The sequence below is a fragment of the Pipistrellus kuhlii genome, unplaced genomic scaffold (assembly GCF_014108245.1).
Source record: "Pipistrellus kuhlii isolate mPipKuh1 unplaced genomic scaffold, mPipKuh1.p scaffold_m20_p_1, whole genome shotgun sequence".
Taxonomy (NCBI): Eukaryota; Metazoa; Chordata; class Mammalia; order Chiroptera; family Vespertilionidae; genus Pipistrellus; species Pipistrellus kuhlii.
The window spans coordinates 155768229-155840317 of NW_023425404.1; the positions used below are offsets into that span (position 1 = coordinate 155768229).

A 72089-nucleotide genomic window follows, 5' to 3' on the forward strand; every position below is an offset into this window, starting at 1 on the left:
TATATTTATTGATTTCAGAGAGGAAGGGAGAGGGAGAGAAAGAGAGAAACATCAATGATGAGAGAGAATCATTGACTGGCTGCCTCCTGCATGCCCCCCTACATGGGATTGAGCCCACCACCCAGGCATATGCCTTTGACTGGAATCAAACTCAGAACCTTTCAGTCTGCAGACCAATGCTCTATCCACTGAGACAAACCAACTAGGGCCAGAAATGATTTTTTTAGTGACCACCTCGTCATTTTAAAACTGATGAAGGAAGAAATTTTGACATTGTTATATGCACATTTTATGGTTGGGAGAGGTGTTATAAAGTTACCTAGTCTTGTAATCTCAGAATATCCAGATTACAAATAAGATGAAATAACTTGAATTTCCCTTACAATACAGAGAACATGCATTTCCAGTTCCAGGAACTCATTAATTGAATATTAGACAGATCTTTTGCATATTGAATCCACATTTTTCTGCTTCTACCCCTGAGGTTCTTGTTGCAACCACTGGGTTGAGCAGTATGAATATAATTTATTTTCCATCTGACAACTCTTCAAATATTTGAAGGAATCTATCATGCAAGCCACATTCCCAACCTCCCTCTGTCCTCTCTGCTTAAGGCAAAAACAACCCAGAAAGAATTATTATTTATGAAACAGTAGCAAGAATTCTCACCAACCTTGTTAAATTTAGCAACTTATCATTTATATGATACATTCTCTTCCCTTTGGAGATCACTATAAATATATTTCTTTACCTTCAGTCTTTTGGAACAGATTTCAAGTAGATTACTAATACCTCCTCCTCCCCCAGCTCAGTATCTTGAAATATAATTCATATGAATCAAAATACTATGAATTTATTTAAGGGTTTGACAACTTAAAATCTCTAAACTCATTTTGGGTTATTTATTTTATTGTTTTATTTTATTGTGGTAAAAACACAATATGAGATCTATCCTCAATAAAATTTCAAGTTTACAATATAGCATTGTTGACTGTAGGTACATTGTTGTACAGTAAGTCTATAGATTTGATTCATCTTGCTTCATTGAAACTTTATGTCTGTTGAATAAATAACTGCTCATTTCTCCCTCTACCCTGCCTCTGGCAATCAGCATTCCACTCTGATTCTATGTATTTGACTACTTTAGGTACCTTATATAAATGGAATCATATAGTATTTGTCTTTCTCTACTGGCTTATTTACTTAACAGAATATCCTCAAGATTCAACAATGTTGTTTCACATTGCAAAAACCTACAGCTGTCAGAATAGCTGTTATCAAACAAACAAAAAATAATTATTAACAAGAATGCAGAGAAATTGGAACCCTTGCACACTGTTGGTGGGAATATAAAATGACGCAGCTACTATGGAAAACAGCATGGAGCTTCCTCAAACAAATTAAAAATAGAACTACCATAAATCCATCAATCTCACTTCTTAGTATTTATCCCCCAAAATGAATCATCATTTTAAGGAGACATTAGCACTCTTTTTTATGTTCATTGCATCACTATTCACAATAGCCAAGATGTGGAAACCACCTAACTGTCCATTGGCAAATGAATGGATAAGGAAATGTGGTATGTACATATAAGGGATACTATTCTGCCTTTAAAAGGAAGGAAATAGTGCACTCATCTTGAATTTTATACATCATCAGGTGCCTAGTCTGATGAAGTATTAAATTCAAGCCATTTTGTTCTCCTTGGCAGAAAAAAATAAATTACATTAAAAGTAAAAAAAAAAAAATTAAATGTTTATATGTGTGAGTGTGTATGATACGTGTATGTTGCATCATAGATACAAATCAATTGGTCATGACTCTCTGATATTTTCATTATGAACATGATGCTTCTTCAGATGGTGTTTTGACAGATATGTGACACTTAGTCATATCTGCCCTTGACTTTGTGACTTTCCTCCAGCTTATATATAATTCTTAACTGAAATTGTAAATAATTATACGACTGAAATTATGTTTTCTAAGTGCTTTTAACTCTCTTGAAAATTTTACTCTTTTTTAGCTTCTTAGGCCTTAATAACATGCCTCTTTTTCTCTGATATGCCTTTGAAAGCCTGTCTCTTTTCAATTGACTAGTCTTCTCCTATGTGGCCACAACTGATTCTAGGGTTGCAAAGTCATTTTTCTCCTATGGTTTATTTTGCTTTTAAACTTACAGCCAATTTCACCTTGTAAATTTAAATTACATCCTTCTCTTCATTCATATTTTGAAGAGATACAATTTTTCAAGAAGTCAAGTGAAGGATCTATTAGATATACTGTTGTTTCCAAATGAGACTGCTTGCAGGTGGATAAAGACTGCCTACCACTACTATTAGAAGTGCTTAAAAATCCATGGTTTACTACTAGGCCATTGGATTTGAAGAGTGTATTTAGGACTTGGGATTCAGAACTTGAGTATATAATAGCACAGTTCTGCCCCCTATAAGCTACATGACTTGGGACAATTTATTTGACTTTTGTGTTTAAATTTCCAAATACAGATAATAATCCTATATAATAAAGATGTAATATGCAAATGATCATTATGCCATGAAGTGTAATGACCGACTGTGTAACGAAAGGATCAAGGATCAGCAGTAGGGCAGCAAGCAACAAGCAGGCAGTGGAAAGCTACAGGAGGGGGCAGGGCAGCAAGCTGTGAAGGGGATGGCTGGAGGGGTGGACGGAGCTACAGAAGGGCGGGGCAGTGGGCAGAGAACTACTGGTGAGCTCCTGCTGCACGGATTTGTGTGCAGGGCTACTAGTAATATATAATCCACAATATATTTTGTGAGCATTAAAAAAGTTATTATAGTTAAAATACCTAGAATGATGCCTGGTTCACAATAGGCATCAATAAGTGTTCATTGCTATTATTATTCTAGCACAGGAAGGAGGCACTCATGTACCCTTAAATAAATAAATAAAAAAGTCCCTCCCTTACCTCTAAAGCAGACCTATGGAACAGCTGGGGTGCATAGGACCATTCACCTTGTTCAGAATAAATATATCCACAGAGGATGAAAGATGCTACAAGCCAAACACCCCCATATCTAATGTGTTCATTTGGGTAATTCCAGAACTTCCTAATATAATGTCTGGAACAATATAAGCGTTCAATATCTATTTGATGAATGGGAATATAGAGACAAGAGCATTATTATCATAGTTAATATTGAGTACTTATTATGTATTAACCACCATGCTTCATGCCTTATATGAAATCTTCCACTTAAACATCATAAGGACCCTAAGAATAAATTCTGCTATATAAATTTAAATTTAGAGAAACAAAAATTTGGGTTTGGAAAAGTCAGGTTACTAGCCCACAGTCATAGAGCTAATAAGGGATGGTACTAGGATTTGAACTCAGGTTGTAACCTTTCTTAAGATTCAAATTTTAAAACTGCAGTATAATGTCCTCCTTAGTTTAACTTTCTAATTTTTTTTCTTAAAATATTAGCACATCTAAGACAGTTGTCTGAAAACTCTTCCAAATTGGTTTTCCTTATGGAGTTTATTTTAATTCCCATGGACCAAGTGTTCTCATTGCTCTCTAAGGGCTGCTCTCTATATCCCTTCGTACTTCATCCCAAAGGAGGAATGCCAACATTAGTCAAGGACAATGGATTCCTCAAAATTTTGCAATTTGGGTCACTGTGCTAAGAGGGGAAGTATTTAGGTGGAAGAGCAAGGTGTGGATGGTTCTGTTTTCTTCTTGGTTCTGCATATTCATTTGGTTCAAGGCTTTGCAGCAAGACCAGAATATGGTACAAGGTAAAGGAGGCAAACCTGCTGTCAATTCTGTCCTATATAAAATAAAATAAAAATTTTATTTTACCTCCACAGCAGCCAAAATGGCTGTCTTGTTCCTGGGCTTGGTCTTACCTCCTCTTGAAATCTGTTTGATGAAATTCAAAGGATGGGATCAGGATGTGATCTAGAGGAAAGGCACCAAGGAGGTTGTTATATTATCTTTTAGTGTCACTAAGCCTGGCTCATTATAAGTTCTCCAGGGAAAACTACTATAGCGTAATCAAATGATGAGCTAATTACTGTGGTGATTCAGTTGACCAGGAGTTTGTTGATACTTAATATTCTTTCTTTTGTTTCTACATTTGACATTTTAAAGCACTTTTTTTTAGAACAAATTAAAAATAGGAAGGCATAATAAACTCTGTATATTTTTTCATACAGTTTTTCCCTCCTAGAAATTTTACTTCTTAATGGAGAAAGACTTAGTTATTGTATTTAGTCCTGAAAGATCATCTGGATTTTAGTGACCTAGATTTAAAACATCTTTAAACCCAGACTTATCCAGCCATACCATAGAGCATTACCTTTTTTGGTACAGTTCATAAAGTTAGTCTAAGATTTCTAAGGAGGTTAAATACTTTTCTATTGTGGTTGCAATGGTTGGATGTCATATAATCATGTAGACCTCTCACATTCAGGCTCACAGGAAGAATGAAAGTATACCAAGGGATTAGAGGATTCCATTGCCAGAATATATGGTACCACTCCCAGAGTGCATGCATGTAATCACCTGTATTATGTCTCCTACAATTTTATTTTACCTCCACACCAGCCAACCCCTAAAAAGAAACTTGATCTTTTTATATAAAAGTCTAAAGTTCTAAAACATAGGCTTTGAGAGAGAGACCTACTTATACTAATAGTTACACCCACACTATCATATTTATATATCCTTAAGCAAATTATTTAACTTACTTTAGCCTTGGTTTTTTTTTCTTCATATTTAAGACCAGGGGAGGATAAACTTCATAGGCTTATGGTGAAAATTAAATAAGAAAATGTAGAAATAAATTCTTTGTATATTATTTTCATACAAGAAACTTCATAAAATTAGAAGCAGATATCAACACCATTGTAGTGCTCATTTCAGTTAGATGTAGCTGTACAGTGAGAGGAGAAAGGTCTGCTCCCCCCAGGTTTAGCTCTATGCCAGGTCCTCAGTCCAGTATTGAGTCACCTAGGTTTGCATTTCCAATGAAATTCTACAAATCTTTATACTACCATGCAGGAATGAAGGAACATTTATCTTGCAACCCCAAGTGGGCCATAAACAAAACAGAGGGTAAGCAAAGATTGGTTCATCTCTCTTGCTCTTATTTTTCACCTGGGCTCCTTCTCCCTTCTCCTAGTCCTTTGCCATGGCAATCTGACCTACCGTTAAGCCCGACATCTTACCCAGAATGCTTTAAAAAGCAATCAGAAATTACTTCTCACATCTCACCAAGTGACTGCCTAGCTTGTATACTAAAATTAGTTCATCTATAGTAGGTAGGTAAAGGGTATTAATATCTCAATACATTAGCTCTCTCAGATAACAATTTTGAGTTTTATGTAAGTGTCTCTAGAAACTTTACTCAAGAAGAAAAAATAATTTAGTGAATGAGAATTTCAGCAAATGATAGAAAGGCATTTGAGTGTTTATATTGGGAGCCCTAAAGTAACATAGCTGAGGTACCAGCTGATCTGCTGAAACACTGCTGGCCCCAGACTAGAGGTGTATATAGTTTTGAGTTCAAAATGCCATGTTTTATCTAACATGCCATGCCATTGATAAGATGCACCGTTATTTTATGACAATTAAGAAATATTATTTTTAATTAAAGAAAGAAACTATGACCACTGTTTACTCATTACTTACAATTTTAATCTTAGTCTAGCTGAAAGAAATAGTTTAGATTATTTAGACATAGGTTCTTATCATACATACATATCTATTAAACAAAAACCTTCCAGATCAAAAATTGTCCTAAGAAAGGATTCCTTGAGTCACATGTTAGCCAGAAAAAAGACCAGGTCCTGGGCCATGCAGCCTAAACTACCAGCAGCAGCAGGGCTGGAGGGAGAAGACAAGTATATTTGCTATCCTAGAGTTGGGATGGGGACTTTTTCATAAGATAAGTTTAGGGAAGAAATATGTAATTCATAAGTTTAGGGAAGAAAGATGTAATTCGTTGTGAAAGAATTTATATTGGTGATAGATAAGGAGGGTGGAAGATGAGTTCTGGGGTAGGTAAAGCACCCACAAGGAAGAAGTACTTTTGCTGCTGGATTAGGTGTGGGCAACAGGTTAGCAAACTCATGCATAAGCAGGATGCAATGGCATCTGGTAGTCAGCTATTCTTCCTAGACAATGACCGAAAGAGCTGCCTGAGAAGTTGATTCAATTTCAGTATGTGTTTGGGAATGTGAGCAGTCTCTTGTGTTGTCTCTTTCTCCTTCTCTCTGCCTGCCATAATTTAATCTAGGACATCTCGGAATTTTTATCTTAGCATTTGCCCCTTTTCATCAAGATCTTTTGCAGAAAGCATCATTGATGAACATCTACATGATTTTTTTAAATTATGCTTAAATGGCTGTTTTATGTTCCAGGAATTGCCCCACATTACTAGGATGCCTAATCCTAGAAGGTCGTGTCCCCCAGAGGAGGGTTACAACAGGTAATGAGATAGTTTAGGTGAGTTATGAATAACAAGAGGGTAAGAAAGATAAAGAGGATGTCTTCAGTCAACCACCAAGGAAGATCTTTCATTTGTTTTGAAGAATAGCCCCTTCTGGAAAGGAGCAGTTAGCTAGTTCAATCTGTTGAACAAGCATAATGTTAGCTAGAGTCTGGTCCACAGATTCACATAACTGGGAGAAACACAGGTATAACACTTAAAGAGTATAACAATAAAAAAAGTAAAGTAGAATTATTAAAGCAACGTATAATATTTTATTTTATTTATTTATTTTTAAAATATATTTTATTGATTTTACACAGAGAGGAATTAAGAGAGATAGAGAGTTAGAAACATCGATGAGAGAGAGTCATCGACCAGCTGCCTCTTGCACACAGCCCCACTAGGGATGTGCCTGCAACCAAGGTACGTGCCCTTGACTGGGATCAAACCCTGGACCCTTCAGTCTGCAGGCTGACGCTCTATCCACTGAGCCAAACCGGTTTCGGCAACAACGTATAATATTTAAGAAAATAATGAACTCATCCCTGCTGGCAATCAACTAAAAAGGTTACTATATACACTAAATCCTGTTCCTTGGGTAGCGACGTAGCACCAAGGCAAGTAGCTTCTTTTCTGAGGCTGTATAATAGGTTTATACTTCATGAGGGGTGTTTATGTATTCACGGCAAGATGTAGCAATCCTCATGCACATGCCTCATTGTTCTGTTGATATATATTCTAGAGAAATTTCATTGTCTAATACAATTTACATAATGAATCTGAAGGTTTTTTTCCTGGTTGGCTATTTCTTGGCGGTAATTTCAGCAATACTTTAAGATTTTTTTTATAAGTTTATAAATATGTATTCATTTATTGCAATGCCTACCTTTTCTGGGGCTGATGTCAAGCATTGAATACTCTTAACTCTGTGTACTACCAATTACACATTTTGACATTTGAAGTGGGATTAAGGATGACATCCAGTACTGAGTTATCTTTCCAGGCAGAAATTAAGTAGAAAAAAGAAAACAATAAATATGGTGAGTACTTAGTCTCTCATGTTATTTGTGAGATGGGAAAGTACTAAAATAAGTTAAAAAGGAAAAATGAAGGTGTAGATTACACGTACCTGGTCTGGAATCTTGGGCTAGCTGTCTATTACAAATGTCATCTGTCCACTTCCTAATAATTCTTTTTTTATTTCAAGTTCTCTGTTGCTGCACATTGAATGGTTATAGTACTTGCTATGGACTTCATCATAAAGATTTTTCATAAAATGTGTTTCCAGTTTACATAATCTCCTAGTTAGAAATTATGATGTTTTAAATCATTTGTCTCTTTTAATTAATTGATTGAGTATGAGAAGCAGAGTAAAATAAGTGCAAAGTTTAGGTAAGGCTGCTGAAAACCCTTCAAGCAAGGTATCATACTGTTATCCCATGAAGGCTTTTGCCAGTCAATCTTTGTTTCTTGAAGCTGCCTATCTAAGACTATGCATGTCTTTCTCAAACATTCCAGTCAAAGCCTTGATGACATAAACAGTTTCCAATTTTCTGTTACATGGAGAACAGATTCTTATTGAACTTATGTTAATTATTATAGGAGAGTTTTTGTATTCTTATATAGGTAAGCTCATATTCAAGGGGCGTAGAAACAGATTCTACCTCTTCATGAGAAGAACTGCTAAATATTCTGACTAATTTTTTTTAAGTCTACCACAGTAGACTTAATGATTTTTTGCACATAATATGTGCTACATGAATGTTAGCTTGTATTAAAAGTAAGAAACCCTAACCCAGCTAGTGTGGTTCAGTGGTTGAGCATTGACCCTATGAACGAGGAGGGCAGAGTTCAATTCCTGCACAGGGCACATGCCTGCGTTGCTGACTCTATCCTCATTAGGAGGCATGCAGGATTCTCTCTCACCATTGATGTATCCATCTCTCTTCTCCCTTCCTCTCTGAAATCAATTAGAATATATTTTTTAAAAGGACAAGAAAATCTCACAACAGTTCAATTAGGCATTTGTAAATTATTCTCTGGCTTTTAAGTAAATTGAGATCCAAAAAGTATGAGTAGCTGTTCAACTTCACTTAACTAACAAATTCCATAATCTAAAACTCAAATACAGAATTTCTGACTCTGACCTCACTGCATGAGGCCTCCCTACACTCCAGTAAAAATTGCTTTCTTGAAAACTCAAGGTATGGTTTTTGGCTAATTGACATGATGATGCTACCATTGCTAATAATGTCCCTTGGTCCTTTCCAAATCAGTGAAGAGTTTCCTGAGAAGTTTCTGAGCAATGGGAAATAGATGAGCATTCTTGTCACTCTGAATTACTTGTGTCAGAATATTTTAACTATAGCACCAAGTAAATTACGTTTTTTAACAGGAAATAAGTCTCAGATTTGAACAAGAGCTATGAGTAGTGCAGAAAAAATTCACCCACCCTCGAAACACTCTTTATCTTTTAAGAACAAAATGAGACCTTTTGAACATACAGAATAATTTATGATACCCTTAGGTAATAAGAGTCTCCCATATCAAAATGCTAATGGAAAATTACCACCTAGAGCTGAGCTGCACGCCCAGTTCCGTCTGACTCCAAATATTTTGTCCTGTCCACCAATGCATGCCGCCACTAGAGGTCATTTACAAATATTCTTTTATAAGCTTCAGGAAGAGGGAAAAAGAGTTAGAGGAGGGGCTGGTAAAAAAAGCACTAAAGTGCACAGAAACACAGGGTGAGGCATGGCTTTAGGACTCACCTGGTGCATCTCTGAAAGGGAGCTGTGGTTCACATTGTCAGAGACCAAAAAATTTCAGATCTGAAAAAGCAGTCACTAAGGCCAAACAAATCCTTAATATTTAGCATTGTCTTTCTATTCTCTTTTCCTTTAGTTTCCATGGAAACCTACTGGGTAATTTTGTGTGTATTTGCTGAAGACAGGTGGTTGGTTTTGCTTGGCCTAAGAGGGAGAAAGCAGTCTGAGAGAGGTCATTTAGAGGAAGAAATCTCATTTTATTTTGTGGGAACTCATAAGCTAAGGTCTTTAAAAATAACTGACTTAATTTCTCAGACTTTGTCATAAGCATTCACTGAAATATAAGAAGAGGAAGAGGAGGAGGGGGAGAGTGAGAGAAAGGGGGGGGAGGGAGAGAGAGAGAGAGAGAGAGAGAGAGAGAGAGAGAGAGAGAGAGAGAGAGAGAGAGAGAGAGAGAGAGAGAGAAGGGAGAGAAGATAAGAGAGACGGTGTTGGGGAAAGGAAGACAGGAATAAACACATCTGTACTGTGTGGATATTCTCAGAGGACTAGCTAAATTTTAGCCATTTTCCCTGTTTGCCTTCATACTCCCAGGGCATTCATCTACTTTCTCTCCTCTCTCCTCCTTTCATCCTTCTGTTCCCTGACTTCTGCTCTGTCAGTGCAGCGAAGCAGAAGAGACAGGCTGGTGGCCCTGCAAGGAAGCCAGGTCTCTATGCCCTCCCTAACCCCACTCCTAACAGAGGTCAGCCCCACAGATCTAGAAAGTCTACCTTTCTATCTTCATTTCTGTGGAGGTTTTCAACACTTGAGGGAGTAACAAATCACCTTGAGAGTCTGCTAAGCCTAAAGATCCTCAACTCAGCAACATGAACATGATATGTATGGCGGGAGTGGGAGTGTGTGTGAGTGTTGGTTTCAAATTTAATTTTCTCTTTTGGTTTCATTGAGTATACAATCCTGCCATAGTCTTCCCTGGCCCCGACAATCAGCTACTTTCAATCAGGAAGCTAGATTTATTGTCTTCATCTGATTCTTTGTGGTGGAACCGAGTTGAGAACTATACACCCTGCCAGTGGCCTGACACCCTGGTCAGAGGCCAGTTAGAGGCTGAGAGGATAGAAGCCAATGAGGTATCAGAAGTCAAGTCGGAAGGACAGGATGGTCACTGCTCCCTGGGATCATGACTGGGCCAGAAAGGTGGGACCATAAAGTCACCTGCTTCAGAACTCAGCATCGAAGGCCAGCAGAAAACAGCAGTCTGGCCAGGAGGCATGCTTGTTGATATCAGAGGATGCCTGCCAGAACAATCCAAGGGCCCATATGAGGCCTAAGCCCCTTTCCTCATCCCTGCACAGCTCCTTAGTGAGAGAAACAGGAGAATATGGAGACTCTCAAAGAGCCTAAGCTTTGTGTTCCAAGGGAGCCAGGAAATTTTTGGAAGGGACTCTTAACATTAGTTTAAACCAAATTGGACATTTAATTAGTTTGTTTTCACACTCCCTAGCATATAAATATTCAGGAGAGAATAACTAATTAGTAGTGGACCATATTAATTTATTAAATTTTTCCCCCCTGCACAAGTAATTTGTAGTGAGTGGCTTTTTTTTTTTTTAAACTAAAACATGCACAGATTTGCAGTCCTTTTCAAAGTCTTCAGAGCATCTCTGAGGGTGAAGATTTCTGCTCTATATTCATGCATTTGGAAATAAAATACACTTGTGTTCCACTTCTTTGCAAAATCTGTATTTTCATCCTGTGTGTATAATATATCTATTGCAGCCACTAGCAAGGCATCTTAACTTAGATGTTCTATGAGTAGCCTGCAACTCAGGGAATATACAGTGGAACCTACCCTGTCTCCTAACGTCAGCTCTCATCTCACCTTGCTCTTGCTGTCACAACCACAGCATTTCTGTGTCCCAGTTTTTATTGCTCACAAATCAAAGGTACTTTTGTTTCCTCCCTTCTCATTTGTTCACAATAGTACTGGCTCTTTGCTCTTTGAAGTGGATCTAGGTTTTACTCCTTACCTCTCCATTCCTCTTTTTCATTATTATTAGAATAGTATCACTAATCAGGATACAAGCTTCTCCTCATGACCTCAGCTGTGGCCCTTTAGTCCATTGCCAGTACTCTTTTTAAAAACTGTATTTTATTTTTTTAAAAATCTTTATTGCTGGATCATTGCTTGTTTTCTTGATGATTCTTTTTTTAAAATATATATTTTATTGATTTTTTACAGAGAGGAAGAGAGAGGGATAGAGAATTAGGTTCAATTCCTGGTTAGGGCATATACCCATATTGTAGGTTTATCTCTCACATTGATGTTTTTCTTTCCCTCTCCTTTAATTTTTCTCTAAAAATAAGTAAAAACATATTTAGAAAATAAATAAAAATAATCAAACAAAAATCCCCACCACTAATTAGGTGGTTGCTATAGAATTTTCTTATTTTATTCCTTTTCAGGGTTTTACTTTTTTAAATGTTTTAAAGCTTTGTCAACTGCCCAGCTTTAGTAAACATTTATTTAGCCAATTAGTTGAGTCTAAAATAGCGCATGTCTGTTTATTTCCATTTGGAAAATGTATAATTTTAGTGCACTTCTATTTCAAAGTCTGAGATACCAAAGTTAAGAAGCAGATGACAATGATTTTCAAGTAATTTGATGTGTCAGGGTACTTGAGCTTCCTGAGCCTTAGGTTTAACAATCAGTAAATCGATAAAATAATTCTTACTGTGCAAGCTCACCATCAATGACAAGTAGGAGAGGTAATTCCTAGCTTCTGGCCTGAGCTACTCTTAATACAACAAGTAATTTTTAGTCTACAAGTAGTAAAGTCCAACTCTACCTCCAAATATAGCTAACTTATCTCAGCATAATTTAAAAATGACTAAGCTTTTATTTATTTTCAATAGCAACATAATAATTCTTCCTTAATTTTCTCATTAGGTACTTTCAAGGGGAGAGTTGGAAAGGGAGCCAGAGAGCATATATAGAGAGAAATGAGCCAATTTTATAGGCTCATAATTCCTGAGTTGGAATTCTTCACCTCACCATAGCTTGTTCAGACAGGAGTAGGAAGACATTCTTTCCACAGGGGTCATCAATCCCTAAAAATACACAGAACTTTCACTGTGTCAGTGCAGTGACTTCACATAAAATTGAATTCCTTGTTTTTAATAAGACTTATTAAAGAATATCACTAGTATCGTCACCATCTTCTTCATCACTCTTATTATTGATCTTGCTAATAGTAGCTAACATTAATTGAAATCTTATCTTGAGAGTGCTTGCTTCAAATATTCCAGGTGCTGGCTAAGTATTTCTCTTTTGGCATTATCTCATCTAATCCACTTAGCCTACACTATTATTTATTTCCACCCCATGGATGAGGACAGCAAAGGGGTTAAGTGATTTGCCCAGGACCTCACAGTAAGTGATAGACCTGGGATTGAATCCCAGATCTGTTTGAATAAAGGTCCTGTGCTCATATGCCTTTGTATTATAATAGTTCAGCAGCCAGTTTCCCCATCTCTATGCCATGCATAGAATAATCAGAAACACTGGTTTGGTCAGGAGTTCAGATACTTTGACAAGTAGTTGAAGTTAGGAGGCAGAGGGGTGGTGGTACAGCCCAAGATTAACATTACGAATAAAACCAATCAACAAACAAAACATACTGGGTAAGTGACTTTTTTAGAATTGTTAGTTCCAGTTCATGGAGTAAACAATATTCTTAGGTTGTAAAAAAAAGAACATTCTAAAAATAGGTTTATTAAAGTTAGTTGATACTTTGCAATATTTCAAAATGGTTTTGCAGAGCAAGTCGGATAATGGTTCTCTCTCACTTCTTACTAAAAATGAGCATATGAAAAATTGTCTAGTTTGGATAATAGAAATATTTTATATTCTGCATACATCTATAAGAATAATTGTATATGTCACAAAAAGAAATTTAAGAAGTTTTGTGTTGAAGAATTTTGTTTGACTTCTTTTAAATAAACTGAAGAAGAATGAAAAAAACACCTCTTAAAGTACTTCTGTCACACCTTTATTTCTTTGTAACTTAAACTTCTGTAAGAATAATAATACATGAAAGAAAAAGTCTTTAAAAACACATTTGATTAACATTTCTTTTATAATACAAGTACATACTATAATGATAAATTACACATATCTATATATCCACATTTGATTTTTTCAATAGCAGAAACATTTCTAACAATTTATTATCTCTTGAGTGTAATTACTGAAGTCGTTTTGGAATCAGATAGTTTATTAAATTTCTGAACATGGAATTTCAGACTGCTTCAAACATCAATGGCTGACAGGTCCTCGGGAAGAATGAGTTTTCAGAGGTGCCAACTAGATATTATTATAAGATACACATTCTCAGCAACAGCAGCATTAGCAAACAGGCAGGAACAGTCTATTGCACGTTATGTTCCAGCATCATCGCTCAGCTGCCAATGCTGATCACATAGAACAGGTTCCTTTGCAGAAAAAATGCTTTGAAGCATGAAGGATTCTTTGAAGAAGAACAGATGCCCAAAGGCAGTACTCATACCCATCAACCACAGTTCAAAAACAAAAACAAAAAACACCCCAAAGTATAAACCAAGATTTTTACACTGAAGAAATATAGTTATAACTTCTGCTCTTGAGAGCCATTATTAAAATATGTACGTTATTTTGGGCCAAGGAAAATCTGCTGATCCCTCCATATACTGACTGCTGTGAGTGCCCATCTTGAATTCTATTCTCCAAGACAGTGGGACAGATTTAAAAGTCTGATGACAAAGTCCACTGGCTAACATACCTTCTTGGATAAGCCTTGTTTAAATTCTATTCTATGAAATATTGTATCCACTAGGTTATGAGCTCTATGAGGTGACAGATTTTTTAAAGCATTTTGTTCATTGATATAGCCCCAGCACCTAAGGTACTTGGCACTTAGTAGGTACAAAATAAATATTTTTAAATAAATTCATAACAAAATGATTTTTTTATTCATAACAAAGTGCAAGCAAGACTATATTAAAATAGAGATTGTGTTAAGGCAATAGTTTGGTCTCAAAGCCATGGGCACTGAAATATGTCCTGAACCTCCTTTGCAGAATTTTGCACAAACTAGGGCCTTAGCCAAGCAGCAAATTATCTGACCCAGAACATTTTGCTCCACACTCTATGTCACTTGCTTATTTCATGAGCAATGATATGAAGTGGAAAATGTGAAAGGCCCAAATGATTTACTTCTAGAAAGAAATATAAAGCTCTCTCCCATCACAGCTCATCACTTAATAATGTAACGTCACGGGAACAGGTGACATCTTGACTCACAGCTCACATGCCTGTATCCTTTACTCCATCTGCCCAGGATATTCTGGAACAAGGTACAAACCTTGATTCCTTCCATTTTTTTTATCTCCTTGCAACAACATCTGTTGGTCCTTCCACTGATAGAACTTGAGACATTCTGAGGAATTTGACAAGGATCCAAGAAATATCTGCCCCTACCCAGGAGACAGTCCAGTACAGATATAATCGCCTTCAGGAGTCTTCACTGACTCCTTCCAAGCTGCCTTAATCATTCTCTTCTCTGATCCCATAATACTGTCTGCCTCTTTTTTCCCTATGCTTTTAAGTTTATCTTTATTGCTGAAAGTATTATAGAGGTTCCTCCTTTCCCCCCTCCCTGACCCCCTTCACCCTGCTCCTGCCCCCTCTCCAGGGCTTCAGCCCATTTTAGAGAACCAAAGTGAATGGAGATGATCAGTGAGTAGCTGTTCCTCCCACTAAACTGTAAGATTCATCAGGGGTCTTATTTCTCCTTAGTTTTTGTCATTGTAGGGATCACAGTGCATAGGATATAGTAGGTGCCTAGTCAACGCTCGCTGAGTTCCCTGCTCCCTCTCTATGCTCTGCAATTGGCATCTTAAATGCTTATGTGAAAGTAGAATATTGTTGCTAGAAATGTTCCTCTAATACAATTGATAGCACTATGTGAAAACCATAATTTGATATTCTGTTTGATAGAGGGTGTTATTTCTGCTTTAAGAAACTATTGTACACAACTCCATGATGCACTAAAATTAGGATCTCTGTTTCAGGTTACAGAAACCCAAATAGCATATCAAGTGAGGAATTTATTATAAAGATAATATGTCTCATAGAGGCAACAGATAAGAACAGATGAGGCTAAACTTTGAGAATACATGTACTAGGGACTCAGACTCTCAGGAAAGTTGAATCTTATATCTCTGTTCTTTCTAATCAGCTTCCTTTGCTTTTTTGATACACATGAGAAAAAACATGACTTCCTATAGCTTTGAAATGACTCCAATAGGCCCAACTTTATTAAGTATTCCTCTTCGACCAGCAAAATGCTGGAAATGGGGTCAAAAATAGGGGCAGACAATCCCATATGCATATCCACCACACTTCCAAGTTCTTAGTTTCTAAGGAAAACATCTGGTCAGAATGGACTATTTCAAATTTAATAATCGTAGTCCCTATAAAATATAAAAGTTTTCCAAAGCACTAATATTCGAATGTAATTCTCTTAATAATATATGGTACCAATAGAAAATTCCTGAGTATACAGTACATGTGTTTTCTTTGTTTTAAAAATAAAAGTCACTTTATTTTTTGATAGTAATGACAATTTATATCCAAGTTCATTTAATATATGCAAAACAATTATAAATACATTTTGAAAAAGATATGAAAATCCTCAGTTCTTTCTTGACATCAACCCTATCAATTTTTAAAAGACACCATTAACATCTTAGGATCAAAACAAAATTCCACATCGGAATTGTTTTTGGTCAACGAACATCAGTTTAGGAAAGAAGAAACATTTATGCCTTCTTTTTTGTTTTAAATGCTCAAACGAGCATTTGTTTCTAGTGTTCTTAGTATCAAAGAAGACTGAGAAAGAGAAAGGGCATGGAATGAGTCCAGAAGACTTGTAAAGAAAACATATACAACATAAATCAGCTGTATATAATCCTGTTGTAAGAATGTCTAAGTCAGGAGAATAAAATAGAATTAGAAAATTATCAGCTGTTGATATTTGAGCTAAATCTGTATTACATAGAAGCACAGCCTTAGTGTCACTCCAAACATGAAGTGTAATAGGAAGTGATGTACAGCTTCACCTTTTCTCTCAATTCTCCACTTCACTCTAGGTATGGCATCTACACCATAAATATAATTTACAAAGATTCTGGAAAAGGAGCTGCTGGGCTGATAGGTGCAACAGCCAAAGAGCAGCAGTTTGGGGACATCCTCCATCTGTTTTTGTAAAAGACCTAGCCTATAAGTGTTGAAAGTTCCATATTCTATTGGATGTTGGTTAAATGTAGATTTTGCTTCTTCAGTTGTAAACAGTCCTTATTAAGTATACTAGGGAGTTAAAGGAGCATATGGGAGATGGTCTCAAGTAATAGTTGTATACACGGGATTTCATTATAACAATATTCCATGGAGTGCAGTCTCAGTTACTGCTTATTAGAAGGACAAAAATGAGGATAGGATCACAACCAGCTTTTGCCTGAGCTTTGCTATGCTGTCACTGACCATTATCCTGGGGATAACTAGATCTTCCAGTGCTACTGTTGATACTCAGTGAACAGACACACTCACCTGGGTCTTAATGACTGCCAGGCACTTCCTTTCCGAAGCTCTATGCATTCTACTAGGGGGCAAATCTGTTTGCTTTACTAACCTAGAGTTTATGCATGTCTCTAAGCATTATATGAAGGAGCAAAGGAACATAATAAAAGTCAATGCTGCAGAAAATATGGTAGTAACAGTAACATATATTCGGGACCCTGCATTCTGAGTTTCTGCAGGGAAATAGCCCCAGTATCTCAGAGTCATGACAAAACACAGTTCAGTAGAAAGTGTTGAGTTATCTAGTGAGTTAAGTTGTACCAAGTGTGAGGAGCAAAAATGAGGGTTCAGAGCACATACGTTGAATGGGGAAAATCTTGGTTCTAGTTTCAGCTCTACCAGTTCCTAACTCTGAAAATCTGCTTTAGATTATTTACCTTCCTTGGGTCTGTTTCTATATATAGAAAATAAGGATTATAATAGATATCTCAGAGATTCTTGCAAGGATTCAAGGAAATAAAGTATTTCTATTTCAAACTCCCAGCATATGGTAAGTGTTGGATAAATGGTAGATGTATTATTAATGCAACTTCTAGGATCTAGAGACCTTCCTACTTTTTCCCCCCCCTTATATAACTAGTAATCCTGGTGACAAAGCTTAAGTGGAAGTTTAATAATATTCCCTTCTTAACTGGGTACTTTTTCCCAATTATTAAACAATAATAAAATTTATTATTATAACAAAAACAATAGTAAACAACAAGAACTGTTACAAAGGTAAATACATGCTTTAAAATTCATTTTGTTAGCTGTTTTCCTGAGACACATTCTGTCATTTTCAGTTGAGCCTGGCATTTTGTAGCTTGCGACCATCCTGGAGGTACCTTCAGAGACTGTAGGAAACCAAAAAGAGGAAGTGTTTAAAAGAAAAATGTGCTATGAATATCCCTCCTCTCTCCCCCTCCCCCCACCCAGCAAAAAAAATATAGAGAGCCAGCATTTTTGTATTTTTGTTTTCAATTCATTAGTGTTATCCTGGTAATAAGTTCAGAGGACATTATAATTTCTTGAGAGGCATTTACTGTACCCCATTAACCTAGGAGTTTCTGGGAAAGGAGGTTCTTTGTGATGCTGGGAGACCTATGGAAAGTCACTACCCTGCACTTGCTGAAAGTGAACAAGGAAGCCTGTGGCCCTGATTGCTACAGGCCTTGGCAGAAGTCATCAAGGATGAAGCCACCTCTTTAGACAGGGAGCAGAAAGAGAGAATTCATGTTTCCCTGCATGGGAGTCTCTGGATTGCCAGTTCATGTGCGCCAAACACTCCATTGTTTTAAACCAGCATGGTTGTGTTTGGCCTTACCACAGGCAAAACGACTCGGTGACTGTTGTTTGCCCCCTCAGAGCCCTTCTCTCCCTCTTGTGCCCTCTAAGAAGCTGACACTACAGATTGCACCACAAGGGCTCCCAGGCCTTTCTGGTTTAGCTAGTGGAAGGCTCCTGCTGAAGATCTGAAGGCAGGAGGAGAGGAAGTTTGGGGTGTTTTTCTCCATTTCCTGCCTCCCTCCTTGTTTAGGTTCCAGCAGTGGCTTTTTCATTCCACAGCACCAGCTCCTGCCTGGTGGGCCCTCCAGCAGCCCACCTCTCAGGGCCAAGGGAATGTAACTCCAGCCCTTGTGGACATGGGAAGGGTACAGCTCCTGCCATTGCTAGACTCTGGAGCCTCCATGTTCCTGTGAGTTTCCTCAAGCACCCCCCCTCGCAACTTTTGCCTACCCCAATCCCTTCATCAAAATCTATTTATTGGTTCTATCGATAGTTGGTTTGGCTCAGTGGATAGAGCATTGGCCTATGGACTAAAGCATCCCTAGTTTGATTCTGGTCAAGGGCATATGCCTGGATTGTGGGCTCGATCCCTAGTAGGAGGCATGCAGGAGGCAGCCAATCAATGATTCTCTCTCATTATTGATGTCTTTATTTTTCTCTCCCTCTCCCTTCCTCTCTGAAATCACTAAAAATGTATTTTAAAAATCTCTTTATTGGATCATCCCAGAGGATTTGTGATTCGTACTGGGAAACTAACTGATACAACATTTAAAGAGCATAGAACAACAGTGTTTTGGCATGTGGTAAATGCTCAATAAATGAAGCTATTAATAAAATATTACTATTGTTATTTCCTCTCAATGAGAGATGTCTCTCAATCTGTTCTTTGTGCCTAAAAATGAGGAAGAAAAAATATAAAATAACTACACAACTATGTAAAATTAGAAAACTGCCCAGCCAGCATGGCTCAGTTGTGGAGCATCCACCTTTGGACCAGGAGACCATGGTTTGAGTCCAGGTCAAGGCACACGCCCAGGTTGTGGGCTCCATCTCTAGTAGGGGATGTGCAGAAGGCAACTGATCAATGATTTTCTCCAATCATTGATGTTTCTATCTGTCTCCCTCTCCCTTTCTCTCTGCAACCAATACAAATATATTTTTAAAAATTAAAAAACAATTCATCTGGGTACCTTAGAAAAAGCATATAAAATTCCTCTCCCACATACATGCATCTCTGTGATAACATGTGAGAGAAAGATATAAGAACATTTTATTTGACTTCAGAGTCTATGGACAATTTTATTTATTTTAGATGTTTTTAAACATAATCAAATTTTAATCAATGATTTAGTAGATGCAATTAAACCCCCAATTTTCCCATATAAATGCCACCTGAATCGTTTCCCATCTACCAAGTTTATCACACTCACCGTTAAACAATACTAGTTTCTTGAATATCTTCATTTACAGGAGTTATATCTTTATCAAGATTTGGCATATCTTCTTTCTTTTTCCTTCGAAGGGGACTTGGAAAATAGTGTTAGAAATTAGCATGGGCCTGTTAGTTCATGCGAAGACAAAATTAATCATCAAGAAAGCCACCTATGATTTTATTTCTAGAAGACTGTTAAGAGTGCAGAGGTTACTTTTTTTCCCCTTAAATATTTGAGGTTTTCTTTTAAAAATCATCTCTCGAGGCTTCAAGGCTCTGTTGGTCACTACAATAAGCAACAGTGTGACAGAGTAAGGCTATAGATAGAAAGAATGTGGCACCTGAGTGTTGATAGAGTTTGGTTAGCACAAGAACATTTTCCAAAACAAGTCATTTTACAAAATAGACTGATATGGCATTATTTAGTGTGTATATAAGAAATAGTACACATTGGAAACAAACATAAGAATACAAAGAGCACTTTTGAAATGTTAATTAAGTTGCCAGATACATTAGAAATCTGGACTGTAGTTCCATTTTTTGGAAGTATAACTCAAAATTAATGTAATAAAATAGGCCATCTCTGAGCTCTGTCCAACAGATACTTTGTCCCAAACCTGGCATTATAAATGTTCCTTTTGCTAGAAAGTAGGCAAAAAAAAAAAAAAAAAAAAAAAAAAAAATAGTTTTCAATTTTATAGCTAGAATTCTATAAATTACCTGGTTTAATTCTCTAATTTTACAGATCATATGATTTTGCAGATGTTAAGAAAGTCCTCCAACATTTCAAAGACACTCAATGGCAGAGCTGTAAAAAAATCAGTCACCCGGGAGCTGTGCTTGTGTTTCTCATCCCTGATGGCTGTGAAGAAAGGGATCATGGGATACTCTCTTCAGGGGTAGACCGCAGACCACCGGTCTACCTAAAGCAGTTTAGGAGGCTGCACTAGTTCCTCAAGACAGAAAGATAGCACTGGAGACTTTTAGCGTAGTACCTGGGAGTTCTAGTCTAACTAACCATTTGATGGGTTTCCAAAAGTAACTATCTTAAGTAATACACCAAGCCACCCTCTCTTAGACAAAAGCAAGGTGTTTATTGAGTGCCAAAATTGTGGCATATAATGAAAAGTAAAAGAGAAGAACAAGAATGTGGTTATCTTTCATAAATTAAATTCATGATTTTGATGTGGATAAAAATATGTTTTGTTCATTTATTTCAATCTTTCAAAGTTAGTCCTTGTGTAGCTTGAGAAAAGGAGTCTGATTCAGCCTAACAAACTCACATAAAATATGACAAACTTTAGGACTAAATAATAGTTTTCTTTAAGTTAGGAAATTTATACAAATTTGATTTTAAATTATAATAATTGTGCCCAGTAAAATGACAAATATCATGTGTTTTGCTATAAATAGTTTAAATAAATGATGGAAAACTTGGAAAGTGATTTATTTAAGTAAAAGCAAAAACAAAAAGTTAGAAAGGAGGGAAAAAATCAGGATGATACAGTTTCTCAGATTTACTTAAAATTAAATTTAAAATACTTACTGACAGCATGTGCAGACACCAATCACCAAAATGATCAATGTCACCATAACTGCCGCCAAACAAATCACCAGAATCCGTCCTGTGTCTCCTCTCAGGTAAAAAAAGTCAACTCTCTCACATCTTGCCCCAGCATAGCCATCATCACAGCTGTCAAAATAAAACAAAAACAAAACAAGGTGAAATGGGAGTTTTCAAAATCGCTACTATTTCTTTTATGAAGTAACTAACACTGTTTTCATTCCTTGGAATTAATAATTTAAAAAAACCCACATAATTCCTTTAAAATATTAAGTAGTTCATGAATAATTTCTCTTTCTTTGGTTTGCTGAAAATCTGTCATCACTTGAACAATATTAACAATATGTATAACATAAATAAATAGGGATGCTGGCAATTTACTAAACTTTAGTTTGAAATTTTAGATTTTGCATTTGAATAGAGATGATAAAATTCCCTCCACAACATTCCCAAGCACTTAAATACCTACATGGCAAGGGCTTCCCATTTCATCGCAGGACAATATGAACAATTTCAGTGTGCCCAAGTTCTCTTAATATAATTTTTTTAAGAAATTATACTGTCTCGTATCATCAAACATGATAATTAGTATGCATGAAAGTTCATAGACATCTACCTACATATAGAAGTTCCATACATATTATTTAATAGAATTCCTCTCTCCCTGTGACTTCCACCCATCAGTTCTAGTTCTACTGCTTGCAGGTGTCACAGATGAGGTACTGCTTCTCTATTGCTCTTGTAGTCACCACCTCCCCAACTACACTCCCAAACACAATAGGTCATTATCCTCTCTGGTTCCTGGTTTCTGGTTCCTTTATCTGATCCTCTAAGTCCACATTTTCAGATCTGGTCATAATTCCCTCTAGTCTCTTCCAAATGGCCTCCCTTTCTCCATGGCCTAATAAAGTGTAGTGACCAGAAATCAGCAAGTTTTCCAAGTGCAGCAACACTCCCCTCATTCTCTCAACTCTCTATCAACACAGTCCTAGGATCCACCTGAACTCAGTGGATGCCCCAAGTCTCAGTTACAGTTAAGGATGTATTTGACCAAGCCAGGGCTTGTCTGAGTAATACTCAAGAAGCTCGAGGCTCAGTGATTTGAAGACTATTCCTAGTATTCTCTGAAGAGTGCCTATGCTTACAAGGTATTTAAGAAGTCTGAGGATATTTGAAACCAAAATTATATGTTGTAACATCAATTACTTTCCCCTTTTCTCCTTAGACTCATTCAAAATGCAGACGTTGGTCATGCTTATATATATCTGGAAAAGGGTAAATTATGTTTCTTGAAAAGACTTCTGTACAACCTCTTTTTTTTGTTTTGTTTTTTTGCTTTGCTTGATTTGGTTTTAATTTTGTAAAAAGAGATGAATTGCCAGGCTGTTCTATGGTTTATGTTTGACCAAAGAGTCAAGTCTGTTAATTCTCACAAAGCCTATATTGCACAAATAGATTCCCTGAATGCCAATACTGTAGCTGATACACAATGCTACAAAAATTAAATAAAACAAAACAAAAAAGCAAGCTTGGCTGGAGTAGCTCAGTTGGTTGAATATAGTCCCATGCACTGAAAGGTTGCTGGTTCCATTCTTGGTCAAGGCACATACCTGGGTTGCAGGCTCCATCCTCAGTTGGGATGATTATAGAAAGCAACCAATAGCTTAACCTCTCCTCCCCTCCCTCCCCTCCCCTCCCCTCCCCTCCCCTCCCCTCCCCTCCCCTCCCCTCTCCTCTCCTCTCCTCTCCCCTTTCTCTCTGTAAGCATGTCCTCAGGTGAGGATTGAAAAAAAACAACACAAAAACAAGCTCAATCTCAACCGTCAGTTGAAAGGTGAGGCTCAATGCAGGCCAGGAGAAAGATACCTAATCAACTGCAAAAGGACCCCAGGACCTATGAGAGAAAACTGCTTCTTTTAGGAGAGCTGGGTGACTTGGTTGCAAGGTTAAAGTCATGAAAGGAAAACTTAGAAATATCTCAAAACATCAAAAAAAAAAAATCTTCTGTACATGGGCCTGGAACTGGGGGGAGGGGAGGAAATCACTTTTAATTGCATGTGTGGGATGAAGGTTTTTAAGAGTTTTTTTTTTTTAAGGTCATAATTAAAATCTTACAAATATAGTCTCTCCTAATTAGCTTAAATGTTTCTCTAACAAATTCACTAAAAGTGGCATTTTTAAACAATACCTTCACCTATAAAATACACTGCAATTTCTTACTGTTCTTTAGAATGCTTTTCTAATTATAAACTCCAGGTTTATAACTCAGGTCCTGTGGTGTAATCACACTCTGGTTGAATTTCTCAGTTAGCAGTAAGCCTCCCAGCAAGTTATAACCCGGTAAGCCATGCTAGAAGGTGAAACCTTAACCAGTTGTAGTGGCTCTCATGTTATTTCACTTCTGATCAAATCAATAGTAACCTTTACCTCGCTGAAAATGAGGCAAAGGGTACAAGATTCCAGGAGATGTTTATTAAATGCTCAATAAGTAAACAAATGAGATTTAATAAACATGAAATAAAATTTTAAATAATTTTTAAAAATGCCCGTGGTCCTTGAGGACTCTGCAAAATCAGATTTGGGATTACTTTTCTGGAGTAATCACCAGACACAATTCTAAAATATTTAGAAGTATTAACTCTATGATTCTTTTTTTTTAAAAATATATTTTTAATTGATTTAGGAAGGAAGAGAGAGGGAGGGAGGGAGACAGAAACAGCAATGATGAGAGAGAATCATGGATTGGCTGCCTCTGGCATGTGCCCTGAGTGGGAATCAAACCTCGTCCTCCTGGTTCATAGATCTATGCTCAACCAGTGAGGCATGCCAGCCGGACTCAATTGATTCTTAAAGTAACCTTTGCAGTAGTTGTTATTATCAACCCATTTTACAGATGGAGTAACTCAGCTATAGAGAAATTGAGTGAGTGGGGCTGGGGCTCAAAGGCAGGAGGTTGGCTACTAAGTTAATGCCCAACTCCATGCAATACTGCTTACATGAAATGTGCTGCATAAATAATTAAAAATTATGTATCTGGAAACAAATTGCCTCCGTTCCAAGAATATACAGAAGAGACTAATAGAGGATTGAAGTTCTTTGAAACACTGTGGTGTTTATGTAAAAGCTGGAATCCACAAACTCCTGTGAGCTCAAAAGGAGATATTTCTGGTTCCCAGAATAGCATAAGCACCATGGGCAGGGCAGTTTTACCTGAATCTGTGTAAGTGACCCAAAAGGTCAGGCCTAGGTTCAATATTTCTCACTCATCTCATGGTACAGTTTATGAAACATTTACTCTGTGCTGGGTACCATAATAAATATTTTTATTAATGTTTATTTTGCCAAGTTCTTAACACTTCAGAGGAAGATATTATTATTCCATCTTACAGAAGATAAAACTGAGACTTGAGAAAGATATCTGATCCATTGTTAAACTTGCTTATTATTGATGAAAACAAAATTTTAACTTAATTCTATTTGATTTCAAAATCTGTGTCCTGCTCCATAAGCTTTCCCACCTCCTATTGATTCATTATCATTCTACCACTAAGAAGGTGTTCCTGGTTCAGATTAAGGCCTTGGTTTGTGTTTTTTTAATATGTTTTTTTTTAATTGATTTTTTTTTTTTTTGAGAGAGAGAGAGAGAGGAAGGGCAAGGGATAGATAGAGAGAAAGATGAATAAGCTACCTCCTGCATGCCCCCTACTGGGGATTAAACCCACAGTAAGGGCATGTGCTCTGACAAGGAATTGAGTAGGTGACCTCCTGGTTGTGGGTCAACGCTCAAGGACTGAGCCACATCACCCAGCAAGGCCTTGGTTTTGATACTTAGCAGAGCATTGGATGAATTATGATAGAGGGACTCAGTCACTAATTCATCAGTCATTCTTGAACACCTATTATAGTAAAATCTAGGTGTGGTGCTTGGCACCAGAACACAAAAAAGAATAAGCCACGAGCCCTGCCTTCTAGGTATTCACAGTCACAGAAGTGACACTTACAGAAACCATTTATGCTCCAGGGGAAATAGTTTTTATAGAAGTGGGATTAAAGCCCAGAGAAATGGCATCAAGCCAACACCTGAATGTGTCTGAGAATAGAAAAGATAATTCAGGGGTCCAGGAAGAGCTGATGGTTTGAGTTGCATGTAAAACACCAGTGAGAATGAGCTTTACAGATTATGAGAAGAGCTTGTGTAAGTACCACACAAAGGAATGCAGGATTGTAGAGGGACATTTGAAGCTATAATGGAGATAAAGAATAAAGCAGGATCAGAGTAGCTTCGAAGGCTGAGGAAATGAGTTGGCAGAAGGGAGCATGCTGTGTGTTGATTGATCTTAGGGAGTAGATTACACACTATGGTTTTCATTTTAGAAGGCAGCAATATTAAAGAACAATAAATGTACAGACATAGAGATCAGTTAGAAAAATGTAGTGCATTAATGGGCATTAATATTTAAAAGACTCAATAAATTCTCTCAAACCAGTGAGCAATTAAATGAAATTGAAAAAAAATCAGCTCTCTTTCCCAACACAACCCCACACACAGGCACATTTTTCTTATTCCCTTTCTTTCCACCTCTAATTATGATCCTTATATATTTATTTTTAAATTTAATTTAATTAAATTTCAAAGAAGTCCATAACTCATACATTTCACTAAATTAGGGATTAGAATTTCTGTCCTGAGATAATTATGAAAAAACAAACAAACAAAAACGTCTCCTGAGGGGAAATGCACATAATATTCTATGAATTTTAGATAAAAATTATACTTAAGAAATCACCTTGCTACCCTATGAGGTGAGCTCTAAGAGCATTTTAGAGGGACATCTCTTTAGAAGAAAATGAATATTTAAATTATGCAAAAAATGTTTCTTGTGCCCGAGTAAATTAAAATTTGCACTCTTAATGTATTAACAGGTGAAGATTTTTCTTCCTATTCCCTGCTCTATTAAACAAACTTTAAAAATCTATATTTATGGATAAGATGGGGTTCTTTGCACTTAATTGACACCTGCAAAAGTAACTTTTAATTTGGCAGAAACTCTTTTAAATTTAAATAAATTACAAACCATATAACTAATGTCAGAAAATGTATTTTCCATTCAAAACACATGGGATATAAATTGAGCTTTTAAAACCATCCTTTTAAAAAATTATCTTCATTGTTGAAAATATTACAGATATCTCCCTTTTTTCCCCCATTGACTACTTCCACTCCACTTTCGCCCCCTTCTCAGGCCTTTACTGCATTATTCTTGGTCCATGGGTTATGCATATATGCACATAAATTCTTGGTTAATCTCTTCCTGCCCTTGTGTGAGGCTCATATGATAACCACTACACCATGAACACAAGATGGGTTGAGGGTAAGGAATTTCAAGAAGCACATGGGAGGATGTCACCAAAAAGGAAGCAAGTTCCATGGAGATCCCCAGATTCAAAGTCAATAGTGCTAACCATTACACCCTGGGGCCATAGAAGCAACCCAAGTGCCCATCTGTAAATGAGTGAGTAAAAAAGATATGGTACATATGTACAATGGACTACCTCTTGGCAATGAAAAACGAGGGAATCTTACCATTTGCAATAGCATTCATGGACCTAGAGGCCATTGTGCTAAGTGAAATAAGTCAGCCAGAGGAAAACAAATTCCATATGATTTTACTTGTTTGTGAAACCTAAAGAGCCTTACAAATGAGCAGGCAAAACAGAAACAGAGACATAGGTACAGAGAATAGACTGATGGTTGCCAGAGGGAAAGGTTGGGGTTTGGAGGGAAAAGATGAAGACATTTACAAATACAGATTGGTGGCGGCAAAGTAGCCAGGGGGATGTAAAGCACAGTATAGAAAAAATAGTCAAAAACATTGTCATAAGTATGTAAGGTGCCAAGTGTGTACTTGACATATGGGGGACACTTTAGAAAGTATATGATTATCTAACCACTAGACTGTAAACCGCAAACTAACACAAAATAAATTAAATATAAACTATAATTGAAAAATAATAATAAAAAACTATAGTGAAAGAGAAAAAAAACTTTTTTAACACTGGATGGAAACAGTCTTGCTTGTCTAAGGCAGCAGAGGACTCAGCCCTGCCTGCAAGCAAATCTGGACCCTCTGATGTGTGTCAGTTTCTCCATAAGCAGCTGTGGAAGGAGCCCCTGAGCAAGTAGCTGCGGTAGGACCAGGGGTCCCTGTGCTGGCAGAAGGCTTGATTAGCTCAGACTTTCCAGTCCTGCAGAGCCCTGGCCAGCACCATCCTGTCTCCCTTTGCTTGCAGGCTCAGGGCTCCACTTACAGGCAGGAGGGTGTCTGCAGGGCACCCACGAAGCGACATTTCCCATTGATGCAGTAATGCTCATATTTCTTGGGGCATGGAGAGAAGTAATCATTCCACTTTGACTGTGTGGTGGTAACTAAAAAATAAAAAATAAAAAAAAGGTCAATAAGTCACTCACCTAAAACAACATTTCTAAGCAGTAGTATATGCTTATCTTTACTGCCAGGTTTTTTGCAGAATATACTCCTGTTTTTCTTTTCTCCTCTCTGCACTGGGATAAAAGTTACACTTTTGTGGCTCCAAAATAATGCTAGAGATTGTATAATGGGAACATTTCATATTTTAATTAGATTTATGAACATTCTACCTCTCAGAAACATTGTTGTTGTTTAAAGGGTAGAGCATAGTTGTGGTAAGAGAAAAGGTTACTCTTCTCATGAAGATTATTAGAGTCCTGAGGCTGATGGCACTGAAGAGAGAGGTACACATTTCTGTCCTTTTTAAAATTGTTTTAATTTAAACAGTTATGAAGTGCTTACTGAAAACCAGATGCTGGTCTGTATACTTTGTTTTTATGAATGCATTTAAGTCTCATAACACTCTTATAAGTAAACAGCATCCTAATGTCCTACTTATTAATGAGCAAATCCCCTATTTATTCACGAGAGGGTATGGTACCTTCCAGAATCACACGCTAGTACTGGGAAGGCCTGGAGAGCAAACGAGGGCCATCTTGTCCCACAGCCCATGCTCTTGACCACTCCACTCAGCACTCTATCAAGCCAGGTGTTCACAGGTGGCTGTCATCTGCTCTCCACCCCAGGACTCCAGGAGTCATGCTTCCTGAGTGGGGCGTTGTCTTTCTCATTTGACCCTTGGAAGGATACACATGCCCTGAAGAAGGAGGAAGATTCTGAAAGCTTCACATCCAGGATTTCAATCCTGCACTGCCCTGACCCTTTTGTCTCATCTTTAGGGTGGTGATTGTTTAATTATTCACCTGGAACAGTAATATGCAACAATTTTCTCATCATAGAAAGTTTCAATAAATAAACACTGTCAAGAGGAACACTACAGAAATACTAACTGGCTGTGTGGATTCACAGCAGACATGTGCTCACACCCAGAGAGAGCAGCTTACTAGCCAGGCCCAGCCCAGGGCCGGACTTTCCATATTCATGTCATGACCAGCAGCTTGCAGGAGTCAGACACCTGTGCAGCCAGAAAGACCACAGTGTTCGCTAATGGAGGGCCTCTCACACTAGCTTTGGTGGGGCACCTGCCACTCCAATGACATCAAACAATCCTTTTATTATTAGCAAGGACTGCTAAACTTCTTCCTTCATATTATGTAATGAGCACATATAATTGCTCAGGGCCACCAGAGAGAGGAGTCGCAAAGAGCTCTGATGATCTACACATAGCAAGTGCCTGCCTTGCCAGGTCACAGTGTCAGTGGGTGGCAGAATGTTGCTGAGGAACTGGCTGACCTGGTTTTGGTTGGTGGCTTAATTACCAGCCATGTTCACTGCTGGTCCATGCCAGATATTTCTGCTATGCATGCCAATCAATGGGGTTCTTATTGAAATTTCTGCCAGAAATAAGTTCAAACTGGCTCTAAGGCAAAGATCTGTGTATTTTGGCAAATAAATTGATTAGTCAACTTCCATTCATCAAGTACTTTCTATCTCCAGAGCCCTATAGTAGACATGGGGAAACATCAAAGAAATAAGGGATATCATATCTCTTATACTAAACTAAATTCTTAAGGGATATCCTATCTCTTAAGAATAAACAAGCAACAAATAAGAGCAACCATGGTAACTGCATAAACAGATGTGGTCCACTGGAAACAGTGGAAAAAACACTGGATTGGGAGGAAGGAACTTAGTGTTTCATTTTCAGCTCTGCCTTTCTCTAGCCACATGGGTCTGGGAAAGCAAAGTAAGCTGCCTGAGCCTGAGTTTCCTCACCTGCAAACTGAAGATGATGACATTTGCCTTATTCAAAGGCTCAAAGAAAATACATGTGGAATTCCTAGCAGAGAGCCTGGACTATAATGCTCTCAGTAAATGGATTGATTATAGAATCTTGACAATTAAAAAAAATATATTGTATCAGTACAAAGGTGCTTACTAAATTAAGGGATCATTTTTGGGACACGTCGATATTTTATTTAGAGGTGGTGAGTAAGCAAGTGAGGTATGGAGAATGTCAAGGTCAAAAGGTCAGAGTCAAGAATATGCAAGCCTTATGCAAGGGGAAGATTTAATTATAATAATGGAAGTGGCATGAAGGGGAGCAAAGATGGCTGTGAATAGAAGTTAGAAAACTCAAATTGCCCAATGTGTTTGCACTGAAATTTAGGACAGAAGAGTGCTGAAGAAGGTTCTTATGCAATAAATTCAATGGTACATGTAGAAGCTAAGTGAGAAGCCTTTTTTAAATAGATAGGAGAGTGCAGACTGGATCTGAGTAGAAAGATACCAGTGTAAGCAGTCAACCAAGGTACAGCTGAACCACACAGACATATGTGATATGGGCCTGCAGCAGGTGAGTAAAGGTCAAGAAGAATTTAAGAAGCAATAACACTTAGTGACAGATCTGCTGTGCTACAGAAAGGTCTTTTTAATTTGTAAAACTCTCCTCGCTTTAAACATAAGCTGCATCATTCTGTGCTCTGACCACAACTGAGTCACTTATTCATTGTGCCTCTTTAAACATAGCCAGAGTTTTCTCATAAGCACCAAAACAGAGCAGGTCCCTCAAACTTTGTTTTTTTTAAAAATATATATATTTTAATCGCTTCTCGGCCTTTTGGCTAAGATCAAGTGTAAAAATATATATATTTTATTGATTTTTCACAGAGCGGAAGAGAGAGGGATAGAGAGTTAGAAACATCGATGAGAGAGAATCATCGATCAGCTGCCTATTGCACACTCCTACCGGGGGTGTGCCTGCAACCAAGGTACATGCCCTTGACCGGAATCGAAACCTTTTAGTCTGCAGGCCCACACTCTATCCACTGAGCCAAACCAGTTTTAGCTCAAACCTTAATAGCAGCTGTTGGACACAGTGATTTGATCAGCCTCAGTTCATCCAACAACACACGCCTGTGCCAGAGAAATGGTTGCCAGGGCCTATTTTCACACCTCACAGAGCTCTCTTCTTTGCCAATAAGCTTGCTCTTAAATATTCACAGAAATTATTTGGATTTAAAAACAGTTCCATGCCATCAGGCAGAAAATATTCAATGATTTATCTATGGAACTTTAAAACCTAGTAGAAAACAGCTCACACATACTGCCCCCCAAAAGCCAGAGAGACCTCTCTTCCTCTCTCTGGAAATTAAAGGCTGATCAGAATCTCCCCTTTGGAAATGCATCTACAATTCCAGGTGCTTTCATCTAAAGTTCACGAAGGTTACATCTGAAAGTTGAACAATTGTGAAATTTAACATTTTCTGCCTATCATGAGACCTGATGAGATTGCCGGGGATGGCAAAATTATACCATTCCATTCCAGGAATGTGTCTCAAGAAGAAGAAAAAGTTAACCCTATGACAAAAGTAAAACTAGTCTCATGTATTGGGTTTCTCTTTTGAGAATTGAATGGCATGGTTTTGAACATGTCACAGGCTTAAAGCATCCCTTGATTCTGGGTATGGTGGAATTAATTGGTCTTTTGTCCTCCCACCTTCCTCTTTTCCAACCCACATGCCACAAAACCAAAATATGCTTCTGGGAGTGAGTCTGTCTCACAAAATTCCACTGGAAAACTACATCCATTGGTGAGCCAGGTTGCAACACTTAACTGGATAGGCACAGGTAATATATCACAATCTCCTCATGAGACACCATATCCCTAAGATTCTAATGCCAAATAAGTCAGAAACCACAAGGATTATTGCAGGTCAGTGTATGTCAAAATCTGATTCTAAGAGTTAACACAAGGGATCAGAAGTGAAAACCTCTTTCTTTGACTATTTGGGCAGATAGACAAGAAGTGTATCTTCCTTGGGTGATATGGATAATTAGATGAGAGGTGACAAATTCTTTTGAGCCAAACTCAAATGTAGGAACACAGCTTACACCCAAATAACTGTTTAAATATGGATTCCCCCTCAGTTTGATAAATGCTTTGATTAAGCAGCATTGTGCGTTGGTCTTGCTGTACATGATCCTTACTGTCAAGCCAAAACAGGTTTTGTAATATATTGGTGATGAAAACTTTTCAGATTTGAAACATTAGTTCTATTTTTTATAAAATCTACCCTTACTTATTTCAATAGTGCTTAGTAGAATTCTAAGGAATGAATGATAATGGTATTGATATCAGCAGCTCTTCTGAAAACAACTCTAAAGGTAAAGTAAAATTATAGTTATAATGTCTTTTGAAATTGTCATTACAATGTTCATAACCTTATAGTATATGTGACCCCTATTTTGACACATAGTTAAATGCTTGTGTAGGGGACTTAAAAGGGGGTGTTTAATATAGACATAGATGTCCTACAAGTGTTTACAAGGAGAGAAGAAGAAAAACAAATACCTAGAAATTCACCTTCCCACTCAGATGCCTGACCTCCAAAAGGAAACACCGAGGGCACAGAAGAGTTTAAGTGGTCCCAGCAGAGTTTAGAGAAAAGTTTCTTCTTAGTCTGTGAAGTAGAGCCCAAGGCTTCAAACTTTTGTCCTTGGCTTCCAGACATTTTCCCAGTAGGGTTTTCTAATATTACAACTTTTTAAAGCCAAAAGGTGAGGAAGAAAGTCATATATTTTAATGTTATTTTTTCTTATCTTTGTAATGATCTCCCTGAGAAGGGGAATTTAAATTCATGATGCCCTTCAAGTGCAAAATTTAACATTTATTGTAACTGAGGAATCCCATTTGTCTTACATCCAATGCCATTTCCTATAGAAATGTGAAAGGGTTGGTTGCTCCCAGACAAGAAGAATAGAAAATAGATTTCACAGATGTGCTGTGATCCCTCTGGTGCTACCAGACTATGCTTATACAGAGGGCTAGTTAGACCCTCTAGCATGTCTTTTAACCTGAGGGCTGTGCTAACCATTCTGACCTGACAGGAGAGGGCCATCACTTAGGGCTGCCCCTTTTCATTGTATAACTCTCAAAGAAGAAAAGACAAATCTAGAGTTGAAGTGAGAGTGTATTTGCCTATATTTAAAATTATTCATAGCTGTGAGACAATTGAAAAGAACAATGGACAGGAGGAATACTTGTATTTCTTTTTGTTTTTCAAGAGTGCAGACTATGGAATTCTTATGCCTAAGATGCCTCCTTTGCTCATTCTCCTTTGGGGGTTCTTTCTCAGCTCCTCCATCCTGTAAATTTTGCAGTGCATTGGGTTTCAGAGCTCTTTCATCTTTTCTCGTTTCCTCACTCCCCCCGCTCAGTGTTTCTTGGCTTGCAACACCTTTAAACTAACAACTCCCAAATTTGTGTTTCCATCCCAGATCTCTTTTCTCAATGCCAACAGCCCAACTAAAATCACCAGTTGGATATCTGACTGGCATTGAAACTAAACACTTCCAAAATGGAACACCTGGTTTCCTTGTGCAAATCAGGTCTTTTCTCATGTCAGTAAATCTGTATCAACATTCTTTTATTATTCAGACCAACAATTTTGGGGTTATCTTGATTTCTTTCTCTTTTACTCTATATCTAATTCATCAGAAAATTCAATTGGTTGAATTAAAATATGCAGAATTGTCCCTTTATCTCCAATAACCTGATCTAAGCCCAACATCATTTCTAGGCTGGCAGTAGTCTCCATGGCAATCATCTGTAAGTAGTCTTCCTGTTTTTGCCCCTTTAACTAACTGTCTAATCTGCATACACAGAAACTAGATGGATGATATTAAAACTCACTCAGAGTAAAAGTTGAAGGCTTTAACCTTCTCAGCAAGATTCTATATTATACTACCCATTACTTCTTTTTCTCATAACCTCTCTGATATCATCTTTGACCATTGTGCTCATTGCTACATTCTTGGTATCTGGAACAGAGCCTGATGCATAATAGTTGCCTATAAGTATTGGTGGAATGCATAAATTCTTCACTCAAAATAGAAAGTGATAAACTAAGCATGGAATGCTTAAACTCATGAAGTCATTTAGAAGTAGGAACTGCTCCTAAAGATCATCTGGTTCACTTCTTCATCTTACAGGTTAAAAACAGAGTCTTTGAAAGCTCAAGTGATTTGCCAAAGGTCACATGATTAGTCAATAGAGACAATCTGCTCCTGTTCCACATTAATTCCTTTCTCAAGAATTTTTGTACTTACTTGGACTTTAAGCTATTATTTTTCAAACTTTCCTTCATTCCTATATTCGGCATTCTGATCTTCCCACATGATTTTAGCAGTTTAGCATGGTGATTAACAACACATTCCAGAGCCAGTCTCCCTGAATTCATTTTGCATGAGGTTGAGCAAAATTTTGCTGTCCCCAAAATATGGCTCTTCTGATATTGATTTTAAGCTGGTAATTAAGGGAAATACAGACTCAGGAAGAACTTTTTTTAAAAATATATTTTATTGATTTTTTACAGAGAGGAAAGGAGAGGGATAGAGAGTTAAAAATATTGATGAGAAACATCGATCAGCTGCCTCTTGCACACCTCCTACTGGGGATGTGCCCGCAACCCAGGTACATGCCCTTGACCAGACTTGAACCTGGGACCTTTCAGTTCACAGGCTAAAGTTCTATCCACTGAGCCAAACCTGTTTTGGCAAGGAAAAACTTTTGACCCTTCCTCTTTATTGCCTAAAAGAAATTTAGATAGAGAACATGCTCCCGGAAGGGAGATATATGTCATCACAGATAATCACAGTTTAATATGGATTAGTGAGTGGTAGACAGGGAGGAACCCAACGAGGCCTGCTTGATCAAAGTCCTCTCTGTGTCACATTGAGAAATATGGCCCAACAAACATTTGTTTACTAAGCACTTGTTTTTCTATATTCATGCGAATTGCCTTATTTCCTTTGAAGACCCAAACTTCAACATTTTTCTTTTCCTTAACTCCAGAATAGCATATAGGCCTTAATTGTCATAGCAATTAAATTTGGTTGTTTTCTCTTGTTAATCTGTCTCTTGTAAATTTGGTTATTAGCCCAGACAGAAGAAATTAAAAAAGTGGGAAGAAAATTAATTTTTTGACCTCTACACAGACTACCCTGCTTACTATGTGACCTTAAACAAACATATCTTCTAAAAGAATTAAAAAGGCAATCTATAGTTGCTATGGAAAATAGAATGTAGTTTCCTTAAAAAATTAAAAATACATCAAACGTATGATCCAGCATTCCAGCTTTTGATATTAATCCAAAAGAATTAAAGTCAGTATAACAAAGTGATATCTGTACTCCCCATATTTATAACAGCATTATTCACAATGGCCAAGATGTAAAAAAAACCTAAATATCTATCAACAGATGAATGGATGAAGAAATTGTGTTACATGCATAAAATGGAATATCATTTGATACCTTATTTATTTTTAAAATATGTTTTTATTGATTTTAGAGAGAGAAGAAGAAAGAAGGAGAGAGAAAGAGAGAAACATTGATGTGAGAAGCATTGATTAGTCACCTCCATAAGCACCCCAACCAGGAAACAAACCTGCAACGTGGGCATGCGTTTTGACTAGGAATCAAACCAGTAACCCTTCAGTGCAGGGGATGATGCCCAACCAACTGAGCCACACCAGCCAGGACTCAGTTTTTTTGTTTGTTTGTTTGTTTTAAAGGAAATACTTCAATATGCAACAAGATGGGTAACCCTGGAGAACATTATGCTAAGTGAAATAAGCCAGTCATCGAAGGGCAAATATTACATGATCCCACTGATATCCAATATCTAAATGACTAAATCTATGAAAGCAGAGACTAGAATGGTGATTGCTAGGGACTGGGGAAATGGGGGAATAAGGAATTTTTGTTCATGGGTTAAAATTTCAGTTATACAAGGTGAGTAGTTTCTAGATATCTGCTGTATAATACTATGCCTTATAGTTAACAATACTACAATATATTGTACATTTAAAAATTTGTAATAGGGTAGATCTCATGTTAAATGTTATTTCTACAATAAAAAAATAGAAAATACATTTAGGATATGATGAAGCAGATTGTTTAACACTGTCAATCATCAAATTATGGAATTATATCCCAAAGGATATGTGAAAATGCCATCATTTAAACCATTTGAAACCTGACTGAAGAAAAGCACACAAACACGCAAAGTTGACCTTGTTCTTTTTCCCTACATGGATGACAAGACTACACAAACAGGACCTAAGACAGGGGTGGATTCCACAGACATTCTCCAGACCGCCCACTAGTGTGAGGAAGAAAGAAGATAGGGCTGGAATTGATGACTCACATCAGGATGACTTGCTCAGCATGTTCCTGGCTCAGTTACAACTTCCTGAAGTCACCTTACTCTCAGAAGTTTCCAGAGAATACAGGAGGTCCTTCTCCATTCCACCCTACATTTGGAATTAGCCTGTGTTTTGTTTTGTTTTGTTTTGTATCAGAAACAATTGGTGTAGAAGACCAGACCACACAATCTATAAAGGGCAGACAGAACCTTAGACCAGGGGTCAGCAAACTATAACTCAAGGGTTAAATCTGGCCCACAGCCTATTTCTCTAAATAAAGTTTTATTGGAACACATCCAAGGCCACTCATTTGCATAGTGTCTATGGCTGCTTTTACAGTAAAAGGGAAGAGTTGAGTAGTAGAAACAACTCATGGGTGACAAAGCCTAAGATAATTATTATCTGGCCTTTTATAGGCTCGACCCTTGCCTTTGACTAATAATTAATAATTCAAGCATTTCCAGGGGGAAAAATGTAAAATTATTGCTTTCTTCACATATTTTAAGTTGTGGAATAGGAAAACAAGTAATTTGAATAGAATATGAGAATTTTTTATTAATCTAGTCTAAGATAGAACATGCCAGAGCATGGAGCACACATCTGTGACACTAAAGTAGTATTATGATTAATAATAAAAGCACTATCTCTGACCACTTCACTCAGTCAGTTGGAATATCCTCCCATGAACCGAAAGGTTGTGGGTTAGATTTCAGATCAGGACACATATCTAGGCTGAGGGTTTGATGTGTGTGCGGGAGGCAACTGATCAATTTTTCTCTTACATCGATGTCTCTCTCTCTCTCTCTCTCTCTTCTCTCTCTCTCTCTCTCTCTTTCAATAACTATATCCTTGGGTGATGATTTAAAAAAAATAAAATAATGAAAGCACTAGGATCACAAAGGCCTGAATGTGAATCCCGGATTTGCTTTTTACCACCCGTGTAACCTTTGCCAAGTTACTTAATATTACCCAGCTCCTAGGGCTTATGAGAGGAGTAAATGAATTACTTCATGTAAAGCACTTAGTACAGTACCTGGTATATTAGTATTAGGTCTAGTAATAATTAATGTCGTTTTCTAATACTTTTTTAAATCGTATTTATTTTTTTTTTTATTTATTTTTTTTTTTACAATTCAATAAAAAAATTTATTTAAATAAACAAATATGTATACCACAAACCCTAATTTTTAGCTTTTATAAAATTACATCAATGGATGTCCTCAATACAAAACTCCATGTAATTCGTCTGAGTGTATCTGCAGGTTGATTCATGAAAGTAGATTTGTTGATCAGTATGAAGTTTTAAGCTCCAATAGGAAACATTAAGTAGCCCATCAATAAGCATACACCAATACCTACTCCTATTCACACCTTGACTAATATTGAATATTATCAATTATTTTAACTTTTTGCTAATCTCACAGGCAAAATAGGTGTACAATGTACCTTTTAAAAATATATATTTTATTGATATTTTACAGAGAGGAAGGGAGAGGGACAGAGAGTTAGAAACATCGATCAGCTGCCTTCTGCACACTCTCCACTGGGTATGTGCCCACAACCAAGGTACATGCCCCTGACTAAAATCGAACCCGGGACCCTTCAGTATGCAGGCTGACACTCTATCCACTGAGCCAAACCGGCCAGGGCAGTACAGTGTACTTTGATCATCACTGGTAAGAATCAGTATCTTTCCCCAGTAGTATTGGAAATTGCATTTCTTCAGCTGTGACCCACCTTCTCACTCTTCTTATGAGCAGTAAGAGCTCTTTCTATAGCAAGCATAGTTTTCTTTGGTCTCATTGCTCTCCTAAGATCACCAGACTTATAACAATAAAGTGTTTTTGTCATAACAAAGGAAACCTACCTTTGTGCTGCAGTGGCAGGGGGTCCCTATCTGGTCCTTTAAAACTAGTCTCACATTATCCACGGAGAAAGGGAAAGGAAACGGGGCTCTGAATAAACCATACGCCTTGTTTTACACTCTTTGGGGACCACAGTCTTATCTCCTTCCAGGAGCCTTTATCACCTGGTGCTTGCAGTGGTTTTAAATGAGATTTGTCAGAAGCTTTAGGAGTCAAGCAGCGTGTATTAGGCTTCTATGTTCATTCTTAACTCATCCTCCAGCTATTAATTGCAGATCAGTCAGAGAAAAGGAAAAGCTTTAATCAACAATATAGTTGCCGTTGTTTTCTACTACTTGTGCCCAACGCTCAGGAAGCATTTTAATCCCTCTGTGGTAAAATTCTTGTAATTTTGATGCAAAAAATTCGGTCAATGCATTTTTGAGGCATTCTTCATTATTAAATTTTTTTCCAAGAAGAAAGTTTTGCAAAGAACGAAACAAATGGTAATCGGAAGGGGCAATATCAGGAGAATATACAGGTTGAGGGAGAACTTCCAATTCCAACTGGCGCAGTTTTTCAGCAGTGATTCTTGCAGTATGCGGTCCTGCGTTATCATGGTGAAGAATTACGCCCTTCCGATTAATCAGCGCGGGTTCTTTTTCTCTTAAAGCTTGGGCTAACCTTTCCAATTGGGCACTATACACTGCACTTGCAATGGTTTGGTTAGATGGTAAAAGTTCATAATGAAGAATTCCTTTAAAATTCCACCAAACACACATCACTTTTTTCGCATGCAAGTAAGGTTTTGGCGTGGGCTGCGGAGCCTCATTTTTGTCCAACCATTGAGGCCGCCTTTTCAAATTAACATACAGCACCCATTGTTCATCTCCGGTAACAATTTGCTCTAAAAACGGCAAACGGTTTTGACGAGAGAGGAGCGAACTGCAACTTGTGACTCTTTGATTACGGTTGTTGTCTTGTCGGTCAACTCATGAGGAACCCATTTTCCAAACTTTTGGACTTTGCCAAGTGCACGCAATTGATTGGAAATTGTTTTTTGTGAACAATTTAAAGTTGTCGCAAGCTCTTGTGGGTAATTTGAGGATTTTGCACCAAAAGAGCTTGAAGAGCTTCTTGATCAAAATTGGGCACACGGCCTCGACCACTCTTGTCATCTAACGAAAAATTTCCCTCGCGAAATTTCTCAAACCAACGCTGGCATTTTCTGGCGCTAACTGCATCTTGACCAAGAGCACTACAGATGTTTTTTGCAGCCTCACTTGCTTTTCTTCCTAATTGGAACTCTGTAAAGCATGCAGTGCCGAATATGCTCTTCATCCGCCATCTTCTTAGCCCTAGTTTTGCAACAAAAACCAAACCAAACACAAACTTTTTCAAGCAAAACTTGTTAATTGCACTTCACACGTTCTGTAGATACCACGTGTTTGAAGGTTATGTCAATACAAGTCAACGCCAAGCAAGATTTTAAACGAATGTTTAAAAACGACATTAATTATTACTAGACCCGATATGTGCTAAAAACAAAACTACCTAGTTTTATGATTACTATATAATCAAAAATTAAACTTAACAAGATTGAAGATGAAGATGATGAAATACAAAAATTAAGCGTTACCTGCACAATCTTCTCTGGCATCTCCACAGAGAAGGCCATCATTCTCAGGACTTCTGGTTGAGTTCCCATCTGCCACCACACAGTGGAGGATCACTAAACCTTCAAGTTCAAAACAGAACGAAAATAAACATGAAGATTTGAATATTTCCTCAAAGTAAAATACTCTATCAAAATTATGACCCTTTTATAAAAATAACAAGCCTGTGGCTTCCATTTGCAATTCATTATCCCACAGGAAGGGATGTGTACACAAGCCAGCATCTCCTTCTTTTAAGCTAACAGTGCAGAAGACAGAATTCTCAAACCAGCATAACTATGCACCATAAGTAAGGAAACTTGACCATAATTTGTGATAGAAACTTATCATACAAACAGAAAATAGAGTTCTTAGCCACTGGATGAATTAATAAATGAGTTTCCAGTGAGAATGGATGATAAACAATATGGCAACTTACTTTCTCCATTCCACAGAGACCAAATGTTTCTTAAGTATTAACTACTGAGTTCCTTCCTCTTGGAAAGATATGACCTAGACATGCAATTTGTAGGAATTATTTTAAAACTTTGTTTACATAAAACAAATTGATAATTGTTGAAGCTGGGTGGTGGGTATATAAAGAGTCACTGTGTTGTCCGCTCTACTTTTATATATATTTGAAAATTTCTAAAATAAGAACTTGGGAGGGTTTCTAGTAAAGATGGCAGTGTAGATAAATGTGGTACTTGCATCCTCTCACAATCACATAAAAAATACAACTGAACTACAAAACAACAATCATTCAGAACTATCTGAAATCTAGTTGAACAGAAGTCCTATAACTAAGGATACAAAGAAGCCATATTAAGAATGGTGGGAAGGGGGGGGGGGGAATGAATGGCAGGGGGACCAGGGCATAAAATGAGCTAGTCCCACTCACACATGTGGTGGATAAAAAATGAGAAGGATATCTCAGCTATGGTGTTACTTCTTAAGGAGCAAGGGTCTAGCTGCACAACCAGACTCCCAGCCCAGGGTTTTAGTGCTGGGAAAAGAAGTACTCATAATTCTGGCTGTAAAAAACAGTAGGGAGCCAAAACTGGTTTGGCTCAGTGGATAGAGCTTCGGCCTGTGGACTGAAAGGTACCGGGTTTGATTCCAGTCAAGGGCATGTACCTTGGTTGCGAGCACATCCCCAGCAAGGGGTGTGCAAGAGGCAGCTGATCGATTCTCATCGATGTTTCTAACTCTCTATCCCTCTCTCTTCCTCTCTGTAAAAAAATCAATACTATATATATATTTTTAAAAAAGGACAAATGCTATAGTGCCCCAAATACCATATAATTTAAAAACAAACAAACAAGCAATCAAAAAAACAAAAAAACAGTTGGGACTGTGGCTGAGTGAGAAGGCATTCCTCTTAAAGGGCCTACCCATGAACTTACTCAGACTTACTCACTCTGAGCTGCAGGTACAGCAACTTGAAAGGAACCAGGGATATACTGTGATGAAATGAGTTGTCTGGCATCTAGGTGTTGGCAAAGGCCATTGCTCCTTTTTTGAGACACTCCCCACCCCACAGAGCCAGTAGATGGGGGCCATATCTGAGTCTCCAGCAAACTGACTATCACTAGTCACCCGTCCTTGTAATTCCGAGACCCTGTCCCACCAACTTTTGGGCAAACCCAAGTATTTCTAATGGATTTTCCATATAAATGGCCTATCTTGGCTCATTCTTTGGATTCTTAAGAGATTTTTAAATCTCTCAAACAAGCAACAACATCTGACCGCAGCACACCTTGTACCTCTCTCTAAGTAGCCCCAGGCCTGGCCTAGTAGCATCCAGTCTTAGTTCTCAGCTTAATCTCTCCTGAGCACCTCCAAGCCCAGCACAAATAACATCCACTGCAGATCACTCAGTAGCTTGTGCCAGTTAGCCTCAGGCAGAACAGATGGTTGCTGACCTTGGCCTATACCTTCCGGAAGGCCCTGGAGCCAGCACACCCAGTGGACAACTTCAGATCACATCTGGCCTGGTGGGATTGGCCTAAAAGGGCAGTCCGAAATCCCTCGAGGGGTCCCAGATTGGAGAGAGAGCAGGCTGGGCTGAGGGACACTCCTGGCCCCAATTGTGCACTGGTGGGGTCCCTCAGTCTGGTCTATACCTTTTCACAATCCGGCACCCCTTGGGGGATATTGGAGAGCCAGTTTCAGCCTGATCCCATGGGCCAGGCTGAGGGACCTCACTGCTGAACAAATTCGTGCCCCAGGCCTCCAGTTTTGTTATAATGGCCAAAAGTGGCTAGAGAGAGAATTTCTACTTTGCACACTCTGAGACTTGAAATAAATTGTAGTTTATCTAGGAAATAGTAAATGGGTATTAGATTTATGTCTCTGGAACTCTTAAAGAGAAGGCAAAGCAACAGGATCTACATTTGGGAGTCATGGAAAAGAAACTGGTATTTCATGCCATGGAAGTGGGATACTCAGAAAGATCTATGTGAGAATGGAAATATGATTAAGGACAGAATCCTGAAGAACATAAATAAAATAGAGGAGTAGAAAGAGAAACATCTTCAAGTGACTGAGAAGAAGAAGCCACAGAAGTAAAAAGAGAGATTTTTCCTAAAAGAATTTGATCAACAGTGCAAAAAAGATTGATGGAGAATTACAGATAAGAGCTGAAACACAACCATAAAGCACCAGTAATATGTTGCTAGAGAAACAATAGTGGCATGAAGAGGATGCAAATAATTATAGATTATGCTTCAAAGATGTGAAACTGAAGAAGGGAGCGAGAAGACTAGTCAATATATTGATATATAGGAAAACGGTTTTTCTTGTTGTTTCAAATGCGAGAGAAAATGGACAAAAATAAGACAAAGGGATAGAAGAAAGGCCTAGGATGAATTACCAGTAGATGCAGAAAACCTTGGAAAGTTTAGCAGAAAGGCAAGGACTCTCCTCTAATTACTGAAGTCCTCTCTTATCCATAGGAGATGTTCCAAGGCCCCCTGTGAATGCCTGAAACCTCAGATAGTACCAAGCCCTCTATTTTTTATGTTTTCTCATATATATATAACATCTAATTTAGATAGGTACAGTAAGAGATCAATGAAAATAACTGAAAATAAAACAGCTATCACAATATACTGTAATAAAAGTTATATGGCGTTATTAAGTAAAATGAGGCTTACTTGAACACTGCCATATCTGGTCAGTCCATTTAATAATTGAGACAGCTACTAAGTGAACAATGGGTGGGAAGGATGCGCAGTGTGGACACGCTACCCGAGGGGATGCACTGCTCCAGGCAGGATAAAGAAGGAGAGCAAGAGATGTGATCATGCTACCAGAATGGCAAGCAATGAAAAGTCTTTAGAGAATAGAGCTTAAATGTATTTTATATTTTGGATACCTCACCCCATTGTTCAAAGAAATCCAATTCTAGTTTAAAATAAATGGGCACCATCCAATGGGTTTCTCAATTTGCACACTATTGATATTTGGGCTGGCTAAGTCTTCGTTGCAGGAGGCTGTGCATTGTGGGGTTCTTAGCAGTGTCTGTGGCTTTTACCCTCTAAATGCCAGTAGCACCTCTCCTTTCACTCCTAAGTTGTCACAGCAAAAAATGTCTCCATACGTTGCCAAATATCCCTGGCAAGAAAATGTTTGTGGTTGAGAACAACTATAATTCTTCCCTAATTCTTTCAGTACTTTTTATTTTTTTATTGATTTTTCACAGAGAGGAAGGGAGAGGGATAGAGAGCTAGAAACCTCGATGAGAGAGAAACATTGACCAGTTGCCTCTTGCACACTCCCTATTGGGGATGTGCCCGCAACCAAGGTACATGCCCTTGATGGGAATCGAACCTAGAACCTTTTAGTCCACAGACTGATGCTCTATCCACTGAGCCAAACCGGTTTTGGCTCTTTCAGTACTTTTTAATCCAATATATAGCTTTCATTTTGCATCTACTGCTTTAAGTCAATTGCACATAATCAAAGTCTTAAATTTTGACTTCTTAGGGAAAGTACCGTTACTGTGGAAAGATCACCAAACTCATTATAATTCACTATAAAATTTTGAGCTCATTAACAAACTATCCTGACCTTTTCCTCAAGAAAAATTAAAATCATAGGTTCTCTGCCCTTCCCATAATCTAATAAATGTAAATAAAATAAAAATACAGTAACATAGTTTGTAAAGGAACATAATACACTATTATAATAATCATTATCTTTATCAGAGAAGGTATAGATTACATTTTAGAGAAAATATGGTACATAGATATGAAAAACATTAGATTTTCATTTAAGAGAGTCACTAATTATATATTTCAAAATTAGTAAGAATATTAGAGGCATTAAGATCTTTTACCCACTAACTTTCAACTTCCATAAAATCATTTCTTGGGAGAAGTAACCTCTCCCACCTTTATTATTTCAGTACAGAGACTTCACTCTCTTCAAAAGCATTCAATTTCAGTGAGACCATTCCTCCATTCTGTCAATCACATTCATTCATTCAAAAATTTATTAAACAGCTATTTCTAAAGCTTTACAAAGGCATCTTGATATTGACTAGGTTTTTGCCTTCCTGTAATTTTACTCTGCAACATTAGAATCACTTAAAATAAGTGCAATATCTCTTTTTCTTTTTCCATGACAGATCATATATTTGAAACCAGCTATCAAGTTTTCTTGAAAGAATTTCTTTTCTTCAGGCTAAATGCCCTACTTCCTTTAACTGTATTTTACCTGACATCATCAAGACCTTCATAAACTTTGTCACTGTCTCCTAAGTGCAAGGTCAGAATAAGTGTCATTTCACCTGATCTGGCAAAGACAGCATAGATGGGGCACTAAGCCTTCACATTGTGGGCACCAAATTTCTAATAATGTAGCCCCAAGGAGTCAGCTTTTTTGGGTTGCTCCATTAAATACTTGGGGTTCATTTGGGTTATATTAAAATGAAGTTAGATTGTTTTTGTACTGCTGGGAAGCACTGTATTAATGGGATTATTTGTTCTGTTTTGTGTCATTTTAGTTTTTTTCCTAAAAATAAGATTTTATACTTGGCCCTTTTAGATGTTATTGTGTTAGATTTCACTATCATTCAATATTTTACAATCTTTTTGCTTTCTTATTATTTCATTCGTTCTTACCTCCCTGCTTCACATGACATGAAGAATTTCTCAAATGCATTAAAGTAAAGAAACAATAAAATAAAATAATGTTAGATTAGCTTGTTTGCTAAGTGATTAAAAATGGAGTCCCTATTTCCAGGGTTACTTTTTAAATATTAACTCCACTCATAAGATTAAAGACAAAAAGGAAAAGAAACCCTTTTCTCCTTTAGTGAGTCAAAGCTCCATTTACTAGTACTGTTATGCACTTTGAGATTCTCAAATTAAAAATTACTGAATGTATTAAAGTATTATCCCTGTCAGCCAGCATGGGGGATGAAGTCATTGAGAACAATACAGGCATTGAAAGAGACACAGCATGACAAGGAGCATGACCCACTGTCTCAAAGTTACTGCTGATGCTGAGGTAAGTCGTATACCAGCTGGGTCAACTATTTAAAAACATCAAATGTGACCAACCTAAACAGTCATGTACGTTGTATTTGCCTCATCTCTGAGCCGAATTTTCCATTCTTAGAGCCAAGAGTATTATAACCAGGAAGAGGCAAAAGTAGGTTTACAGTTGTTTATATGGCAAATAATACAATAATTCATAAATAATGATACAAGAATAAACTATAAACCTACTTTTGCCCAACTCTGTATTTCAAAAATAAATATAACATTATCACAAAGTGTCAGTTAATCTATATTCTGATAATTTGGGACATCATTTTTATATCCTCACATCTATTTGTGTCTAATAAACCCATGATTTCTTATCAATCTTATTTTAGGATTTGAACCTCACTCCACCCCCCATTAGAAAATCTAACTGTAAATTAAAGGATAATGTATTAAGCTATGAATATAAGCAGAAGTTGGAAGAGTCTTTCATAGTCAAACACATTTTCATTTATTTTAAAGGGAAGAAGATTAATGGTACAAGGATATGTTTCAACAAATGAAAATGGATTTGAATCTTGATGTACCTTTTAATTATGAGCTTTATGATTATGATTAAGTTATTCAATTTCAGAGTTCCCACCCATAAACTGAGGCTCACAATATATAACTGACACATTAAAGATTTAGCTAGGTGCTTAAAGGAATGAAAAAAAATAAATTATGAATTGGTAAGCCTGGTAATGTCTGGCACATGGTAGTTACTCAACAAAATAGCAGCTATAGAAGATCTGAAGTAAAAAAAGAATTCTAATAACTCTGATAAAACATTCTCTCTCTCATAAATAGCTATTGAAAAATTTCTACATTTATGGTGTAATTTGCCTTCTGTATAAAACACATTTATGAAATAAACTAGATAAGATAAATATACCGCCGAAACAAGTTTGGCTCAGTGGTAGAGCGTCGGTCTATGGACTGAAATGTCCCAGATTCAATTCCAGTCAGGGGCATGTATGTGGTTGTGGGCACATCCCCGGTAAGGGATGTGCAAGAGGCAGCTGGTCGATGTTTCTCTCTCATCAACGTTTCTAACTCTCTATCTCTCTCCCTTCCTCTCTGTAAAAAATCAATAAAATATATTTTTTTAAAAAAAGATAAATATACCTACATTAGAGGCTGAATGCATGAAGATTTGTGCAAGAATGGGCCTTCCTTCCCCTGGCTGCCTACACTGCCTTCACTCTGGCCAGAGCCATCTTTTCACTCAGAACACCTGTGTCATCACCATGGCAACAATGTAAGCATCACCATGGCAACAATGTAAGCACCCCACCCCTGCCCTTGGCTCTTTGGTGCAGGTGCATGCAAATTAAACTGCCATCTTTGTTGGATTAATTTGCATAGTCACTCCTGATTGGCTGATGAGTATTACAATGTATGGTCAATTTGCATTTTATTCTTTTGTTATTGTAGATATACAGTACACACTAAGCAGTGTGCTTATATGTATGTACTCAGTGAGGCAAAACCATTTGTTGGTCTTTCCTCATTCTGTTTCTTTCCAGTGTTTTTTGTTTTTGTTTTTTAAAGAGATTTGAAGTGCCTCAACTGATTGGTAGAACTATGGTGTCTTCTACATGTGTGGTTCTCTGTACTCTTAATACAGTTTTGCCAGTGACTCAGCACACTGCTTATACCAGATGAGATTACTGATTCAGTTAGTTGTTTAAGTGATTCAGTGACACAAATATAATAGACTAGAGGCCCTATGCACAAAATTCATGCAAGAGTAGGTCTTCTCAGTCCTGGCTGCCTCAGCCCTCACTGCCTTGGCTTTATCCAGAAGGTCCTCTAGAGAGTCATTCTGCTGTTCGGCTGTTCAGTCAATATGCATATTATGCTTTTATTATTATTATAGATAAAGTCAGATCTTAGATGATATTATTTCAAAACCCAGTTTATTATAAATTGTCTTTCTGGCTTTGGAAAAATAGAGTTAATAAAGTTTTTAAAGTTTAAAATCAACATTCTGGGAAATTTTCACACTATATCTTTATTGTCAAGAATAAAAACAGAACCTTGAGTATGCAGTATAGATTTAGAGCGTTTTCCAAATTCAAAAAGAGATCCCATCTAACATGAAGCTGAGAAAATATCCAGGGATAGAAATGATGTTTAACATTGGGCTATGGTTGGCTAAGAAAAAAACTGTGAAATAGGTGAATTTGATATTGGTGTTCTTCTCCATTTTCCCCCCTGTAATTATCATTTTTATTGACCTCCCATAATCCAGCATCCTTATAGTACTTCAATATTCCCCCAAATAGAACATAATACTTTAATATTACCATTTCTAAATGTATTTGATTTTAAAACAGACCTGCAAAGGAAAAAAATAACTTTACTAAAAGAGATACATGAGAATCAAGTGTCCCAACCTGAGTCTTTTAAAAAGCAGAGACTGAGAAACAGATTAAGAGATTATCACTTTAGCTGAAACTGGTTTGGCTCAGTGGATAGAGCATCAGCCTGTGGACTGAAAGGTCCCAGGTTCGATTCCAGTCAAGGGCATGTACCTTGTTTCGCGGGCACATTCCCAATAGGGGGTATGCAGGAGGCGGCTGATCGATGTCTCTCTCATTGATGTTTCTAACTCTCTATCCCTCTCCCTTTCTCTCTGTAAAAAATCAATAAAATGTATTTTTTAAAAAAGAGATTATCACTTTATTTGAGAGATACAAGTTCTGGGCTGTGAGAATGAGAGAAGAAATAAACTAAAAAGAAGGAGGCAAAGCAAAGCAATTTGTATACAAAGTGAAACCCAGAGACACAAATTTGCTCAGACGACATGTTCACCCATGCAGGAGCTAGGCTAAGTATTCCAAAGGAACTGTGTCTTCAATGAGTCCACAGGAAAAGAATGAAGGAAGAATTTGTCTGTTCCAATCACTTTCATCATTCATTTTCTATTTGACAAAATGTCCCCCACAGAATACTAATTTCCTTAATTTCTGGTCCCTTGGTGAGTGAGAGCCAGAACTCATGTTTTGGGAGATAATGTTGTACAAAAAAAGGGGTGACCTGGTATGGGTAGGGAGCAGAGTAAAAGACAAAGAAGATACTTGAGGGGGTTTGAAGAGGTGCACAATGTTTGTGTCCTGGTACAGTGAAGGATATCAGGACATCTTATGGAGAGCCATGTTCTAGGACAGGGAAGGATTTTTCCAAGATCTCTCAAATTGTGGCACCCAGAGAACAGCCTAATCTGTGAAACTGAGAGATAGGTTTTTAGATTTACAGGACCAGGAAGGGAAGCAGAGATGAGGGCAAAGAAATAAGAAGAAGGTCTTCGTAAACAGTTTATGTCCATTCAAACTTAGGAAAGCAAAATATGAACTCTTTTCTCCCCCAATGTAAAATTCTATTCCAAACAGTAGAAACAATACCTTGCTGTTTAAGATGGAGAATGATGGATCACACTTTTTCTTAACTCATCAAAGTACTCCACATTCATATTTTTAAAGCCCGGAGAGGAAAGTAATTTAACAACCTGTCGTATATAAACTGACTCATATATCTGAAAACTGTCAACACTCCTTTGCCAGTAAATCATGCTCTTTTTTTTCACCATGATTGTTATTAAATCTGTGACAACATTGACTAAATGAATGAGACCCCATAATAACCTATAGCTAGTTTCTTAGTAATCATCATTGTCAAAACTTGACTTTTTGATTCCTATTCCTTTATGACAGGATCAGTCAGACATTGTAATACTGTACTTTAAATGAGAAGCTCCATGTGTCACTGAATTTCCACAATAGTTCAGAGAGAGGAAGCAAAAAAGAGCCAAGAAAAAGAACAATTTGATCCCAGGGAGGATTATCCAAGTGCAAAGTGAGGAGGAAGAGTGCAGTTGGCCTTTGGATCTAGAGATAACACAGCCTTTGACCCCTGAGGAAGGAGCCATCAGACTTTAATAGTGGTACAGAAGAGAACATAGAGTTTGAAGTAGCTTTTTAATCAACCTGAAAACCATACACAAACCCACCCAGAATTTAGGTTTGTAAACTTAGGTTAATCAACCCAACTTAGCATTAATCATTATTATCTTTATTAATGAAATCATTGCGGAGATCAGAAATAAATAAATAAATAAATAAATAAATAAATAAATGAATGTCAGGTAGTATTGTTAAAGTACCAGGTATACAAGAAATAAATTCTCTTGGAATTACAAAAAGAGGCAATGTGTTAAGTGAAGAAATCATAGGGAAATGTTTCATAGAAGATGGGAACTAAACAGTAGTAAAGGCAATGACATATTATAGAAATGAGTTTGGTATGTTTGGGACACAATGAGTTAAGCTGTCCAGCTGGAACAAAAAAAATCTAACAAACAAGAATTTTTTTAAAAGAGACTTCTTGATGTGTATGGTAGGAACATGAAAGAATTCAATTGATATTCTTGTGTAACCTATGAAAGCAAGACTCATTAAGAAATGGTCACACCACATATTTCCAGTTGGAGCTTTGTAATGTCTTTTCACCACATTCTGAAAGATAGATTCCCAATTAAGGATCTGAGTAGTCTAGAAACCCATTCAATAAGTATTTAATAGTGGTGAATGCTGTTGAATAGAAATTATTGTAGTAAGAAAGAATGGGGTGTGTTTCCTTTGGTATGCTTTGCTAAGGCAAATGAGAAACATAGCTTATTATTCTTTTCTGTAGTTTTAACTGGAATATAAATCACACTTCCAGTCACTCTTTTTACCCTAAATTACAGGATGATTGTGATTTAGTTTTTGCCCTAGTTAGTTTAGCTCAGTGGCTAGAGCATTGGCCTGTCGACTGAAGGGTCCCAGGTTCAATTCCAGTCAAGGGCACATGCCTGGATTGCTGGCTCAATCCCTGGTAGGAGATGTGCAAGAAGTGGCCAGTCGATGATTCTCTCTCATCATTGATGTTTCTATCTCTCTCCCCTTCTCCCTTCCACTCTGAAATCACACACACACACACACACACACACACACACACACACACACATTTTTTTTAAGAGTATAGTTTTAAAAGCAAAAACTGAGCCTGTTGCATAGGATCAGTACTATATCCCAAGATAAGGATCATGAGAAGGCATGTTCACTGTATCCAGTTTTGAAGGGGAAATCTCAAGTAATTTTATTTTCATTTTTCAAAAATTCTTTACCATTTGTTTCCCAGGTCTACAAGTTCCCTACCTTTTTGTTCCTTCCCAGAGAAATCTACTGAAAATTTCTTAGTATGAAATTTTACCAACCAACCTCCAAAGCATTTCCAAAGTACAGTAACATCATCCTGAGTCCTTAGACACATAAGAATCATTGGTAGTTATTTGGTCCACCTCTGTCTCACCTAGGAATCACCTCTGTACAACTTCCTGTAGTGTCATTCAGACCACAAACTTGTCCAGGCATGGGGAGCTCACCACCTCCCAAGTCAGCAGTTCCCATTGTTTCAAAGTTCTACTTAGAAGGAAATTCTGCCTAAATTAAGACAAGAGCTCTGCTTCCTGGAATTAATAAATATCACCATTCATCTCCAGGACTCTTTTCATTCCTGCAAAACTGCATATCTAGACCCACTAAACAGTAACTCCCCAATCCCTCCTCTCCTGGCTCCTGGCAACCACCTTTCTACTTTCTGTTCTCTATGATTTTGCTTTTGTCTTTTTTTAATATAATGCTATTCAATCTTATAAAATATCCATGGACTCAGATTTGAACACATATATACTGAGGATTTATTATGTCATAGGTACTGTGCTAGATCCTAAAATTTTAATCAGTTAACTTATTTCTTTATATTTTTCAGCCATATGTTTTAGCTAGTTGATTGTCCAATCTCTTGTAGGATCTTTAAAATACATATATAATAAACTTTATTTTTATAGACAGGTTTTCCCCATTATCCAAAAGTATAATATTCCTATGAAACCTTTAGTAAGCTAAAATGGCATGAAGTAAAGAAGCAATTACCTCAGAACAAACACATCTTGCTAACGGATGCACAAAAGAAGCAGAAATAAAACTCAGATGCTCACAGACACAGTAAAATGTTACTGCCGCTTGATGCTGAGATGCTGAGGGTAGTTCCTGGGTAAGAGTGTTGGCAAGGTTGTGGAGAAAAAGGAACCCTCGTGCACTGCTGGTGGGAATGCAGACTGGTGCAACCACTGTGGAGAACAGTGTGGAGTTTCCTCAAAAAACTGAAAATGGAACTCCCATTTGACCCAGTAATCCCACTCCTAGGAATATATCCCAAGAAACTAGAAACACCAATCAGAAAGGATATATGCACCCCTATGTTCATAGCAGCACAATTTACAATAGTTAGAATCTGGAAACAGCCTAGGTGCCCGTCAGCAGATGATTGGATCAAAAAACCATGGTACATCTACACAATGGAATACTATGCTGCCATAAAAAAGAAATAATTCTCATCATTTGCAGCAACCTGGATAGAACTAGAGAACATCCTGCTGAGTAAAATAAGCCAGTCAATGAAAGAGAAATACCACATGGCCTCACTCATTTATGGATATTAAAAAACACTATAAACTGCCGAAACCAGTTTGGCTCAATGGATAGAGCGTCTGCTTGGGGACTGAAGGGTCCCAGGTTCGATTCCGGTCAAGGGCATGTACCTTGGTTGCGGGCATATCCCCAGTAAGGGGTGTGCAAGAGGCAGCTGATCGATGACCCTCTCTCATCGATGTTTCTAACTCTCTCTCTCCCTTCCTCTCTGTACAAAAATCAATAAAATATATTTAAAAAAATAAATAAAAATAAATAAATAAAAAACACTATAAACTGACAAACCAAAAGATAGATATAAAGACAGTAAAGCAACAAGCAGACTGTAAAATTACAGTGGGGAGAGTAGGGAGATCTGGGGGAGATAAGAGATCAACCGAAGGACTTGTATACATGCATATAACTACAACCAATGGACACAAAACTCTGGGGAGGGAGGGTATGTATGGGAGGGGGGGGGCAATGTTAAAATATGTACACAGATAATAATTTAATAAATAAAAAAATAGAAAAAAAAGAAGCGTAGGGGGCACTCTTAGTGCTCAGAGTGCTCACTGCCTCTATCATGGCTGGCTACAAAACAAATACTGAAAGCTACTTTCTGTTTTCACAAAAATGAAAATTTTCTTAGGATTTCTTTCACTTAGTAAAACCCAGTACTAAAGTAGGTCTTTTGTAAAAGTGGAGTAGTGTAAAGTGAACTTTTGAAAGGCAAGGGAGACCTGTAGATTTAGATTTATAGGAAACTGCTAAGTATACAGCATCCCCATAGTATACTCTCACTCACTCCCATTTCCTGAACGTTATCATTTTGCATTATTGAGGTACATTTATCAATACTAAGAATCAACATTGGTCCATTAATATCCACTAAAGCCAAGGCTTTATTCTGATTTCACCAACTTTCCATTAATGTTCTAATTCTGTGTCAAGATTCTTAGCAGCCTCTGGTCTGTGACAGGTTCTCAGCTCCACCTTTGAGAGGGGCAGTATCAAAAAAAAAAAAAAAAAAATATATATATATATATATATATATATATATATATATATATATATATATATATCACTTGCAATTATTCTGTTTTTCCTTCTCTTGGAAACTCTTCAAAGAGTTATATTTATAGGAACATATTAACTGGACTTCAGTGGGTCTGGGGAGAGGCCTGATAACCTTTACTCTTTACATTCCATGGAAGAACAATCAGATTTGGAGTCCAAAATAGTTCACATCTCCATGGGGGGGGGGGGGGGGGGAGGCAGGGAGGAGCTCTAATTCACACGTGGTACCATAAACTTGTCTCTCTTAGGTTAACAGTCTCAGAGTCTCCTAGATGTTCTACTTGTTCCTTCTCCTTCCTAACCCACTTATGATTTGTCATTATATCCTATCAACTCTTGCTTAGAAATATTTATTGAGTTTATTCCTTTCTCTTCATTGCCTGGTCCAGACTTTCTGGGCTAGTTAACAGTAGCTTTCTCTTTACTTGCCTCTTATTGTATTAGTTTCTCTTTTTCTGATCTACTCTGCACACTATAACCAGTATTTAAACCACTGCATACTCTTCATTATTTCCCTACTGAAAAATGCCGCAATAGCTACCCAGTACCCATTAGTATTTGTACTCCCAAGAAGAGGTCCTCTGGCATGACTTAGAGGTCCTCTGACATAACAGTACTAAATTAAGTAAGGCTAACTGAATTAATACACCCATGATTTTCCAAAGAGGGAAGGAAATGTTACATTAGTAACTCAACCAACTCAGTAAAATTGAAATAAGGCAATAAAGCTGAACACAAACATTGTTCAATTTTTGTCACTGTTTTGGAATTAATGTTTCTAATCTATAGGTCAGATAAATAATATAGTACATATTCTCAAAAACAATGTGAAGAATAAGTAAAAGTATTTCATGACTATTTGACTTAGCCCTGCTGATAAGCGAAGTAGGTTATTACCTAATTGATGTGACCTAATATTAAATGCCCCATATCTGTCAACCATCTAAAAGTTATCTTATTTCTTTGAATTTTAGCAATTAGAAATTCATTTGAGCTACCAAGATTCTCTTTTCAAGATACAAATATGCCTGGGAAAGCTAGCAGCCATTACAGTATGAAGCATACCCATTTCAAGCAAATTGCTTTCCTCTTAAGTTGTAGTCTGAAGTACTCCTGACTGGGCTTCAGATTCTTTGTGGACCCAGGGATCCGTCAGAGCAATTTGGAAGTGCATCACGATCATGGCTTCAGCCTAAACTGCATGCAGCCCTGATTCTGGCTTGTCTGGCCCCTCCTGGAAAGACACTGATCCTTAGGGAGATGCTTACGAGCATGGTTTATGGATATTCATGTCTATATCCTGGCATGAGCTGACTACAATGAAACGGTGAGAAAAAACAAGATGAGGTTTTCCCTCCAGGCTCTCTGTGGACTTAAGGGGCACAGGAGTACTGGGGTGAATAACCTCCACAGAGATGAGGCAGTGCCAGAGGCTTGCGCCCCTGGGAGAGACATAAGTATCCTCTGTCCTTTGCATCTTCCATTTGGGCGCAGGCATTGGCAGGCCAAGCTTCAGCATGCCTGCAGTATTGGGCTCTCCCAGAATTATTTGGGCCTTTCCACACCACGAAAGAGCATCATGCAATGGCAAAAACTGATTTGTAACAGTTGTTAATATGCAAGTGTGGCCTATGAAACATGAGGTTTTTGAAGAGAAAAAACACATGCAAAAACTTGATGCTCTTTTAAGTCAAAATCACGTCTGAAGAGGCAAATCCTAAAATCTTTGGTGTTTGGGGCTTCATTTACATCATTTTTACAATGGGAATTTTACCTGCTGCCATTTTCTGCTTTATAACTTCAAAGCTAGATATTACAATCATGAATACATTTATGTTTTCTAGATTTAAATAAGAACTTGCAACTCTAGATTTTAATGAGAGCATATTTTTTACCTTAAAACACACTCTTTTTTAAAAAGAAAAGTTTCCCCCCTTTTTCATTGGTTATAATTTCAGTGCTAGTGTTATATAGCAAGTGGATTTGAGGAAGAAACTAAAAAAAAAAAATTACAGAGAATGACTCAATTTCTTTAAGATAAAAAACCTACTTTAAAGAAAGTTATTGCCCCTTTACCATACTTTTCAAAGAATCAAACATCTATGATTATCTCTGTATAACGTTTGCCTAAAACAGAGATCTCATTACATAGAAAATGGAAGTTAAGTGATATTGTAAAAAGATTTTCTCTTAAATTTCCCAATAGAAATGTTGGTTACAGATCACTACAATGTCAGGTTGGTAAGAACTTTACTTTCATCTAAAGAAACTGCTTCATTTTGCAAATGAGAGAAACAAGGCCCAGAAATTTATAACTTGCAGGCATCTCCGAGTCACAGAATATCAGAGTAGAAACCAGGTCTTGTGCCTGCTCATTGCAGTTCTCAAGGTACTTTTCACTGCCACACACACACACACACACACACACTGGCTAGTGGATCACACAGTACTAGTACATTGCTCACATTCCGGAAACACTGATGCCAACAAATGACATTCTTTGGCATTTTGCAGCCAGTGGAGCTTTTAGGTGATCTAAAGATCCAGTTCAATTCCCTAAGTCAAATATTCAACAGGACAGTTGTACATTTAGGTTACTCCGAGTACACAATAACACTGGATTAGGGTTTTTCTGCTTTTTAATAGGTTTTGAGGAAAAAGATAAAGCACCGTGTGATAGTGAAGGGGGAAGAATGTCCATTACCTGGAATAACAACTTCTATCATAACATTTCGCCAGGCACATCATCCTAATTTAAGGCCAGAATTAGCTCATGCCTGGACCACAGCTGTGAGACAATCAGGACCCTGGCCTCCAGCACCTCTCCCCTACCCCGCTCCCACACTGCACCCCACTGACCGATTTACCTCTTTGAATCTTTGTTTGCATTATATCATTCCGTATTCAAGACCCATGATGGTGTGTGTTTAACTGTTTAGTGATTCATGTCCAAATATTTGAATGTAACTTTTTTTGGCTCTTTATAATCCATCTGTCTCTCGTAAATTCTACTTTCTGATATGCTGACTGACTGTCTCTCAGTAAAACAATCTTATTCCCATCACCAGCCCTTGTATATCATTGGCGTCCTTTTTCTACTATTTCAAATCCTACCCAAGCTTCAAGGCACCCACTCGTGTCCTCCACACAGCTGTTCCCCATTCCCCCACCCTTCACCGTTGATAGAGGTAGCTCTTCCTTCCCGGTTTAATGAATTTTTCTCTTATTGTGTCATATCTGTTAGTCTTGTATCCCCAATTCAATGTAACTTAATCTTTTAGAGCAGCAATCATGCCTTAGAAATTACATCTTGGAGTTTCTTGAGCCCTCATCCCACTCCCATTTCCATATACTCTAGCATAGGGGTGTCGAACTCAATCAGAGAAGGGGCCAAAATCTAAAATCCAGCCTAAATCGCGGGCCGAATGGTTTACTGAACAGTCATAAACTGTCATTGTGATGGAAACGCAGCGGAGTGCAGTGATGACAGTGCGGTGCGGGCCACATTGCAAGGCCTGGCAGGACGGATTTGGCCCGCGGGCCTTGTGTTTGACACATGTGCTAGCATCTTGCTGACTGTAGCCGAATCTCAGTAAATGCTGTGGGTGTTGGACAGTCCATATGAGTTGTAAGGAGAAAGTTCCACCTTCATCCAGAACTGGTATAGCATCAGCACTGGTTCTGGGCATAACTCTTGGAGCCACTGCTCTTCTCGGAGGCTCCACATCACTCCACCACTAACTTGTTCCTGCCTTCTTCCTTCTCTGCAGGATTTGTTAAATCAGTTCCTTCTCTCTAACCATGGTCTGTCCACTAAAGACAAGATCACAAACCTTTTCAGCCACCTCTCTTACTCCCAGGACACAGCCAAATGAAAGTTTCCATTTCTTTTCCCTCCGTAGAGAAATCACAGCCCTTCCTAGGCTGTAGACGCTTCAGCTGGAACTCTTCTCTCCCACATAAATGCCCCAATCCCAGGAGTCCCTGCCCCTCATCACAGCTAAGCCTGCAAAATACTAGTTTTTCTTCCCTCCACTTCCCCTCAAAATGACCGTGATGTGGATGGGATGCCCTGAAGTGGTAGGGGTTTCCTGCTACCTTATCGCATGGGAGGGCGAAGATAGCCAGGCCTCCAGCTGCTTACACACACACACACACACACACACACACACACACACACACCTGCACCTGCAGTTCCACGTCCCTGTCTGCCAGCACAACTCCCAAGGGGGTGGGGACAGCCTCCAGAGGTTTCTGGGAATCCTGCAACTCCGCCCACCTGCCTCTCCCTCTCTTCCCTCACACTACTGGACCACACCCAGTGGTCCTTAACCTAACAACTCCAATTAAACCTTCAAAATGAAGAAAACTTTTCCCTCCTGCAATTTCTCCTTAAAATAAAGAATATACAGTCACATGCTGCCTCAGGAGGATCGGCCAATGATGGACCACCTATAGGATTGTTGGTCCCCAAAGACTATCATGAAGCTGAAAAATTCCTATCAGCCAATGACTTTGTAGTCATCATGATGTCATAGAGCAACACATTACTCATGGGTGCATGGTGATGCTGACATAAGCATTCCTAGTCTGCTGCCAGTCTTATAAAAGTATAGCATATACAGTTATGTGCAGTACATATCACTTGATGATGATAAGTGACTGTTACTAGTTTATGTATTACCTATGCTGCATTTTTTATTGTTATTTCAGACTGCATCTTTCTATTCTACTCCTTAAAAACAGGTGTCCTATAAAAGAGTATGCTTTGTTACACTAGCAGCGGTATCATACATCTGGTGTTTACCAAGTGCCCTGATTGCATGGCTTTCTCTTGTGCTTGATTTAATTTCATGTTGCTTTGTACAGTTACACGTTGTATAGGCTTGGGACCTAGGAGGACGAGACTATACCTTCTTGCCCGGGTGTGCATTAGGCTATACCTTCTAAGTTAGTGTGAGTACACTCTATGATGGTCACTCAGCGGTGAAATACCCTAACAGCGCCTTAGAACACGCATCCCCGTCTAGCATTTCCTTTTCCTTTGCTTCCCTATATCAGCAATCTGATTCTGGTCTCAGAAGTTGTCTTTTCTCCTACAGCTCCCCCAGCTGCCCCAGCAAGAAACAGGTGTAAGAATTCAACTGGAGCTGACTGGGCCAGCTCCAGTCTCTCCAGGGGTAATCTCCCTCTCACCTCTGGCACACACACACACCAAGCAAAGACCCACCCACCTTGTCCTGCACTGCCAACCCACATCTTAAGCCAAGGAATTCTCTTTCCAACTACTCCCAGGATATCTTTCTCTTCGTCTTCCATGCTCCTGCTTTTCCTCCCACCAATTCTCACTCATGACCACGGTGCCCTCACCGGGCCCCCCTAGGTTTTGAGGGCAGCCTGCCTGGTCCTGCGCTCTGTGCTCACAGCTGCAGCACAAGCCGCTGGGCCCCGGGTCCCTCCCGCCCTCTCGCAGCCCTGCGCGCCCAGGGGCAGCCCCAGCAGGTGCCCCATCGCCAGCCCCTTCAAAAGTCGCACTCTCCCAGCGGTCCAAGTTCCCTGACCTGCCCCTGTCAGCCCCACAGCTCCCTGGGTCCAGGTGCCAGCTCCGATCAGAGGTCGCTCTCCCTGTGACTCAACCCCAGCTCCCCTCCTGGTCTCCTGCACCCGGTGCGGCCACTTACCCAGGGCCAGGAGCAGCGGCAGGGAGCCCGCGCCGCTGCCCGGGGCGGTCAGGTCCATCAAACCCGCGCTGCGGGGCGGGCAGCCCCTGGACGAGCCTCCCGCCTCCTTCTGAGCCTTTTTTCCAGGCCACACGGGCGTCCAAGGAGGTGCCTGGCAACTAATCCTGGGAGCCAGAAGGAAACGAAACTACTCCTCCGGCTGGAACCCTGGCTACAGGGCAGGCAAACACCCAGGGCGGCGGCCTCCGGATCCCTGAGTGTCGCTGGGAGGAGGGAGCCTCCTATTTATTTCTGCTCTTTCTGCACACACCCCACCAGCAGCGAGGCGCAGGAAGGCGAGGTGGTAGCCTCCAGGTCGTTCCCACCCAAATTGCCCCACACCCACACGTAAATTCATCTCGGGGCTGCCCTGGGGCCAGCTCAGCCGCTCCACCTGCTGGGTTGTTCCTGTCCCTCCGCCTGGGGGAGTAAACAGGTAGCCGGGGAGCAGGGAGGGAATGCACCGCAGGGGAGTCAGATGGGTCTGTCCTGCAAGGCCTGCAGGCAGCCCAGGGAGAAGCCTGCCCTCAACTCTCTGGGAGAAGCAGAGGTTCACATGTGCTCTGGAATTCTAACTTTCCCCCAGCCAATTGCTAGTCTCTTGGAGGTTACTGGAGCCAAGCACTACTGTGGTTAACCTCAGGCATTTGACAACTTACGAGCCCTCTATTTGCATGTATCCTTTGTTGGCTATCTGGGAGTTTGGACTCCTTTAGAAATGTCATTTATGTCTTTATTTATTCACTTATCCGTTGTACTTTTACTTATTTAATTTGTGCGCTCTATCGGATCTGCAAAAATAAAAAGAATGTTTTTTTGTTTTTTGTTTTTGCCTGTTTCTATTTCATCACGCCTCCTCTTTTAGGGAGAAGAAGAATCTGGTCCAAGCATTTTCTGAAACACAAAGGCATCCTCGTAGCTTTCAAAGACAGAAAGCAGCAAGCAGAATTACCTTTTGAGATTAATAAATTTCCCTCCAAAATAACTAAAGGGTACAGCTGTGTTCAGTCTGATGTATATTCCTCTTGCAAGATCAGTGTGTGGAAGGAAGCATGCCTCCTCAGTAGAGAACTTCTATTTCCTGGACATCCAAAAGGCCCATCTGTAAGCTGCATTTACATATGAAATGCAGTTCAGAGGTCTGGCCCTTCTGCCCCACTGTTTAAATTATACAAATTATGATGCATTTCCCCCCCCACCATTTTAGTGCCCCAAGCAACCCATATGTCCAGAGGAACAAAAATCAACAAAAATGTTAATTTTCAGAATCCCATGCTAGCCTCCACGTAGCAGTCTATAAAGTCTTGATAGAGAGGTTATGGGATAGACTATTAATGAACCCAGATAAAAGGAGAGGAGCACACTAAGCCTAGGATTTGGCACCATCTCCTTCCTCTTGCTTTCTGATATTCTCTCCTTCCCAGAGGATCAGGACCCTATGCATTTTTCACACTGCGATGACACCCTAGCCGGCAATAGCCATGCTGTTCTCCAACAGAGCATTATTTTATTTTTATTTTCCATTGACACTAGTGAACAATAAAGCACACCTAAGTTAAAAAACAAACAAACACACACACACACAAAAAAAACAAATCTTTATTCAGTATTGTAAAGTGCCAAAAGTTGGTGTAAGTATTTATCATTCATGCTATTCAAATGGTAAATTAACTTTTTCAGGCCACTAGAGTATGAAATAGTATAATTAGAACAAATAAATTAATAACCTTCCCTAAGGGTTTTATTTACTACCAGAAATAAAATAAGTACCCTGGAGAATATGCCTTCCAAATTTCCTGACACTGGAGGTTCAATATCTTCAAGGTCAAGAAACTTCCTCTCTCTCTCCTTCCCTCCCTCCTTCCTTTCCTTCTTTCCTATTCCTCCTCTCCTCCTCCTTCTTCTTCCTTCCCCCACCCCTCTCTTTTTCATTTATTCATAAGGGAAGGTAAATCTGGGATTAAATCATAAACTTTGGAAGAGTAGAATTGACCTCTGTGGGGCCTTATCCACACAATGAGGTGTGTCTCAATGCTTCACACTGTAAGGTGGGCGGTTGCTAAGAGAAGAATGTGTCAAAGCTACACTGGAATCACAAGGTAGAACTTGTATCCCCAGCCTAGGGATTGCTTGAATGATGTCTTGCGTGTTCCAACTTTAGGCAGGTAAAACCAGCCTTCTCAAATCTGGTATGAAGCTTAAGTGAATTCCTTTGGAGGGCCTGTAACCTCAGTCTTTTCTCTTCCTACACAGAGCAGTCTTCAGCAGGAACACCCTGCCCCACCCCTCTGGACAGGACAATATTTGGTTATTTGTGAGAACAACACAGACACATATGTGGTGATAGAAAGGAAAATGTTGAATGTAGTCGTTCTAGGTCAGACTGTGTTCTCCAAATTATTATTGTAAGATATTTGGTAGTATAGGAAGATTTCCTCTTGGTAATTTACATTATTTTATTTGATAAGAATGGATGAATGAAAAGAAATATGAATGATGAAAGACTCTTAAAACATGTTTTTACAGTAATGATAAATGTTATGCATTATAAATTATTAAAAAAAACAATAGTACAATATATGTGGAGAGCTCTCAAATACTCTATTTGAAATTATTGAATTATGTCTAAGGAAAAACCAGTGAAAAAAATCATTACTCAAAAGCTGTATTCAAGGGATTTTGTTTCACAATGTAGTTTTTCTCGGGAAGGGGGTCATTATTTTTTTCTTACCTATTTTATTGTACCTTCCTTTTCAGACTTTTAGGAATTTTTTTTTTTTTACATGTATGTCTCAATCCATTTGGCTTGCTATCTTATTTTTTTAAGTATCAGCTCAATACAAGTTTAATAAATCTCAGATATAATCTTTTCTGTAATATTATATCTGTTAGTTTCAGCTCATTCTTATGATATTTTTTCTTTGGCTATATTCATACATACTCCAAAAGATAATTTCTGAATTTTTTTTAAATGAGCTTTTGTTCTGGTGTGAGTTGTAGACTAAGTAGAAAAGCATTTAAATGATAACTTTAATGCTATGATATGACAAGACCCAAAACTTCCATATCTAATACACCTACCACAGTGGCTTTATCCTCTCCTACATGGTTCCAGATTCCCATCAAAAGACAATCCTCTGGGTGAGACAACAGAAGTGGAATATTATGTAAAATTGTTTTTGGAGTCTGCTCTGTCTGTTCAAATTGGAGCTGTGTTACAGAAAATCTGGATCACAAACTAGTGACATTTCTGATCCTCAGTTTTCTATCCATAATATGTGATGGGAATGATTTGCATGGCTTCATGATTTGCAATTATTCAGTGTATTGTAGTTATTATCTATATGTATAAAAGCCTAAGTGACTGAATGACCAAACAACCGGTTGCTATGATGTGCACTGAGCATGAGGGGGCAGATGCCCATTACAGGAGCTGCTCCTTGGGTCAGCACACTCCCACAGCAGGAGTGTAGCTCAGCTGACCAATGGGTGCCAGACACAGGGCACATGGCTGCCACCGCAGCCTGGAGACTGCAGCAGAGTGGCAGTGAGCCTACCAAGTGGAGGTGGCAGCAGGCACAATTGGGATGAGATGAGCAGAAGCAGCAGGCAGCATTGGACTGCTGGTTTCGGCCTAATCCCTACAGGCTATGCTGAGTGACCCTACCACAGATTGGTGCACTGGGCCTCTAGTATTATTATAAAAAGAGAGACTTGTTAGAGGTGGTTGCCATGGAGACTACTTCCAGCCTAGAGTAGATTTTGGGCTTAGACCAGGGTAATGGAAATGGAGGAATGATTCTCCATATATTTGAAATACAACCAATTGGATTTTCTGATGAATTGGATGTAGGTAAAAGAGAAAAAAGTCAAGATGACCTCAAGATTTTTGACCTGAATAACAAAAAGAATGTAGACACCATTTACTGACTTGAGTATATGAGTAAATATGGAAAAAGACCTGATTTGAGGGGTAATCAGGTCTTCCATTTTGGAAGTGTTAAGTTGAAATGTCAATTAGACATGCAGGTGGCCACATTAGTTGGAGGGTTAGCATTGAGAAAAGAGGTCTGTGCTCTAAACAAAAACTTGAAAATTGTTACCTTAAAGGTCTTTCAAGCCAGAAAATGCTAAGGGGGATAGGAGAATAAACAGGAGAACATCGAGGCCCAAAGCATTGCAAAATTGAGAGTTTGGAAAAGCTGAGAAAGAGGCAGCAAAGGAGAATGAGCAAAAAAGGTATTATAGGCATAAGAATTCCATAGACTGCACTCATTAAAAACAAAAAGAAATACAAGTATTCCTCCATTGTTCTTTTCATTTGCCTCCCAGCTATGAATAATTTTAAATATATGCAAATACACCCTCACTTCAACACTAGATTTATCTTTTCTTCCTTGAGAGTTATAGAATGAAAAGGGGCAGCCCTAAGTGATGGCCCTCTCCTGTCAGGTCAGAATGGTTAGCACAGTCCTCAGGTTAAAAGACATGCTAGAGGGTCTGACTAGCCCTTTGTACAAGCATAGTCTGGTAGCAAGAGAGAGGTGACAGCACATCTGTGAGATCTATTTTCCATTCTTCTTGTCTGGGAGCAACCAACCCTTTCACATTTCTATAGGAAATGGCATTGGATGTAAGACAAATGGGATTCCTCAGTTACAATAAATGTTAAATTTTGCACTTAAAGGGCATCATGAATTTACATTCCCCTTCTCAGGGAGATCATTACAAAGATAAGGAAAAAAATAACATTAAAAATATACGATTTTCTTTCTCACCTTTTGGCTTTAAAAAGTTGTAATATTACAAAACTCTACTGGGACGATACCTGAAAGCCAAGGACAGAAGTTTGAAGCCTTGGGCTCTACTTCACAGACTAAGAAGAAACTTTTCTCTAAACTCTGCTGGGACCACTTAAATTCTTCTATGCCCTCGGTGTTTCCTTTTGAAGGTCAGTCATCTGAGTGGGAAGGTGAATTTCTAGGTATTTATTTTTCTTCCTCTTTTCTTGTAAACATTTATGGGCTATCTTCCTCCATATTGAACACTCCCTTTTAAGTCCCCTACACAGACATTTAACTATGTGTCAAAATAGGGGTCACATATACTATGAGGTTATGAACATTGTAATGACAATTATAATATTTTACATTAGCCTTAGAGTTGTTTTCAGGAGAGCTGCTGATATTAATACCATTATAAATCATTATTTAGAATTCTACTAAGCACTATTGGAATAAGTAAGGGTAGATTTTATGAAAAATTTGAGTTTAGCTCAAGAGAATTTGTCACATCTCATCTAATTATCCATATCAGCCAAGGAAGATGCACTTCTTGTCTATCTGCTCAAGTAGTCAAAGAAAGAAGTTTTTACTTCTGATTCCTTATGCTAACTCTTAGAATCAGATTTTGAAATACACTGACCTGCAGTAATCCTTGTGGTTTCTTACTTATTTAGCATTAGAATCTTAGGGATATGGTGTCTCATGAAGAAATTGTGATATATTACCTGTGCCCATCCAGTAAGTGACTGTTGCAACCTGGCTCATCAATGGATGTATTGGGTCGGCAAATAAGTAATTGCGGGTTCCACACATATATGGCTTCAGTTGAATTTGCAGGTTTGCAGACGTAGTACAAATGTAAAACACATTTTGTTATTTGATAGTTGGCTATTCAGCTGTTAATCAGTAAAAAAAGTTTTTTGATCTGTTTTGTAGTTTTCGTTTGGCGTTCGTTGAAAAATGGAAAATCAAAAGGAACATTTTCGTCATATTTTGCTTTTTTATTTCCGCAAAGGGAAAAACGCATCGCAAGCTCATAAAAAGTTATGTGCTGTTTATGGTGACGAAGCCTTAAAAGAATGGCAGTGTCAAAATTGGTTTGCCAAATTTCGTTCTGGTGATTTTTCACTCAAAGATGAAAAATGCTCTGGTCGTCCAGTTGAAGTTGATGACGCCCTAATCAAAGCAATAATCAATTCGGACTGTCACAGTACAACACGTGAGATTGCAGAGAAGCTTCATGTATCACATACATGCATTGAAAATCACTTAAAACAACTTGGCTATGTTCAAAAACTTGATACATGGGTTCCTCACGAACTGAAAGAATCACAGTTAACGCAACGCATTAGCAGCTGCGATTTGCTAAAGAACCGTAATGAAAATGACCCATTTTTAAAATGACTGATAACTGGCAATGAAAAATGGGTTGTTTACAACAATATCAAGCAGAAAAGATCGTGGAGCAGGCCAGGTGAACCAACTCAAACAACATCAAAAGCTGATATTCATCAAAAGAAGGTTTTGTTATCAGTTTGGTGGGATTACAAAGGAATTGTCTACTTTGAACTCTTACCACCCAACCGAACGATCAATTCTGATGTCTACATTGAACAACTAACGAAATTAAACAATGCAGTTAAAGAAAAGTGGCCCGAATTGACAAATCGAAAAGGTGTTGTATTCCATCATGACAATGCAAGGCCACACACATCTTTGGTCACTCGGCAAAAATTAATGGAGCTTGGTTGGGATGTTTTGCCACATCCACCATATAGTCCTGACCTTGCACCATCTGATTACTTTTTGTTTCGATCTTTACAAAACTCCTTGAATGGTAAAAATTTCAATAATGATGATGATGTCAAATCGTACCTGATTCAGTTTTTTGCTAATAAAAACCAGAAGTTTTTTGAACGTGGGATTATGATGCTGCCTGAAAGATGGCAAAAGGTCATTGATCAAAATGGGCAATACATTACAGAATAAAGTTATTTAGTTCCATGAAAAAATTGTCTTTGATTTTCTTTAAAAAATCCGCAATTACTTAGCTGCCGACCCAATAGTTTTCCAGTGGAATTTTGTGAGACAGACTCACTCCCAGAAGCATGTTTTGGTTTTGTGGCATGTGGATTGGAAAAGAGGAAGGTGGGAGGACAAAAGATCAATTAATTCCACCATACCCAGAATCAAGGGAGACTTTAAGCCTGTGACATGTTCAAAACCATGCCATTCAATTCTCAAAAGAGAAACCCAATACATGGGACTAGTTTTACTTATGTCATATGATTAACTTTTTCTTCTTCTTGAGACACATTCCTGGAATGGAATGGTATAATTTTGCCATCCCCACCTATCTCATCAGGTCTCATGATAGGCAGAAAATGTTAGATTTCACAATTGTTCAATTTTCAAATGTGACCTTCATGAACTTTAAATGAAAGCACCTGGAATTGTGGGTGCATTTTCAAAGGAGAGATTTTGATCAGCCTTTAATTTCTAGAGAGAGAAAGAGAGGGTCTCTCTGGCTTTTGGGGGACAGTATGTGTGAGCTGTTTTCTTCCAGATTTCAAAATTCCATAGAGAAGTCACTGGATATTTTCTTCTTGATGACATGAAAATTTTTTTAAGTCTAAATAATTCTGTGAATATTTAAGAGCAAGATTATTTGGCAGAAAAGAGAGCTCTGTGGACTTATCAAAACAGGGCCTGGCACCATTTCCCTGGCACAGGTGCCTGTTGTTGGATGAAGTGAGACTGATCAAATCGCTGCATCCAGCAGCTGCTGGTCAAGGCACTCTTTGGAATTCTGGTATGTGTGATGTTTATGAGAATACTGGCTACCTTTAAGGGGGAACAGCTTATATATAAAGCCAGGTGTGTTTGCAAACTACAATAGAAAGGGCCTTTCTGAAACACAGCAAATCTACCATGAAGTGTTATTGCTTCTTAAATTCTTCTACTTGCCCTCCATTACCCAGCTGCAGGCCCACATCACATATGTCTACATGTTCAGCTGTGACTTTGTTTTCTCCTAGTCCTGGCATCTTTCTACTCTGATCCACTCTGCACTCTCCTACCTAAAACATGTATAAAACACTTCCCAGTTTAGCTTTTACATGCACCAGTGAATCTAATGCATAAGAACCTTTGTAAGCTTTCTCCTGCCATAATTTTCAGTGTAAACACTTCAGCCTACTGACAATTTGACATTTCTAACTTCTATTCACAGCCATGCTTGTCTGCCTTACTTCATGCCCCTTCCATTGTTTCCATTAAATTTGTCCCTTGCATAAGACTTGCATGTTCTTGACACTGAGCATTAGCTCTTGACGTTCTCCAAGCCTCAATGGCCTACTCCTAAGATTAATATATATATATATATATATACATTTTCCAGATAATTTTCTTTAATTAAAATATAAGACCTTTGAACTAATACAAGATTTCTTTTAGAATTGCCAAGATTTCCAAGATTCTAAAATTGATCCATTTTCTGAGGGCCTTATAGTCCAGGCACTCTGCTAGGAATTCCACGTGTATTTTCTTTGAGCCTCTGAACAAAGTAGATGTCATCATCTTCAGTTTGCAGGTGAGGAAACTCAGGCTCAGGCAGCTTACTTTGCTTTCCCAGACCTATGTGGTTAGAGAAAGGCAGAGCTGAAAATGAAACACTAAGTTCCTTCCTCTCAATCCACCATTCTTTCCACTGTTTCCAGTGGACCACGTCTGTTTATGCAGTTACCATGGTTGCTCTTGCTTGTTGTTTGCTTATTCTTGTCTTGAATTTGGTTTATTATGAGAGAGAGATAGGCTATTCCTTATTTCTTTGAAGTTTTCCAATGTCTATTGATAGGGCTCTGGCGATAGAAAGTACTTGATGAATGGAAATTGACTGGTCAATTTATTTGCCAAAACACACACAGATCTTTACCTTTGAGGCAATTTGCACTTATTTCTGCAGAAATATCTGGCATGGACCAGCAGTGAACATGGCTGGTAATTAAGCCACCAACCAAAACCAGGTCAGCCAGTTCCTCAGCAACATTCTGCTACCCACTAACACTGTGACCTGGCATGGCAGGCACTTACTGTGTGTAGATCATCAGAGCTCTTTGCGACTCCCCCCTGGTGGCTCTGAGCAATTATATGCGCTCATTACATAATATGAAGGAAGAAGTTTAGCAGTCCTTGCTAATAATAAAAGGATTGTTTGATGTCATTGGAGTGGCAGGTGCCCCACCAAAGCTAGTGTGAGAGGTCCTCCATTAGCTAACACTGTGGTCTTTCTGGCTGCACAGGTGTCTGACTCCTGCAAGCTGCTGGTCATGACATGAATATGGAAAGTCCGGCCCTGGGCTGGGCCTGACTAGTTAGCTGCTCTCTCTGGGTGTGAGCACATGTCTGCTGTGAATCCACACAGCCAGTTAGTATTTCTTTACTCTTCCTCTTGACAATGTTTATTTATTGAAACTTTCTATGATGAGAAAATTGTTGCATATTACTGTTCCAGGTGAATAATTAGGCAATCACCACCCTAAAGGTGAGACAAGAGGGTCAGGGCAGTGCAGGATTGAAATCCTGGATGTAAAGCTTTCAGAATCTCCCTCCTTCAGGGCATGAGCATCCTTCCAAGGGTCAAATGAGAGAAACCCCCATTCAGGAAGCATGACTCCTGGGGTCCTGGGTGGAAAGCAGATGATAGCTACCTGTAAACACCTGGCTTAATAGAGTGCTGAGTGGAGTGGTCAAGAGCATGGGCTGTGGGACAAGATGACCCTCGTTTGCTCTCCAGGCCTTCCCAGTACTAGCTGTGCAATTCTGGAAGGTGCCTTAGCCTCTCATGAATAAATAGGGGATTTGCTCATTAATAAGTAGGACATTAGGATGCTGTTTACTTATAAGAGTGTTATGAGAGTTAAATGCATTCATAAAAACAAAGTTTACATACCAGAATCTGGTTTTTAGTAAGTGCTTCGTAAGTGTTTAAATTAAAACAATTTTAAAAGGAAAAGTGCTCAAACCAGTTTTGCTCAGTGGATAGAGCATTGGCCTGAGGACTGAAGGGTCCCAGGTTTGATTCCAGTCAGGGGCATGTACCTTGGTTGTGGGCACATCCCCAGTTAGGTGGGTGTGTGTGCAAGAGGCAGCTGATTGATGAATCTCTCATTGATGTTTCTAACTCTCTATCCCTCTCTTTTCCTCTCTCTAAAAAATCAATAAAATATATTTTTTTTTAAAGGAAAAGAAAGGCACCTCTCTCTTTAATTCCATCAGCCCCATGGCTCTAATAATCTTCATGAAAAGAGTAACCTTTTCTCTTACCACAACTATGCTCTACCCTTTGAACAACACCAATGTCTCTGAGAGATAGAATGCTCATTAATCTAATTAAAATATGAAATGTTCCCACCACAGTTACCATTATACAATCTCTAGCGTTATTTTGGAGCCACAAAAGTGTAACTTTTATCCCAGTGTGGAGAGGAGAAAAGAGACAAGGGAGTATATTCCACAGAAAACCTGGCAGTAAAGATAAGAATATACTACTGCTTAGAAATGTGTTTTTAAGGTGCATGACTAATTGAACTTTTTCTTATTTTTTAGTTACCACCACACAGTCAAAGTGGAATGACTACTTCTCTCCATGCCCCAAGAAATATGAGCATTACTGCATCAATGGGAAATGTCACTTCGTGGGTGCCCTGCAGACACCCTCCTGCCTGTAAGTGGAGCCCTGAGCCTGCAGGCAAAGGGGAGCAGCATGGTGCTGGCCGGGGCTCTGCAGGACTGGAAAGTCTGAGCTAATCAAGCCTTCTGCCAGCACAGGGACCCTGGTCCTACCCCAGCCACTTGTTCAGGGGCTCCTTCCACAGCTGCTTATGGAGAAACTGACGCACATTGGAGGGTCCAGATTTGCTTGCAGGCAGGGCCATGTCCTATGCTGCCTTAGACAAGCAAGACTTGTTTCTCTCCAGTGTTAAGAATGCTTTCAATAGCTTAATTCACTTCCCATATGTTTCAAGTACAATGAACGTCTTCTTGCATTAGTTATATGGGCTGCCATTAATTTAAATATGAAGGAGTTTCTGCCCAATTACAAGTTGCATTTTCAGGTGTCATTTAAGTGTAAGAAAATTAGTCCAATTTATAGAGATTTGCAGAACTTGTTTAGTAAAGCAGGAAACTGAGGAAAAGTTCTTTTTCCAACTTTCAGGAGATTAAGAATCAATATTTAATTTTACTGGGATACAAGTAACATTTTGGCATAATGTAAATATTTATTTTCATCTACAGAAATGTCCTTCTAAAGTGCTTTACGTCATAGAGAAGCAAGATGATTTTTTTTAAATTTATCTTTATTTTTAAAAGTATTACAGATGTCCCTTTTTTTCCCTTTCCACCCCTTACGTGTCCCTCCCTGGCCTTTATCACACAATTGTCTGTGTCCATAAGTTATGCATATCCTAAATAATAAAAGGCTAATATGCAAATTGTCCCCTCCAATTGGGAGATTGACCAGGGGCAAGGTGGGCAGGCCAAATGCCTGTGGCCTTTCCCCCAGCCAGCCTCTCTCCTGATTGCCTCCACCATCAGGGATGTGGCCAATTGGCAAACCTGCTGCATCCCCTGACCCTGGCCAGCCCAGCTTGATGGGCCTGGTCCGGGCAGGCCAGCCAGACCCAACCTGTGCAAGAATTTGTGCACTGGGCCTCTAGGATGCACATAAATTCTCCTGTTATCACTCCTTCCCTACTCCTCCCCCTTTCCAACCCCTTCCAACCTCACCTCCTCTATGAAATTCATCAGTCTGTTCCATGCTTCTGTGTTTCTGGATCTATTTTGTTCATCAACTAAAGGATTATGGATTATTAAATTAAATAATATTAAAGGATTTTTTAAAGTATAATTTTGACCTATAATTCACAGAATGTTTATATTCTGTGTAGTTCCACTAGTATACATCTTTTTATTGTTGACAGTATACAGATGCCCCCCATTTCTGACCTCCTTTAGCTCAGCCCTGCCCCTCCTCCTGTGGCCTTCACCACACTTTTGTCTGTGTGCATGAGCTATGCATATATGTTAATTGGCTTCTTTTATCCAGTTCCCCTCTCACCACTCTTCCCTCTGATAAGTACTATCTGAGAACAGTGATTCCAAATTCTAGTTTAGTGGAAAGTTTGAAAGATGAACTTCCTCAAAATTTAATTATTTTTTAATTTAATTTAAGAAGTAAATATACATGCAATGTTATGTACATACATGGATAATTCTTAGAATGGAGTAAGTATTGTTAACGGTGTATGTTGGGAAAGATAGAGCTAACATTTTTATATGATTTTATCAATTTTAGAGAGAAGAAGGGACAGGGAAAGAGAGATGGGAACATTAATGATGAAACAGAATCATCCATAGACTACCTCCTGCACGCCCCGTGCTGGGGATTGAACTATCCACCGAGGCATGTGCCCTGACCATGCTCAACCACTGAGTAGCACGGACTGGGCAATAGAACTATATATATTTTTTTCTTGAATTGCTAACTGGAGAACATATTGAGTTTTAAAAATATAAATGCCCTTAACCTAAGTACATTTTTCTAACATTTATTGCTTTTTAATATTGCTGCTTTCTAAAATGAAAAATACAGTGCCTCCCTAAGATCAATACACACCTGCCCCTTCTGTCTGAGGTGAAAACTCATTTCTTTGGCTTCCAAAGCTCTTCTGATCCTGCTTTAACTTTCTAACCACATCTCCATGATAGAGTCAAATGTCCCTCTACAATCCTGCATTCCTTTGCCTGGTACATCACACAAGCTCTTCTCATAATCTGCAAAGCTCATTCTCACTGGTGTTTTACATGCAATTCAAACATCAGCTCTCCTGGACCCCTGCCATTAACTCTCTCTTCTCAGACACATTCAGATGTTGGCTAGATGCCCTTTCTCTTGAATCCAAAATAAACTCACTTCTAGGGAAGCTCTTTTCCCCTGGAGCATAAATGTTAGTTTATTTAAATGTCATTTCTGTGACTGCGAGTACCTAGAGGGCATGGCTTGTGGCTTTTACTTTTTGTTTTCCAGGGTCAAGCACCATGTCTAGATTTTAGTAGATGCTCAAGAAAAAGCTAGTGAATAAATGACTGAGTCCCTCTCTCATGATCTATCAAAAGCTCTGCTAAGTGTCAAAACCAAGGCCTTAATCTGAACCAGGAACACCTTCTTATTGGTAGAATGATACAGAATTAATGGGAGGTGGGAAAGCATAGGGAGCAAGACACAGATTTTGGAGTCAGATAGACCTATTGTAAGATTTTGTTTCCACCAATAATAAGCAGTTTTGACAATGGGTCAGTTACCTTTTCTGAGCATCAGGTTTGACATTTATAAAATGGGATGATAACAGCATCCTCTGAAGTGTTGAAAATGAAGCAAAATAAAGCAGTAAGTAAAAAAAAATACATATTATAGTAAGAGCACAGAGTAAATGTTTCATAAATTGTACCATGAGATGAGTGGGCGATATTGAACCTAGGCCTATCCTCTTAGGGGACTTGATGTAGCAAGAATTCAGGCAAAACTATCCTGCCTGTGGTGCCTATGCTATTTGGGGAACCAGAAATATCCTTTTGCTTGGGTTCATAGGAGTTTGTGGATTCCTGTTTTTACATAAATACCAGAGTGTGTTTTGAGTAACTCCAATCCTTCTATTAGTCTTTTCTGCATTTTCTTAGAATGGGGATGATTTTTTTTCCCCCCCAGATGCATACTTTTTGTTTATTTATGCAGAATACTTCATTAAAGTGGTATTACATGGAGACTTGGGCATTACTTTGGGAGCCAATTTCTGGTATTTGAATCCCATCCCCACTTACTCAATTTCTGTATAGCTCAGTTTCTCCACCTGTAAAATGGGTTAATAATGGCAGCTATCACAAGTGTTGTTCTAGAGATCAACTGAGTTAGTACACTAAATCTCTTAGAAAAGTGTTTCTTGGTTATTTCAGACCAGGGATCCCAACTATGACTGCAGAATCCTCAAGGGTCACAGGTATCTT

The 72089-nt window shown here is 38.4% G+C and overlaps 1 protein-coding gene and 1 non-coding gene across 2 annotated transcripts; one reads left to right on the forward strand and one right to left on the reverse strand.

The window, feature by feature from the left end:
- Positions 1-17498: 17498 nt before the first annotated feature.
- Positions 17499-58628, reverse strand: BTC (betacellulin). The gene is made up of 6 exons (XM_036413785.2): positions 58204-58628; positions 39375-39473; positions 27503-27620; positions 21176-21322; positions 19628-19723; positions 17499-17764 (listed from the first exon to the last, which is right to left on the reverse strand). The coding sequence occupies exons 1-5, from the start codon at positions 58259-58261 to the stop codon at positions 19630-19632; spliced, it is 516 nt and encodes a 171-aa protein (XP_036269678.1). The 5' UTR covers positions 58262-58628; the 3' UTR covers positions 17499-17764; positions 19628-19629.
- LOC118709683 lies at positions 30286-30472 on the forward strand. The gene has a single exon (XR_004985087.1). It is a non-coding gene; the product is annotated as a U2 spliceosomal RNA (small nuclear RNA).
- Positions 58629-72089: the final 13461 nt, after the last annotated feature.

Coding starts and splice junctions, on each gene's coding strand:
- BTC (XM_036413785.2), bottom strand. CDS start 58,261: ATGGACCTGACCGCCCCGGGCAGCGGCGCGGGCTCCCTGCCGCTGCTC. Junction 39,474..58,203: donor GCCGCTGCTCCTGGCCCTGG/GTAAGTGGCCGC, acceptor TTGAACTTGAAG/GTTTAGTGATCCTCCACTGT. Junction 21,323..27,502: donor CTGCAGACACCCTCCTGCCT/GTAAGTGGAGCC, acceptor TTATTTTGACAG/CTGTGATGATGGCTATGCTG.